The sequence below is a fragment of the Lepidochelys kempii genome, chromosome 23 (assembly GCF_965140285.1).
Source record: "Lepidochelys kempii isolate rLepKem1 chromosome 23, rLepKem1.hap1, whole genome shotgun sequence".
Classification (NCBI taxonomy): Eukaryota; Metazoa; Chordata; order Testudines; family Cheloniidae; genus Lepidochelys; species Lepidochelys kempii.
This window is the reverse complement of record NC_136402.1, coordinates 8021124-8090423: the sequence shown is the minus strand read 5'-3', so window position 1 is coordinate 8090423 and position 69300 is coordinate 8021124. Positions and strand designations below refer to the sequence as shown.

The 69300-nt window shown below is 60.6% G+C and overlaps 1 protein-coding gene across 2 annotated transcripts; it reads right to left on the bottom strand.

The window, feature by feature from the left end:
- Positions 1-8725: 8725 nt before the first annotated feature.
- Positions 8726-49109, bottom strand: EML2 (EMAP like 2). Of its 2 annotated transcripts, XM_078850384.1 has the most exons (22): positions 49016-49109; positions 39653-39835; positions 38435-38567; positions 36493-36606; positions 30219-30247; positions 29832-29961; positions 29165-29314; positions 27351-27420; positions 26231-26341; positions 25424-25519; positions 25211-25345; positions 20785-20884; positions 20149-20303; positions 19612-19737; positions 13271-13402; positions 13093-13160; positions 12487-12575; positions 12010-12107; positions 11586-11673; positions 10841-10936; positions 9763-9893; positions 8726-9367 (listed from the first exon to the last, which is right to left on the bottom strand). In XM_078850384.1, the coding sequence occupies exons 1-22, from the start codon at positions 49080-49082 to the stop codon at positions 9242-9244; spliced, it is 2427 nt and encodes an 808-aa protein (XP_078706510.1). In that variant the 5' UTR covers positions 49083-49109; the 3' UTR covers positions 8726-9241. The 2 variants fall into 2 exon arrangements, with proteins under 2 accessions (XP_078706510.1, XP_078706511.1); XM_078850385.1 differs by lacking the exons at positions 36493-36606; positions 38435-38567; positions 39653-39835; positions 49016-49109 and adding an exon at positions 32365-32510.
- Between the last annotated feature and the right edge of the window lie 20191 nt (positions 49110-69300).

Genomic DNA, 69300 nt, shown 5'->3' with positions numbered 1-69300 from the left:
ACCCTGTGCAAAAAGAGAGAGTTGCGCATTGGATAGTTCACCAAAGCAGAGTTAATCGTGCAGCTGGAGGAGGATGACCGCTCTAAGGAACAGATTCCTGACCCAAATGGGGCTATAGCAGGGTCCGGGAGCAGCTGGAGTGGTAGCCAGGCATCCCCAAGACTCCTGTCCTCAACCAGATGAGGGTCTTCACGATCGGGTTCCCCATCGGGGGATCGAGACGGACGGGATTGGAGCTGAGTCCGAGAGAGCAAGAGGACTGTGAGAGACAGCGAGAGCCCGAGAAAGAGCTGCAGAAGCAGCAGCAGCATGAACTGGCGGTGGTGGGGTGGAGAGGCCTAGGGGACCCCCCAGGGGTGAGTGGGGATAGACCCCGGGGGGCCAGTTCCGCAGGGAACCTCAAGACTAAATTGCTGCCCCTGGTTAAGGAGGGGGGGATGTGGATGCCACCTCACTGCCTTTGAGCAGGCTGGCGATTTGAACCAGGGGGACCCTGCGGAAAAGTCCCGGTGTCTAGCTCCCTTGCTGGGTCCCAAGGCCATAGACTCTGTCAGCCAGATGGGTGGGGAGGTGGACAGGCTCCCACTCCTGACCCCAACCTATATGTCTGTGTGGAGTTTCATGGGGTCAGGCCCCTCGGACCTCCAGTGGGAGCGGAAGGTGATGGTCAATGGGGAGCCATTCCTGGGGTGGTGAGATCCGGGGACAGAGAGAACCGTTGTCAGGCCCTGGGTGGTGCAGCCTCAGATACCGAGGGGCTGTGTGAGGGTCCCAGGGATGAAGCCCCTCGCCCTGCCTATGGCCCAGATCCCTGTGCAGACCCAGGAGGGGTGGGGCTGGCTGGTTGTTGGGGTTCTCCAGGATACCAGCTGCGAGACCCTGTTGTGGGATGACTGTGTCTCTTTGGGACAAGATCCAGACCCTGCTCCTGTAATTGCCGAGGGTTTGAATTTGAATCCAGGGAACCAATTGGTGGAGAGGGAAATGGTCAGTGAAAATGCAGATGACCTGGCTGGCAGGGGGGAGGAGCTGCTAGGCTCAGGCTACCTGCTGGCCTGTAACCAGACCCCTGGGGTTGGGTGGGACAGAGAGATGCTCCCTGCCCCCTTGCACACCAGAAAGGGGGGCTCAGGAGGCTCAGGCTGGCTCTGATGCAGTGAGGAAAGCAGCGAGCTCACTGCCTACCCCCACTGGGACAGCAAGGGCAGTGCTGAGCACAGTGGGAGCTGAGACCCCAGCTGAGTGGGGGGAGACACAGGCAGGGCAGGGGATCTGTTGGGAGTGGCAAGGTGCTTGGTAAGGAAAGTTTGGATGAGCCTAGGCAGCCTTGTGATCTGATGGCCTTGTCTAGTCAGCAGTGGGGGAAGGCGAGGAGAGTGGAAGATGACTGTCCCTGGACCTTACCTGTTAGCTGGGTGGAGAATTGGGACAGTGAAGGAAACGTGCCTGTGTCTGTCAGGGGTATTGACTTGCCTGTGGAGGGAGCTACCCTGATCTCCAAGCAGTTGTCTGTGAACAGCCCTGTGTGCTGGGACAAGGGGAATGAGATCCCAAGCTGTGTGTCTGGGAAAGGAGAAAGTGTGTCCGGCTCTTCTTTGTCTGTGGAGAAGACAGAAGGGGCCTTTCAGCCTGTGATGGTGGAGGATGGTGCAGTTGTCTCAGAGTTTGTTCTGGATTCGGCTAAAGCCCAGGAAGGTAAGAGTCCTAAGCTTGTGTCTGCTCGGGAGAATGGCCCTGTAACTAGGTCGCATCCAGTTAGTGTCTATGCAAAATCCCAGAGACCAGACAATTCTGGTGCTTGTATTTTGCCTGTTGCTAGTGTGTGGTTGGGAAAGGGTGTTGCAACTCTGTCTAATCAGGGTGAGATCCTAGCCAGGGCACAAGCAGAGCATGAAGGTGATGTGATTGTGTTACCTACTGAGGGTGTGAACCTGTAGCAAGAAGGAAAAGATTCCTGAACTCATGTGTGGCAAAGGGAAGGAGAATGCTTCTGACCTTTTATCTAGGAAGTCTGTAAGTTTGCCTGAAAGGGGATGGTGTAGGAATCTGCTGGATGGGCCAGAGGTAATTCTGGATGTAAGTGAGACCCAGAAAGAGTCTGTTGTTGCTCAGGAAAGTGTTCCTCTAGAGCAAAGCCCTAGGTGAAGAGGGTAAGAGCAGAATTTCTGTGAGGGGTGAATTGTTGCATAGAAAAGCTCTAGGGAAAGGAATCCTCATGGAGTCTTTGCAAGCAGTTTACTGCAACTGAAGGGTGTGAAAGTGATTTAATCAAGAAAGTTTCAGTTCCTAACAGCCAGAAATTTTCTGTTGTGAATGGATCCACTGACTTTCCTGTTGAAAGATCCAGTGTGGAGAGCTTTGAGAAGGTCTCAAATGAAGTGAAAGCTGTTAAGAAAGTTAAACAGTCCTATAACCAAGTGGCTGTGTTTGGCCAGCTTGTTGGGGAGAAGACCCAATCCGAGTTTGACCCCCTGGGGTTTTGGGGGTGGCCAAAGAGCACAGGCCACATAAACCTTCCCACATGCGGCCTGCGAGTGCTGTCGACCACCCCTGACCTAAGGGAGGACGTGAAACTGGAAGGGCCTGGTGTAACTCCCACCAAGGAATGGGAGAGATGCTGGGGCATCCATGGGAACGTTGGTGGCTTCGAACTTCCCCAGGTCACTGGCTAAAGTGACCCTGCTCAGTTCAATCTCGAAGGGGGGAGAGATGTGAGGAAGCAGGACTGTTCTTAATGGTTCCTCTGAATAGTGTGGGGGTGCCTCAGTTTCCCCTGGGCAATTCTTAAGTACCTAGGGGGTGGGGTAACGGTGTAGGATCGTTGCAGAGCCCTAGAGGACAAGTGTGTGCAGGGGTCTGGACACAGAGAATGGCCAACACCCTGCTTCCTGGTAACTGATGGCCTTGGCTCTTCCCCCCTGCAAGGTGAGAGCTAAAGGGTTGGAGAACAAAGGAATCAGGACCCTCTGGCTTCCCCAGGACCCCACCTGGGCGGACTCGCTGTGGGAAGCGCACGGAGGGGCAGAGGATGCTGAATGCTCCAAGGTCAGACCCAGGAAGGTGGAAGCTGTGGGAGCTGTTTGCCCTGCAGACAGGCTGCTCACAGAAAGGAGACTTCCCCAGAGTCCTGCCTGGCTTCGTAGGGAGCAGTTCCAGAGCATCGCCCGGGGACTCCGTGACACCCCGCTCTGCACCTCCCTGATTCATGGTACCAGCACCCCCAGTGCACTCCCTGCATGGGCTCTGTGCCTCTCATACTGGCAGCCCCCCCACCCCCCTCCAAGTGATCTCAGAAAGGCGCCACCCCAGGAACCCCAATGCCCCAGCGACTTCCAGAGCAAAGCCCCTCAATCCCACAGGATGGGCCCCGGCTCTAAGTTAGAACTTAGATCCCAGACTCCTCCCCAGGCTGAGCCGGGGTCCCCCCACAGTCAGAGGGAGCCTGTGGAGTGGTGGGGAGTGGAGCCTGGTGACAGGGATGGAGTCTGGGGCAGGGGGGACCCTGTGGAGGTAAAATCTGGGGCAGGGGGGACCTGCAGGGGCAGAGCTTGGGGGAGGGGAGGACCCTGCGGGGGTGGAGCCTGTGGGAGGGGGGACCCTAGGGGCGGTGCCTGAGGCAGCTGGGTGTTGCAGGAAGCAGAGTATGGGGCAGGGAGGATCCAGGAGGCAGCCAAGAGCCAGGTCAGCATCCTGCTCCAGGCAGCGTCCAGCCCCTCTGAGCCGGAAAGTAGGAGCCCGAGTCACTTCCTGGTTGGGAACAATGGGCCACAAATCACGGGTGTCCCTGGGAGGATGCCCTGCCAGGAACCTCCTGCTGCCCCATGGGACCCACTTTGGGTGAATACGGGCTTGTCCCTTCCAGTTCTGCTGCATCTTGGTGCTGGGCGAGGGGCCCTGTATAAACACCCCATGTGCCCTGCCTCAAAGGTGGCTGCATCTAGGTGCAGGGACCCTGTATAAACAGCCCCCATGCCCCACCCCAGAGGTGGCTGCATTGGGGTTCAGAGTTCCTATATAAACAGCCCCACTCCAGAAGTGACTGCATCTTGGCACCAAAGCCCTGTGATGGAATGAGGTGATTGTGAGATGAAATGTCTGAGACCCTCTGCCCAGGCCCTTCGGGGAGGTGGAGGGCGGGCAGGGAACAGGCCTCACTCCAGGGACTCCCCGGCAGGGTGACTGACAGCTAAGACTTTCACGGCTGTTCAGTCTGGCCGCAGAGACCTGGGCGCTGCCCTGACGGGCCTCCAGCCCGGGGCATGTGCTGCAGCGACCCGCTGGGGATGAGCGCAGCCGGCTGGCACGTCCTGGTGCAAGTGGCCGGCCCGTAGCCCTTGCACACAAACGCCACCCCAGGGCTGCGAGTTCGGGTCCCGCCCTCGCAGGTGACTGTCAGCAGCGACTGGGGGACGAGGGGGGGGATCTGTGGCAGTGACAAGCTCAGAAAGTTGCTCTAAACTCCCCCCACTGATGTGACAACGGGTGGGCCTTGTCAGGGCAGGGTCAGTAATGGGGGGGCGGATTTGGTGAAAGGCTTCCTCCTGCACAGGCTGTCTCAGACACTTTAACTTGTGGAAAAAGAAAAGGAGGACTTGTGGCACCTTAGAGACTAACCAATTTATTAGAGCATGAGCTTTCGTGAGCTACAGCTCACTTCATCGGATGCATACTGTGGAAACTGCAGCAGGCTTTATATATACAGAGAGAATATGGAGAATACCTCCTCCCACCCCACTCTCCTGCTGGTAATAGCTTATCTAAAGTGATCATCAGGTGGGCCATTTCCAGCCCAAATCCAGGTTTTCTCACCCCCCCCCCCCCCAAATTCACTCTCCTGCTGGTGATAGCCCATCCAAAGTGACCACTCTTCACACAATGTGCATGACAATCAAGTTGTGGAGCGCTCAAAAATTCCCATGCTGTGGGGGATGGGCTTGAAAATTGGTTGGTCACCCCAGGGCCAGGCCGCGACTCGGGGGAGCAAATTTTGTGGCAGTAGCTCAAGGAGCTCCTGAGAACCAGCCCCCCGCCGGTGAGCTGGCGTTAGCCGCCCCCGTGCTCTCAAAGCCTGTGGGCTTGCAAGCGGGTCGGTCAGGTCGCAGCAGTTGGTGCCAGAGGGGTCACTTGGGGCAAGGCTTCCCCAGACACAGTCCCGCGGCACATCACGCCCCGCAGCTGATTTGAAAATATTCACTCTTTTGATGCAGAACGAGGGGGGGAAAGCAGCCCCCCCCCCGCTGCCCCCGAGCTCAGCGCATCACCGTTCCATCGGGGCACATTAGAAATATTGCCAACGTCACCGCCCCAGCCGCATGTCGGCACCTCTGCCAGGCACGGAGCACGTGCCCTCCGGAGCACAGCCTGGCCCGGGCTCACGCGGTGGCCGAGAGCTGCCCCCCCCCCCCAGGCGAGCTGGGCTCCAGGCGTGTGGCCCCTCGGGGCAGGGCGGGCGAGAGCACCGCTTGAGGCCGCGGAGATCGGACACTGGTCTGAATGTCGGGGGTCCCTCACCACCCCCACAGCTGCCTGCCCCCTTGCCCAGCAAAGGCTTCTGCCCCGCAGCCCCAGCTCTAACTCCTGGGGCTCCTCCCCCTCCCAGCAGGATGAGGGACTGCCCTGCTCCTGGGGGGGACAATGGTGGCCCAGGAGAACAGGCAGGGACCCTTGAACGAATGCCCCTGGGCCAGGGCCAGCTGGGTGCTCGTACGTTGGAGCTCTCCCCCGGCGGCACTGGGGCTCCTCTCGGAGGGGCCGGCGAGAGGAAGCTGCCCGAGTCCCAGCCGTGGGCCGGGCTGCCCTGTGGTCTCCCGCTGGGGGTTCCCCCGCCCGAGCCTGGGGGCAAGCGGTGATTCATGCCACCGCACTGCCAGCATGGGGGAACGGGGAGCCCTGCCGGCACTGTACCAGCCGAGCGCCCCCGTTCCCTTCGTGGATCCCTGGCGGGGACGGCGAGAGCCGGGCTGGGTGGGGCTACACGGCGCCCCTTGCACCCTTCCGCATGCCCAATGCCCGTGGCAATGCCAAGGGCGGGGGCAGCTGGTGCAGATGTTCCCGGGGGGCAGAGGGGGACGCGGCGTCTGCTCCGTGCGCTGAAGGGCCCTGGCAGGGCGAGCTGGAAGCCGGCTGACAGCGCAGACAGTAAATCGCCACCGTCCCAAGATCTTGTTCCTCGAAACCATTTGGCCCATTTCCTCTCCAGCGCTCGGAGCCAGGATCTTCTCTGGGTCCCTGGGGCTCATGCCGGGGCCCATCACCAGGGTCTCTGGGCAGCGCCAGCCAGAAGGAGCCCTTTCCCACCGCCCTGCTGGTTTGTGTCTCACAGGCCTGGCAGGCCCTGGGGGCTGCAATGCCGTAAACCCCTACAGGAGGGGGTGGCACCATCACTCAGCTGTTGGTCCCTGCTCCCGCTCCCCAAAATCACCTCACGTTCCAGAGGGGCCTGGTCCCAAGGGGGGGCTGAGCACCTGCTCGTGGATGGGGCCCAGCCCCTTCTGGGTTTCGGCGTGTGGGGCGGTATGGCTGCGGGTACCACCTTGCGCCCCCAGCACTGAGCCCCACAGGGGCTGGCCCTGCAGATCTGGGCCATGGGGGTGTCACAGGCTTTGTCCCCCTCTAATGGCTATAGGCTGAGCTCCTGCTCCCGGCGCAGGGCCGGGTTGGCCGTCACCTGCTGCAGGCCGCAGCTCTGTGCCGTAGAAGCGACGCCGCAGGGAGGGATGCTGGCCGGCACTGCACTACAGCTGACAGGCAGCATGGCTCTGAGACTTCCCGGCCCAGTTCCTCGGGGACAGGAGGGGCATCGGACTCCACCACAGCACCACCGAGGACTCCACCCATCAAATCGCCCCGTGCACTAGTCCTGGGAGATCAGTGCCCCCGGGCAAGCCCTGCTGGGCATCCAGTGCCACCCATGGGCTCCGGGCTCTCACCAGCTCATGTCCCCAGCTCCGTCCCTCCCCTGCTGATCTGGCCGCATACCTGCCCGCGATGAGGCGGCCAGGGCCCTCTGGTGCCTGGCTTGGGGCCATTCTCCAGGGGCCGTGGGGCATGCTGAGCCCCAGTTGATAATCTCAGACTGGAGCAAACGTGCTGGTCTGGCCTGTCTGTCCCTCGGGGCTGGGCCAGGCCCTATGCTGGTTATTTAGCCCCAGCCAGTCCCCGGAGCGGGGGGCGGAACGGGACGGGACGATTCCCAGCTAGACTCAAGCCTGTTGGGGAGCCCCAGGGCTTCCAGCTGGCTCCATTCACCTGCAGATCCTGGAGGCCTCCGTGGGTGCAGCCCTTGGGTCTCCACCCACAAGGGCATCACCCGCAGCTGCTGCAGGAGTTATGCCCCCCCAATCCTGCTGCTATGGGGCCTCACCCCGTTTCCTGTCACCAGGGTACCCCCCCTCGAGGGGCTGGCAATCCCCACGGGGCAGCCCCCAGGGGCTTGTGAGAGGGGGAGGGAGCGACTGAGACCCCAGTGTGGGGACTGTGGGCAGAGGCCCCCTCATGGCAGCCCCAAGGCTGACAGCTTGTGTCCCTCCTCCAGGGGGTGCAGGCGAGTGCTCTGCCGCCAGCCCTGGCCAGCCCCTCACCCCACAGCCTGAGGGGTAGGGGGGGAAACTGCCCTGGGTTTTTCTTTTCTCAGAGGGGAGTCGTACAGCTCAATGGCACCACCTAGGGGCCGCAGCTGGGATGTCACTGCTTGGCTCAGGGTAACATGGGGGATACACACTGGCAATTCCACCTCCCCCCCATGCATGAACCCCTGAGTGCATGTCCCCCGCAACACACACACACACAGCCGGTCCCTGAGTGCGTCCCCCCTCAACACACACACACACAGCCGACCTCTGAGTGCGTCCCCCCCAACACCCCCCCAGCCCCTGAGCACATCCCCCCTGTGACGAAGTGGGACTGTTCTTAACGTTTTCTCTGAATATTGTTGGGGTGCCTCAGTTTCCCCCATGCAGTTCTTAAGTCTCTAGGTGGTGGGGTAAGGGTGTATGACCATTGCAGAGCCCTAGAGGGCAGGTGTGTGCAGGGGTCTGGACACAGAGAATGGCCGACACCCTGTTTCCTGGCAACTGATGGCCTGGGCCCTTCCCCCCTGCAAGGTGAGAGCTAAAGGGATGGAGAACAAAGGAATCAGGTGCCCTCCTGGCCCGGAAAGGGACAAAGCCCAGAGGAGGAGGGGCTGGAGAGAGTTTCAGTTTGGGGCTGTCTGGGACGTGGAGTGAAGTGCAGATGGGGTTGACTGGTTCACTGCCCCCCAAAATGGACCTGGCTGAGGGGTCCTGCTCTCTGCACCTGCAAGCTCTGTTTTAGACCATGTTCCTGTCGTCTACTAAACCTTCTGTTTTACTGGCTGGCTGAGAGTCACGTCTGACTGTGAAGCTGGGGGGTAGGACCCTCTGGCCCCCCTGGACCCCGCCTGAGCGGACTCGCTGTGGGAAGCGCATGGAGGGGCAGAGGAGGCTGAATGCTCCGAGGTCAGACCCAGGAAGGTGGAAGCTGTGTGTCCTGCAGGCAGGCTGCTCCCAGAAAGACTTCCCCAGAGTCCTGACTGGCTTCATGGGGAGCAGTTCCAGAGCATCGCCCGGGGACTCCGTGACACGCCCCAACACACACACACAGAGCCGGCCCCTGAGTGCGTCCCCCCAACACACACACTCAGCCGGCCCCAGTGGTTCATATACACCCCCAGGGCGGTTCTCACACACACACAGAGCCGGGCCGGTTCAGTCACTTGCCTTTACTGGCTGGGCTGGGCGCAGAAGAGCTTGATGCCCGCAGCCCCGTGCCCGATCTTTGGAAATACAGGTTCATGCTTTGGCCCCTGCCCTTGGCCCCCCCCCCCCCGCCAGGGACGCCAGGACCATCCCTGGATCCAGTGCAAATCCGGCTGGCTGGGGAGGGGGGGGTGACCCCCATACTCAGCAGCCTAGTGGGGGTGGGGAAGGGCAGAGCCAGCCCCACTCCTGGCTGGGGGTAGATTCTGGGTCCCTCTCCCAACCCCACCCCCAGGGAGGGGCACGTGTGACCCTTGATCCCTCTACTATTCCCCTTGGGGGGGAGCCAGGCACCCTCCCTGACAAAGTGCCCCCCCACCCCCGATCTGGGTCTGCCCCCTGGGCCCCATCCCGCCCCAGCCTGTGCAACCTCCAGCCTTTCAATATAGCTCTGGATATAGACTCAATACATACACAGATCTCTGGAAAATACAGCCCCCGCCCCACGGCCCCCACCCCGCCCCCTAGACCAGGCGCCACTGCAGGACGCTAGTGTCGGTGCCGCCGGTGGAGAGCAGCAGGCTGTCGTCGGGCAGGAAGGCAACGTTGGTCACGTGGCTGCTGTGCCCGCCGGCCACGTGGCTCGGGGCCTGCCGAGGAGACGGGCGGGGTCAGGGCCGGGAACCGGGGGGACAGGGCGCCCCCAAGCCCCGAGGGCCTGCAGCAGCCGGGGCCGTGGCTGGGCGCTCCCCAGGGATGAGGGGGGCACATGGGTGCCAGAGGGGCTGGGTTGGGGGGGCGGGGCAGGGCTCACAAGCCAGAGAGGGGCAGGGAACAACCCAGAGGAGACTCAGCCTGGAGAAGGGGCCCCCCACAGCTAGGGGCAGTGAGAGATGGGGCAGCGGGGGACACGGCTGGCACTGGGGGGGCCCAGGGCACTTGGAGATGTGGATGCCACTCACCCACAGCAGGCGTGGGGCACCGGGAGAGTGGGGCTTGGGCTGGCGTGAGGCACCAGGGGATGGGGCATGGGGCTGGCACTCACCCGCGGCTGGCAGCAGGGGTAGGAGAACAAGTGCACTTTGCCGAAGTCGTCGGCGGAGGCCAGGAGTTTGCCATCGTGGGAGCGACACGCAGCGTTGATGTCTGTCCCATCCGCGCCCTCCGGCCAGATCCCTGTCAGGGCAGGGCAGGCCAGGCCTGAGCACGGGGCCACCCCAGAGCCCCCGCTCCCTGACTGAGCCCCATCCATCCCCCGAGCCCCACTCCCCGACCAGCCCCTAGCCCTGCTCCCCGACCAGCCCCCGAGCCCTGCTCCCCACCCAATCCTGCTCCCCGACCAGCCCCCCAGCCTCACCCACAGCCCAGTCCCACTCCTCGACCAGCCCCCGAGCCCCGCTCCCCACCCAATCCTAATCCCCGACCAGCCCCCCCAGCCTCACCCACAGCCCAGCCCCACTCCTCAACCAGCCCTGCTCGCTGACTGAGCCCCATCCACACCCCAGCCCTGCTCCCCGACCAGCCCCAGCCCTGCTCCCCACCCAATCCTGCTCCCCGACCAGCCCCCACAGCCTCACCCACAGCCCAGCCCCACTCTCCGACCTTCCACCACAGCTCCCTACACCACTCCCCAACCAGCGGCCCACTCCCCGACCTCCCCCCAGCACAATCCACCACCCAACCAGACACCTGAGCCCCGCTCCCTAACCTTCTGCCCCGCACCCCCAGTCCCCTGCACCGCTCCCCAACCTGCCTCCCAGCACAATCCACCCCCCAGCCCCACTCCCCAACCAGGCTCCCAGCCCTGCTCTTTGACTGAGCCACATCCACCCCCCCGTCCTGCTCCCTACCCAGCCCTGCTCCTCAAGCAGTGACTCCAGCCCCACCCTAGCCACTCTCCCGACCAGTCCCCCCAGCCCCACCCATGCCCCAGCACCACTCCCCAACCACCACCCACCCCACCCTGCTTCCTGACCAGTCCCCCAATCTGCTCATCGACCTTTCATTCACCTGCCACCCCCAGCCCCTGCAGCCTCCCCCAGCCCTGTTCCCCGAACAGCCTCCCCAGCGCAGGGTGTCCTGAGTGGGGCTGGCCCCCAGCTCCCTGCTGCCCCGGCACTCACCGAAGACCCCGAAGCCCAGCACGCAGCTGGCCGTGGCCCACTCCAGGTTGCGAACGGCCCCGGTGTTGGGGATCTGCCGGCAGGTGGTAGGGTCCCCTGGAGAAAAGGGGGCTGGATGAGCAGGGGACCCTGCACCGCCCAATGTGGGAGGGACAGAGAGACGCCCCACAGAGCAGCCCCAGAGCTCCCGACCCCAACAGCCAGTATACTCCCCTGGCCGCGGGGGCCTCCCTGTGCCGCCCCAGGGGGGAGGGCAGTCCCATAATCCCACCATTATGGGGGGGGGGGGACCAGGGTGCAGTTCTGTCACTAGCCAGCACCAGGAGCAGAACCCAGGAGTCCTGGCCCCCTGCCCCCTCCAGGTCAGCCCTGAGCTGGCTGCACCTTGGGCCCCGCAAGGACCTTCCTGCATTAACCGTTTACTCCCCAGGCTGAGGATGTGTGTGTCTCTGGGCCCCACTGCAGAGATGCCCCACTGGGGACATAGGACAATTTCTCTCTTCCCAGGGGGGAAGAACACACCTGCCCCTAGTTTGATTTGTCCCTGACACCTTGGGGCCAAAGCATCCCAGCCTTTAAAGGGGTGGTGCCCAGCATGACTCCAGCTCCTGGCACGGTGCCCAGCAGGGTCCGATCCCCCCAGCCTGATGCCCAGAGCCTAGCACGGCGCCCAGCAGGGCCCAGCTCCCCAGGCCGATGCCCAGAGCCTGGCACAGCGCCCAGCCACACCCCAGGCCACACTCACAGTACAGGATCTCGTAGTCCCCAGAGTTGGTGACGAAACAGCTGCTGTCGGCTGCCCAGTCCAGGTGAGTGATGAAACTGGAATGACCCTGTGGGGGAGAGGGTTAACAGGGGGGAGAGAAGTTGACTGACCCTGGGGGGCAGGGCAGGGGGCTAGCGGGGGGTGTGACCGACCCCAGCGGGAGGATTGACCTGGGGGTGCCCGTGCTACAGAGAGAACGAGCGTCTGGTTCCAGAGGGACCCCGAGAGGCCCCTGGCTGGCTCCCCGCCCCCGGCCCGGGCAGCCCCGGGGTGAGCCTCACGGGGCAGACACTCGGCAGTGCCTCCCGCTGGCCGCCCCCTGCACCGCAGGGCAAGTGGCTCTGCTAGCCCCATTGCTGCCCCCCACCCAGGGCCCCTCGTTCCCCGCCTGGCCCCCACCTACCGAACACTTGCCGACGCGGCTGTACTTCCTGCCGCCCTCGGAGACGCCGTACACGTAGACGAAGTTATCGTGGGAGCCCACGGCCAGGTAGCTGCCATCTGGGGGCACAGAGAGGGGGAGCTGCGCCGAGCCACACGGGCTGCGGAGCAGGGCCCGGCCCAGGGGCGGGCAGAGGGACGCTCCCCCACGGGAGCCGAGGAGCTACTGGAATTGGGGACGGGAAGGGCTGGGGATGCGGGGTCAAGGCAGGCGTGACAGGGTCGGCTCCCCTCCCCTGCATCTCCCAGTGCCCTTCACTCCTACCCGCAGCCCCCTGCCATCTCAGCCCCGTACTCCCCCCAGCTCTGCCGCTGCCCCTCACTCCCGACCCGCAGCCCCCAGCCAGCCCAGCCCTGGGCTCCCCTCCTCCAGATCTCCCGGTGCCCCTCACTCCCGACCCGCAGCCCCTGCCAGCCCAGCGCGCTGGGGGTCCCCTACCTGGCGAGAAGCTGACGACGGAGATGGGCTCACTGCCGTCCGTGTGGATTGTGACCAGGTCCCGCGTCTCCGTGTCCAGCACCAGCCACCTGGCGGGGAGAACGGGACTATGGTCCAGGACCCGCCCAGCCTCTGTGTGATGGGTGACAGCTACCCAGAGGGGGCAGGGCCTGGTACCCCCCCCTCCAATAATCCTCCATCTTGGGGTCTGGCCCTCGGGAGTGGGGGGTGTTCAGGATGCAGACCCCCAAACTGGAGCAGCGTGTCCTGCCCACAGGCAGCGTGGCTGGAGCCGGCTGGCGAACCCCCAACCTGGGGGTGCCCAGACACAGCTGCTCAGACAGGGGTTGGGGGTCATTACAGCACCGGCTCCCAGGCCAGGCCTGAGCTCTGCCATCCGCACCCGGCCCTGCCAGGCTCTGGGGCTATACAGGGCGCCCACCACCGTCAAGGGGCTGCCAGCTCGGGGGCAGCGGCATGGACCCTGCACCCTCCCTCACCCCACAGGAATGAGGCTCCGTGCTCCACTCCCCACCAGGCCCTGGGCTCCCCATAGGGCTGCAGCACCCCCACAGGGCCAGCCCCTTCCACTCCCCACCCCCATACCTTCCCGTCACCGTCCCCACCGCCAGCACGGAGCCGTTGGGATGGAAGCCAGCTGAGCGGGCCGCGTCCTGGGGGGCAGAGAGAGACAGGTTCACTCCAGGCCTAGGACAAGTGCCGCAAATGCCCCACCCCCACCCCACGGGACCCTCCCAGCCAGGGGGCCCCCCAATCTGCTCACCTCGATGGCTTTGCTCCACAGCGGCCGGTGGGTGGCCACGCTCCACAGATGAACCTGCCTGTCCTGGCCGCAGGTCAGGAACTGGTCTAGGCTGGGGTGGGTGGCCAGGCCCCAGAGCTCCTCCGTGTGACCCTGGGGAGAGATGGGCCTGCTGAGTGCCCAGCATTCCCAGCCTGGCTATGCCCAGCCCTTCCCACCCAGGGCCCCTCCGTGCCTCAGCAAGGTCGGCATAATCCCCCTCAGCGATGGGGATAGAACCCAGGAGTCCTGGCCCGCTCCCTGCCCTGAGCACTAGACCCCACTCCCCTCCCAGAGCTGGGCAGAGAACCCAGTGTCCTGACTCCTGACCCCCAAACCAGGTTGCAACGGTTTTCTATGTTCTGTGTACGTCACTATGGCTGCGACCCCTACATTGCCCCCCATCCCAAGTGCTCACCCCCACACCCAAGGCCCTCATGAGCCATCCCCTCCTCCCAGGTGACCACAGAATCACAGAAGTGTGGGACAGGAAGGGACCTCGAGAGGACAACTAGTCCAGCCCCCTGCACTCACGGCAGGACCACATAATAACTCGCCCACCCCTGTCAGCTCTTCGTCCAACCTGCTCTTAAAAACCTCCAGGGACGGCGATTCCAACCCTCCCTGGGTGATTTGTTCCAGGGCTTAACCACCCTGACAGGAACTTGTTGCTAACGTCCGACCTAAACCGCCCTGGCTGCAGTTTAACCCATCGCTTCTTGTCCTGTCTTCAGAGGTTAATGAGAACAATTTTTCTCCCTCCTCCTTGTGACAGCCTTTTGTGTACTTGAAAACTGTTATCATGTCCCCTCTCAGTCTTCTCTTCTCCAGACTAAACAAACCCAATTTTTTCAATCTTCCCTCTTAGGTCATGTTTTCTAGACCTTTCATTTTTTTGTTGCTCTTCTCTGGACTTTCTCCAATTTGTCCACATCTTTCCTGAAACATGGTGCCCAGAACTGGACACAATACTCCAGCTGAGGCCTAATCAGTGTGGAGTAAAACGGAAGAATTACTTCTCCTGTCTTGCTTACAACACTCCTGCGAATACATCCCAGAATGATGTTCGCTTTTTTTGCAACACCATTACACTGTTGACTCATATTTAGCTTGTGGTCCACTATGACCCCAGATCCCTTTCCGCAGTACTCCTCCCTGGGCAGTCATTTCCCAGTTTGTATGTGTGCAACTGATTGCTCCTTCCCAAGTCCAGCACTTTGTATTTGTCCTTATTGAATTTCATCCTATTTCCTTCAGACCATTTCTCCAGTTTGTCCAGATCATTTCACATTTTAATCCGCTCCTCCAAAGCACTTGCAACCCCTCCCAGCTTGGTACCGTCCGCACACTTTATAAGTGGACTCTCTCTGCCATTATCTAAATCACTGCTGAAGATATTGAACAGAACCAGACCGAGAATCAACCCCCGGGGGACCCCACTCGTTTTGCCCTTCCAGCATGACTGTGAACTACTCATAATTACTCTCTGGGAACGGTTTTCCGACCAGTTCTACCCCCACCTTATAGTAGCTTCACCTAGGTTGTAATTCCCTAGTTAAATCGATCTAATGCTGCTAAATTCGATCTAAACTCGTCGTGTAGACCAGGGCTTGGTTGTATTTCCCTAGCTTGTTTAGGAGAAGGTCACGCAAGACAGTATCAAACGCCTTACTGCAGGCAAGATATACCATAGCTCTCCCCACCCCCATCCACAAGCTTTGTCACCCTGCCAAAGAAAGCGGTCCAGGTGGTTGGACCCAATTTGTTCTTGACAAATCCATGCTGACGGTCACGTATCACCTCATTATCTTCTAGGTGTTTGCAAATTGATTGATGGATTATTTGCTCCATTCTCTTTCTGGGTACGGAAGTTAAGGTGACTGGTCTGGAATTCCCCGGGGTGTCTTCATTCCCCTTTCTACAGGGGGGCGCCATATCTGCCCTCTTCCGGTTCTTTGGAATCTCTCCTGTCTTCCATGAGGTTTCAAAGATAATCGCTAATCTCTTCAGTCAGATCAGGGAGTATTCTAGGCACGCCCTACCTGCGTTCGCTCCCCACAGCCTGATGCCCCCAAGAACCAGGCATGTGACCCCAAGTATTCAGACCCCAAAGCGCAGAGAGCCCCACCCGCACCTCGCCAACCAAGAAGGCAGAGGGAGGGGCTGAGCCACCACAGAGCTCTTCTATCGGCTGTCAGGGAAGCCAGTCTCAGCATCGTTTGTCCCGCCCCGGACTCCTACTCCAGGCCATGGCAGGGCATCCTGCATGGGGGGCGGATATGGATACCTGTGGGGGTGTGGGGTGGGGATGAATACCTGCTGGTGGTTGTGGGGGGTGAGGGGATGGGTACCTGCAAGGGTGCGGGGTGGGGATGGATACCTAAGGGTGGTTGGGGTGGGGGTGAGGGGATGGGTACCTGCAAGGGGGAGAGAGGCAGAGGGGATGGGTACCTGCAGGGGTGGAGGGGATGGATACCTGCAAGGGAGAGAGGGGGAAGGGATAGGTGTGTTGAAGTGGGAATTTTCTGTAAACATTTAGTATGAATACTGTATGTACCTCAGTTTCCCCTCTACGCTGCATTGTCACCAAGGGGTTGGGAAAGGGCTGGTTTCTCTCAGTGGAGGCCTAGAGATGTGGGTGTGAATGGTGCCTGGTTGTCTTGGGTTTGGGGGCCCAGGTCAATGGAGAGTCCCCGAAGACAATGGCCAATCCAATCAGCTGGACACTTGGTACCTAGCAACTAATGACCATGGAACCCCCACCCCCTGCAGAAAGTCAACCAGGTTTGTGCAGCTGGGAACAGGAGGGGCCAGGTGGGATGGGCTTGGGAACTTGAATGAAGATGACACGGAGGGACAGGGCAGGAGCGAAGGGGGTCACACCACTCGGCTGGGCTCTGGACTGACCACAATGGGCCAGGCTGTAACTTTCCTCTCTTGGCTGACCAAACACTTTCTATGCTGGGGTCCGGTCGACTAATACAGCTGACTGTTTAGACAACGCTGGCTGAGCATCCTTGCAGATGCTGAGTGAGATGCCTTGCTCCCTAAGATTGTACAACTGTCCCTCAGGGTCTGCCTCAGTGGGTCTCACTGACTGGAGCTCACAGTGGGAAGCACAGGGGCTGGCAGCCCAGGGGTCCAGCCTAGGGAGGTGGTGAAGCTGCGGGGCCTGCTCTGGAGGAAGAGTGAGACCCCCAGGGTGTCTGGCACACTGAAGGGCGCCTTTCCAAATCTGGGGCCAGAGCACCAACCCTGTCGATCCGTGACTGGTGGTGGGAGCAGTGGGATGCTGAATACACAAGAAGCTGTTTGCAATAAGTGACGTGCAGCAGTAAAACAAGGGCAGTCAAAGGAAATCTCCCTAAGGACATTGCAACCCAGGCAGGGAGACGGGGTTAGGCGTCGGGATACTCAACAAGGAGCAGCTGATTACACGGCTGGAGAAGGACGATGGGTCCATGAAGCAGGTCCGAGAGGGGAGGCAGCAGCCGGGCAGTGACACACAGCGACTGAGGCAGCAACAGGACGTCCTCAAGACCCGGTTCCCCGTCTGGGTCTTGATGACCTCTCGCCCCTTGCTCCTGCTCTTCCGGGTCCTACAGCTCCTTCCCACTGACAGCTCTGAAGTGGTGGGAGCTGGAGCTGAGAGGGAAGGAGCTGTAGGACCTGGAAGAGCAGGAGCAAGGGGCAAGAGGACCCCCTGAGGGGCAAGTGGGGAAAGGCAACTCCACAGGGAGCCTAGATACCACATCATTGCCCCAGTTTAATGGGGCAGGGGTATAGCTATAGACCCCCCTGCCTTTGCCCGGGCCTGTGATCTGAACCCGGCTGGTCCTGTGGCTCAGCTGTCTCACCCCTCCCTCAGCCCCAGAGCCATAGAGGGGCATGGCCAGATGGATGGGGTGGAGACGGGGGACTATGGACAGTTCAAACAGGCTCCACTGGGATGGACCCTGCGGCGTGGAGGAGGTGGTTTCGGGGCATGCAAAGACACCCACAGAGAAGCTGGGAGAACCTCTCCGCACCTCGGATCAGGGTGCAGGGGCCCCCAGGCTGGAGGAGCAGGACAACCTGGCTGGGGTAGAGCCACGCCGTGAGATCTGTCCCCACGAGCTTAAACCGTGGCTAGCAGACAGGGAGCCAAAGGATCTCCCCAGTGCTGGTTGGCTGGCAGAGGAGTGGGTGGGCAGCAGGGCCAGGTATGGAAAGAGACCCAAAGGAGACTGGCCTGAGCAAGGGTCTGGGGAAGGGGAACCAACACCGGCATCCCAGGACGGGGACTCAGGGAAAGCCACAGTTGGGGGAGGTCAGACCTCCTCCAAGGGACCTCACAGACCTAAGGGGTAATACCTGCAGGCGGACAGGGCGTAAGTGGGCCAAATGCCCACAGCTGGTTTGGCCAGGACAGAGGCTGAGTCGCACTCGGCCAGCCCAGGCAGACAGCCTGCAGCCAGGCCCCCAGAGTGAACGAACTCTGTGATTGAGAGGAAGCAGTGACCCAGCCAGCCCTGGGGGGCACAGACAGGCTTCCAATGCAGCCACCAGGACACGGGTCCTGCTGCCCTCCCCCGGGCTCAGACGCAACTGAGTGGGCATGGATGGCGGTGGTCGGGGGAAGACATTCATGGGGTGGGGAGAGATGCTGGGACTGAGAACCCTGCTCAAGCCCTGTGCGGTGCAACCCCACCCGATGCTGAAGGGCTGGGGCCAAGGATCCAACCATGAAGCCGTTCACTCTGCTGATGGCTCAGATCCCTGTGGGTCAGGAAGGATCGGGGGGCTGGTCCTTGGGGCTCTCCAGGATATCAGGTTTGATGCCCTTAAGGGAATGACTGTATCGCTCCAAGACAGGATCCAGGCCCAGCTTCTGTAACTGCCAAAGCTCTGAGTCGCGCCAGTCAGGTGAGAATGCAGCTATCCGTGAACAGCAAACAGCTGGGCTGGCAGGGAGGGGGGGATTTTCCACCTGGCTCAGGACATCTGAGATCCAGTCCCCGCCCAGCTCCACACCGCAGATGTGAGTCACACAGCTCCCAGGAGACCCCAGCTGAGCTTGGGCACACACAGGTGGGGCAGGGGGCAGCCAAACCGGTTTGCCTTGTGCAAGGGGGAGAGAAGCCCCGGGGAAGGGGGAAGCAGCTGGAAGGCTGTGGCTGGCATGGCCATGGGAATCCTAGCAGGGGATGGGGGGGAGGGGGAGACGAGAGGACTCTGCCCTGGGGGCGAGGGCACAGCTCCAAAGGGAGGTGGCCCCTGTTGGGGAGCCCCCTGCATCCTGGCCTCACCAGCCCCTGGGACACCAGAACCCCAGATATACAGCTGGGGCAAGGAGTCCCACCCCAGGCTGCCCCCAAGGCAGAATGGGGGTCACTGCCCTCCTTGCTCCCTGGCAGATGAGGGGGGCAGGGAGTGGCAGGACCCCAGGCCAGTTTCAAACCCAAAAGGTCCTGGCAGGGCAGGGGCTTGGAAAGGTGAGGCTGAACTGCCTCAGGTCACTGGCTGAAGCGATCCCGATCAGTTCGGGCTCAAAGCGGGAAGAGATGTGACCAAGTAGGAATTTTCTGCAAACATTTGCTATGAATACTGTGCGTGCCTCAGTTTCCCCCCTGCATTGTTACCGAAGGGGTGGGAAAGGGCTGGTTACTCTCGGTGGAGGCCTAGAGATGCAGGTGTGAATGGTGCTGGGGTTTGGGGGCCCTGGTCAATAGAGAGTCCCCGAATACAATGGCCAATCCAATGAGTAGGACATTTGCTACCTAGCACCTAACAACCATGGAGGTCGCCCACTGCAGGACCCCAGCCCGCTTTGAGCAGCTGGGAACAAAAGACTGAGAAGACAGGTGGGACGCCTGGGAATGTGAACAAAGATGACACACAAAGGGGGTTGCACTGCTTGGCTGGACTTGGGACTGACCCAGATGGGCCAGGCTGTAACTTTCTTCTCTCTGCTCACCAAGGACTTTCTGTGCTGAGGCTAGTTGCCTAATAACCCTGCCTGTGCCCGCGCTCTGAGCGTCCCTGCAGATGCTGGCAGAGGGGCCGTTGCTCCCCAAGTCTGTACAAGTCTCCCTCAGGGTCTGCCTCAGTGGGTCTCGCTGAGCGGAGCTCACGGTGGGATGCAGGGGGCTGGCGGCCCAGGGGTCCAGCCTAGAGAGGCGATGAAGCCGCGGGGTCTGCCCTGGAGGAAGCATGAGACCCCCAGGGGGTCCAGCGCACTGAACAGTCCAGAGACTGTTCCAAAGCTGGGGCCAGAGCCCTGTAACAATGAGTATTTACATGGGGGGGCGGGAGGTACCTGCATGGGGGGAGGGGAGGGGTACCTGAACCAGGGAGGAGAAGCCGGTGGCCAGCGAGCCCTGCAGCACCGAGTTGCGGGTCGTTCCCACGAAGAGGGTGTCATCTTTGCCTTCTGCGATGGTGCGCACCGGCCCAAAGCTCTCTGGGACCTGCGGGAGAGGAGAGCACTGAGCCATGGGCATAGCTGGGGCTAGAACCCAGGTGTCCTGGCTCCCAGCCCTGCCCCCCCGCCCCCACCCCCCCTCTAACCCACTAGCCCCCACTCCCCTCCCCGAGCTCGGGGCAGAACCCTGGAGTCCTGGCTCCCAGCCCCCACCTGCTCTAACCACTAGACCCCACTCCCCTCCCAGAGCTGGGGAGAGAACCCAGGAGTCCTGGCTCCCAGCTTCCCCCCGCCCAAGCTGGGGAGAGAACCCAGCAGTCCTGGCTCCTGGGATTCTGTCCACCCTCCCTCCTGCCCCGTGGTGCCTGCGTGGCGGCAGGAACACTGCACCCCAATGGGGACCCGGGGGGGGGGAGAAGGCAACACAGTAGCTGCTCCCCCCTTCTGACCCCCTCACCTCATTCTCCTGCAGCTTCTGGTAGTCGCGCCCCCAGAGCACGACCCGGCGGTCCTTGCCGCCACCCGAGACGATGGTGCCATTGTGCAGCACGCAGAGGCCAAAGACGCCACCCTCATGGGCCCCTGGCACCGCCTGGCTGATCCGGTTCCCCCCTGCCAGCAAGGGCACAGTCAGCAGAGAGACCCCCAGCTGGGACCCACCATGCCCCCCACTCCACAGGACCCCCCTCCCTGCTGGGACCCACCCCCTCAGGATCTCTCCCCCCCTCCCGCTGGGACCCTCCAAAGGGGACCCACCATGCCTCCACCCCTGCAGGACCCCTCCCCCCTGCTGGGAACCAGGCCCCCACCCCTGCAGGCCCCCTCCACTGAGACCCATGCCCCCCTCTCCAACCCGTGACCCAACGCCCTTCCTCCCCCACCCTTGTGAGGGGGGAGTCAGCTGTAATTTAGGGTTCCCAAGAGGTGGTTACAGGGTCAGAGGTGCTGCTATGACTCCAGCCTCCCCCTCCAAATCCAGATGCTCTTTCTGGTAGCTCCTCCCACCTTGAATTCTCCCTCCCCCAGCCAGTCCCCTCCCCAACACTGGTGCCCTCTCCCTGGGCCGTTCCCACTGCCCCCCCCCCGCACTGACCTTTGCCCCAGATGTAGAGGTTGCCCCCAGAGTCCCCGGTGACCACATCCCCGTTCTCGGTGAAGGCCACGCACAGTACGTACTTGGGCTTGTCGTGTTTCTGGAGGGGGAGGAAAACGCAGGTGACCCACCTGTAACTGGTCTCTGCAGGCTTGGGACCGAGTCAGAACCGACCAGCAGTGGGTGGGCTGCTCTGCCAAACCCAGCTGCCAGGCTGCCAAACCCAGCCCTGACGCACCACGTCTTGTCTAGTGGGAACCGTACCACATGGAGCAGCAATAAGGGGACTATGCTGCCGGTGTAGCGGTTCCTCTAGCCAGTGAGCTCGGAGAGGAACACCAAGCTGCCCGAGAACACTCTTTGATGCAAAGCCTGATCCTTCTAGCTAGGGACTGTGCTAGAAAGAAACATCACCCGTATATGAAATGACCCGAGTTCTACCTCGAGAATACGAAGAGCGCTCTTTCCACATCCACCTAGCGTGATCTACAATCCCCTTCACTGCTACGAGGTTTAGGAGAAAACCCAGGTAAGGTTACACTTTGATTAACCCGGGAATCCAAAGCTACCTTCAGAAGGGATGTAGGATGTGGTCGAAGAACCACTTTATCTGGGGAGTGCACCATCGGTGCATGCAGAACAAGGAGCAATGGTCTCAAGTTGCAGTGGGGGAGGTCTAGGTTGGATATTAGGAAACACTATTTCACTAGGAGGATGGTGAAGCACTGGAATGCGTTACCTAGGGAGGTGGTGGAATCTCCATCCTTCGAGGTTTTTAAGGCCTGGCTTGACAAAGCCCTGGCTGGGATGATTTAGTTGGGGATTGGTCCTGCTTTGAGCAGGGGGTTGGATTAGGTGACCTCCTGAGGTTCCTTCCAACCCTAATCTTCTATGATTCTATGCAGCTCCCTGATTCTCCTGGTGGAAGCAATTGCTCGTATAAAGGCTGTCTTGGCAGAAAGATGAAACGGGGAACAACCGTAACGGCTCAAACGGGAAAGACATGAGCCAAGTTAATACTCAATTCAGCTGCCATGTAGGGACTGGAGGATAAAGATTCAATAAACCGTCTACAACCTCCCTCACCAGCTTGTGCGAGAACATGGATTTACCCTGAAGAGGAGTATGGACGGATGCAAAAACTGCTAGATGTACTTCAACAGGAGAAAGGTAAAAGAGGGAGTCTAAGCACAACAGATATTCTATGATGAGTTGAACAGGGGTTGAAACTGGGTCCACATTTCTATTAGTTGCCTGTATAATGAATCTTTCCCATTTAAAGTAATAACTTCTCCTAGTAGAGAGTTTCCCAGCACTAACGAGAATTTGCTGGCCCTCAACAGAACGTAACTTTTCTAGGTCCCTCAAAGTCCTATCGCCCTGGCTGTTAGATGTATGATTTGAGATCTAGGGGGAGGACAATGGGCTGCGGAGAGAGGACCCCAGTGAGGACCCCAGTGACGTGACCAGCCGGTTCCAGCCAGAGGGGAAACAAAGGACAGATGACAGGAGAGGCTGAGAGGAGCGGAGGCCCAGGCAGCCTGTTTACCTGGGACAGAAGACAAAGGACAGAGGCGGGACTTGGGGGACTGTGATATCAGATGCCCAGCTGGAAGGAGGGGCGTTCTGGACTGGAGAGAGCAGCCAGAGCCCACCTGGAGGCTAGACAGACCTAGATGTCATGTGCTGAGGGCAGCCAGGCCTCAGGCCCTGAGAGTTTCCTATGCTGTGTTCAGATGCTCAATAAACCCTCCTGTTTTACGCTGGCTGAGAGTCGCTCCGGTCTAGAGAACAGAGTTGCATTGTTCCCTCTGGGAGTGGAGGCCCTGGGGGTCCAGAGCGAGTGGACTCCCTGAGGGGACCCACGGCGAGAGACAGGTGTGCTGAGGGCTCAGAGAGGTGAGGTTCCAGGAGCTGGAGGGGCTTAACCCCCGAGGGAGAGTGGACCCCTGAGAAGGGCTGTCGCACTGAAGGGGGTTCCTCCCAGGGACCGTACAGAGCCGAGAGAGAGCATGAGGCCTGTGAGTCCATAACAGTAGGACCCAGAAGACTGAACACTCGATGGGAGGTCTCCTTGAACGCTACTGATGCCATCCTACCAACCGATTCGTAAAGCTGAATTGCATCTTCAGAGGAGACAATGCTGTTGCTACTCCAACGTTGTCATCAGCTGAGTCTGGAGTTTGACATCGCATTCAGGGTCACCCTGTGGAGATCCCACCCGGGAATCCTCTTCCGAGAATACCTCCTGGTCTTTGGGGGGGAGCTGTGACGAAGTGGGGAATTTTCTTAATGTTTTGCATGAATACTGTGTGTGTCTCATTTCCCCCCCCCCCGCCCCCATCTGCTGCATGTTTAACGAGGTGGTGGGAGAAGGTTTGTAGTTGCAGAGGACCAGGTGTGACCTTGCCTAGCAGCCAGGACCCCAGACAATCGCCTGGAGATTGGGGACCCCAGCAACTGGTGACCTGGTGACTGGGAGGCCCAGCCCAGCTTGGAAGTCAGCTGGTTTTGGCCAGTGGAAGGACAATCAGCTGAGGAGAGAAAAACCCGGTGGCCCATTTCAGCCAATGGGGGAATAAAAGATGGAAGAGGAGGCCCAGGCAGCCTGTTTACCTGGGGCCGAAGACAAAGGCTGTTTGATAATCTCCTGTTTGGAGATGATATAGGATGCTCGGCTCGAAGGAGTGGGCTTCTGGACTGGGAACAGAGAGAACAACCGGAGCCCATGGGGATGGAGACAGACCCAGTTAGACTGTGGTGAGGGTTGCTAGGCCCTGAGAACTTCCTGTTCTGGGTTCAGTCGTTCAATAAACCCTCCTGTTTTATGCTGGCTGAGAGTCGCTGCAGGCAGAGATTGGGGGGCATTATTCCCTCTGGGTGTGGAGGCCCCGGGGTCCAGAGCGAGTGGACTCTCGGAGGGGCCCACGGCAGAGACAGGCGTGCTGAGGGCTGTTCCAGGAGGCGGCAGAGCCCAGGGCTTAACCCCTGAGAGTGGGCCCCTCAAGAAGGGCTGACACACTGAAGGGGGTTCCTATCATATGGAGCCGAGAGAGCCCAGGGCTGTGAGTCCGTGACAAGTGGTCTGTAATTCTCTGATCCGAACGGCCCAGATCCACAGACTTCTTTCTGGCACCGGAGAGTCTGGTAAGGGGAGAGAGAGGAGTTGGCCAGTATGCCCAGGCCATCCAAGGAGGCACAGGCCAGTCCTGCCAACTTCCCCAGCAGGACAAACCGGCAATCCAGTATTACCTCATGCACAAAACCTGCGTTTGGGGAAAGACCGTCTCTTCGGCATAAGTACGCAATCTCGTTCCCCATCTGACAGCGGATCCAATCCTGAAGCTGATAGCGTAGGTGAGCGCTGCGATGTAGGGATCCTAACCACCGAACAGTGGAGAAAAGGTCTCTTCCGGCAGCCCAGGAAGGGTTCAAGGCAGTGGCGGCAATAACCCCAGAGACCTCTCTCTCGGCACCCCTCGCCTCGGTCTTTTGCCCAGCAGGAAATACAATCCAATCGGATCTGAAGAGGGGTGAGGAGCCAGATGAATTTAAGCCATAACCTGTATCGTTGGCTTTGTCCAACCAGATCTGAAAATCTCTCCTGAGTCTTCAGACTTCGGATCTGTGAAATGCGAATGATCCGAGGAGCTGCTGGAGACAGGTTGCAGACTGGGGAACTCTTCTGGGGAACAGAGGGAGATGCTCCTGAGACGCTCGGGGGATCCATCGATCGCTTGTCCAGACCTGCGCCAGCAGGGAATGTTCCGAGGTTACAGCCAGATCTGCGAATGAGCTGGAACTACAGCCTGGCACCAGAGCCAAGCTCCTGTTTCTGATCAGGAGGGTTTCTTGGGTCCGGACATGGCCAGAGCCAATTCCAGTCTCCTATTCTTAGCCTCAGATCCCTTAGATCTATCGGGTTTCAACGCTTTAGCGACTGAGGGCTCTTGTAACACAAGAGTCTGCCGTGTGTTCTGTCTCCCCCTTGTGGCCCGGGAAGCGAATGTGCCGCACACCCGACAGCCTGCCAACAAATGATTTTCACTCCAGAATTTCAGGCGCCAGGCGTGGGCATTAGAAGATGGGAAGACCATAGGACATGATGAACTTATCTTAAACCCTGCTTCTTTGCAGGAACCTGCCTCGCCCAGCTCGGGACAAACACCCCCCTGCCTGAGACCAGGGACCTGCCCCCCCAGGCCAGGACCCCCAAATCCCCATTATTAGGGACTTGACCCCCCCACCAAAAAAAACCATTACTGGAGCACAGGCCTCAGTACCCCCGATCTCCAACCTTGAAGGCACAGAAACTGAACCCCCCGAACCCCTCACGAGGGCAAAGGCCTCCCGACTCCTTCTGGTGCAGCCCTAGTGGCCCCCCACAATTTCTGATCCCTGGCTCAGCTCCCCAGGCCCCCCTCACCTCAAAGATGCCCTGCCGTTTGCTCAGGCTGCCCTTGTCCAGGCTCCAGAAGTAGATATGTGACTTCCCGCAGGTGATGAGCAGTGTTGGCTCCGTGGGGTGGAAGGTGGCGGCCAGGACTGATTCGTTTGAGCACTGCAGGGGAAGGAGAGCGTGAGGGGGGGCAGGTGCCGGGGGAGAAGGAGATGTGGGGGGAATATCGGGGGGGGTTACCTTGACGTCAGCGATTTTCTGCTCCTTCTGCCAGTCCCACACTGACAGCACGTGCTCGTTGGAGTCATCGACGGCACACAGCAGGCCCCCGCCATTCTGCGGAGAGGTGGGGTGCTCAGATGGGGGTCACCCCCCACTTTACAGATGCCCCCTGCCTGCTGACTCTCCCCACTGTGCACCTAGCCCCCCCATGCCCTCTGACCCCCTCAATGCTGCCCCCCCGCTCACCAGCTCTCCCCCCATTCTCCTGTCTCTGTCACTCCCAGCACTTCAGCCCCAGCCCCGCTTCCCTGCCGGGGGTATGGGGGCACAGGGAGTACAGTTGGATCATTGGCTCCCTTTTGAAGAGGGGAAGGGCTGGCTCAGTGGGGCGGGGGGATCCTCCTCTCTAGTGCAAGGCGGTTGCCCCTTGTGTCTCCCCAGGACCCTGCAACCAGGAGATTCACCCAGCCGAGTGCCAGCTGCCCCCCCCCAGGACTGAGAGACAGAAGGGAGCCCCCCAGCTCTCCACTCCTTGCACCCCAGAACCCCCCAGTCCAACAGACTCCTCCTGCACCCCCAGAACCCATAGGCCCATGCACCCCCTGTACCGCAAATCCCCTAGTGCAATGCAGTCCCTTGCACCCCAAGACAGGGGGCAGAGGGAAAGGGACCATCTGATGGGGCAGGCCATGGGGAGAGGTCTGCAAGGAAGGGGGGAGTGGTGAAGGGGCCAAAGGGAAGGGTCGGGGAGGTGAGGGGCCAGTGTAGGGGCAGATAATAGGTGAGGGGGTGGGGTCAGGAACCCGGCGAAGGGGGGTCACTTACGGACTTTGAGAATCCCACGCAGCTCACGGCTCGGTCGAAGGCCCCCAGGCCCAGCACGTGCAGCGTGTTCAGGCTGACCGAGTCCCAGACCCGCACGTGGGGCAGTAGGGGCTGCAGGAGAAGCCGGCGGCAGGGGAAGGGGGAGACCATCAGTCTGGCCCAGCCCCCGAACTGCTCATTGGGGGCGGGATCAAATCCCCTGGGGATACGCCCCCCCGCACCAGACCCCTCTCCCATCCAGCCCCTTCCCCACAGCCCAGACAGCCTGGGGACTCCCCCTTTGCTATTGCCACCTCCATAACCCCACACCCAGGGACTGGCATTTTCCCGCCCCATAGGCATCTGCCCTGTCCTCACTGCAGACCCACGGTGTGACGAAGTGGGACTGTTCTTAATGGTTCCTCTGAATAGTGTGGGGGTGCCTCAGTTTCCCCTAGGCAGTTCTTAAGTCTCTAGGTGGTGGGATAAGGGTGTATGATCCTTGCAGAGCCCTAGAGGGCAGGTGCATGCAGGGGTCTGGACACAGAGAATGGCCGACACCCTGTTTCCTGGCAACTGATGGCCTGGCCCTTCCCCCCTGCAAGGTGAGAGCTAAAGGGATGGAGAACAAAGGAATCAGGTGCCCTCCTGGCCCGGGAAAGGAACAAAGCCCAGGGGAGGAGAGGCTGGAGGGAGTTTCAGTTTGGGGCTGCCCGGGAACATGGAGTGAAGTGCAGACGTGGTTGTCTGGCTCACTGGACACAAAATGGACCTGGCTGAGGGGTCCTGTTTTCTGCACCTGCAAGCTCTGTTTTAGACCATGTTCCTGTCGTCTAATAAACCTTCTGTTTTACTGGCTGGCTGAGAGTCACGTCTGACTGCGGAGTTGGGGGGCAGGACCCTCTGGCTTCCCCAGGACCCCGCCTGGGCGGACTCGCTGGGGGAAGTGCATGGAGGGGCAGAGGAGGCTGAATGCTCCGAGGTCAGACCCAGGAAGGTGGAAGCTGTGTGAGCTGTGTGTCCTGCAGACAGGCTGCTCACAGAGAGGAGACTTCCCCAGAGTCCTGCCTGGCTTCATGGGGAGCAGTTCCAGAGCAGCGCCCAGGGACTCCGTGACACACGGTGCCCCCCATCTCCTCACCTTGCCATCCTTAGATGTCCCGGCCACCTGCCCAGTTGCTATGGTTACCATGTCGGGGTGCACGGCCAGGCTAGGAGAGAGAGGAGCAAGTTCAGGCCCCACAAGTGACATGAACTGCTGGGTCTCAGCAGCTCTCCCTCCCCCCTGCCATCCAACCCTCTTTGTGGCAAGACGGCCTGGGGGGGATGGGGGGCAGGGATTGAAGTTCTGTTCTCCCCTTCCTTCATTGGGGCTGTGGGTGGGACTCGGGGCCTTTCCCCTCTAGGAGGCACTGGCTCCCATCCAGCAGCAGGGCAGGGGGCAGGTTGAGGAGGGGACTCGGGGCCTTTCCCCCTCGGGGGGCGCTGGCTCCCATCCAGCGGCAGGGCAGGGGGCAGGTTGAGGAGGGGACTCGGGGCCTTTCCCCCTCGGGGGGCACTGGCTCCCATCCAGCGGCAGGGCAGGGGGCAGGTTGAGGAGGGGACTCGGGGCCTTTCCCCCTCGGGGGGCGCTGGCTCCCATCCAGCTGCAGGGCAGGGGGCAGGTTGAGGAGGGGACTCGGGGCCTTTCCCCCTCGGGGGGCGCTGGCTCCCATCTAGCTGCAGGGCAGGGGGCAGGTTGAGGAGGGGACTCGGGCCTTTCCCCCTCGGGGGGCGCTGGCTCCCATCTAGCTGCAGGGCAGGGGGCAGGTTGAGGAGGGGACTCGGGGCCTTTCCCCCTCGGGGGGCGCTGGCTCCCATCCAGCGGCAGGGCAGGGGGCAGGTTGAGGAGGGGACTCGGGGCCTTTCCCCCGCGGGGGGCGCTGGCTCCCATCCAGCGGCAGGGCAGGGGGCAGGTTGAGGAGGGGACTCGGGCCTTTCCCCCTCGGGGGGCGCTGGCTCCCATCCAGCGGCAGGGCAGGGGGCAGGTTGAGGAGGGGACTCGGGGCCTTTCCCCCTCGGGGGGCGCTGGCTCCCATCCAGCGGCAGGGCAGGGGGCAGGTTGAGGAGGGGACTCGGGGCCTTTCCCCCTCGGGGGGCGCTGGCTCCCATCCAGCGGCAGGGCAGGGGGCAGGTTGAGGAGGGGACTCGGGGCCTTTCCCCCTCGGGGGGCGCTGGCTCCCATCCAGCGGCAGGGCAGGGGGCAGGTTGAGGAGGGGACTCGGGGCCTTTCCCCTCTCGGGGGGCGCTGGCTCCCATCCAGCGGCAGGGCAGGGGGCAGGTTGAGGAGGGGACTCGGGCCTTTCCCCCTCGGGGGGCGCTGGCTCCCATCTAGCTGCAGGGCAGGGGGCAGGTTGAGGAGGGGACTTGGGGCCTTTCCCCTCTCGGGGGGCGCTGGCTCCCATCCAGCGGCAGGGCAGGGGGCAGGTTGAGGAGGGGACTCGGGCCTTTCCCCCTCGGGGGGCACTGGCTCCCATCTAGCTGCAGGGCAGGGGGCAGGTTGAGGAGGGGACTCGGGGCCTTTCCCCCTCGGGGGGCGCTGGCTCCCATCTAGCTGCAGGGCAGGGGGCAGGTTGAGGAGGGGACTCGGGGCCTTTCCCCCTCGGGGGGCGCTGGCTCCCATCCAGCGGCAGGGCAGGGGGCAGGTTGAGGAGGGGACTCGGGCCTTTCCCCCTCGGGGGGCGCTGGCTGCCATCCAGCGGCAGGGCAGGGGGCAGGTTGAGGAGGGGACTCGGGCCTTTCCCCCTCGGGGGGCGCTGGCTGCCATCCAGCGGCAGGGCAGGGGGCAGGTTGAGGAGGGGACTCGGGCCTTTCCCCCTCGGGGGGCGCTGATCCAGGACAGACCCATGTGCTGCGGCACGTCCACCCGCCTGGGCGCTGGGGCCCCCCAAGGTTCGCCATGGGGCCCCCCCTCACCACTTGATGTCGTCGTTGTGGCCCAGGTAGTGGCGCTGGTGCTGCTCCGCCACGTTGTACAGCACGGCCACGGCTGCCACGAAATAGACGATCTCCCCCGTGGGCAGCAGGAAGAGGTTGGCCCGGCAGTCGCGGCCCCGGTACCCGTAGCTGGGGCGACGGGTCAAGGAAAAGAGGGCAGGGCGGCTCCCCTTCCCCTCTGCCCGCCTGAGGGATCTTTGTTCTGGGGCCAATAACCCTGCAGCCCCCGCAACTCCAGGAGAGGCGGAAACTGAGGCACCAAGTGGTGTCACCCACCCCTTCCCCATCACCCAGGAGTCCTGGCTCCCAGCCCCCTGCTCTAACCACTAGACCCCACTTCCCTCCCCCCTCACCCCCCCCCTCCGAGCTGGGATAGAACCCAGGAGTCCTGGCCAGTTGTTAAGCTCTGTTTGCCACCCCGGGTTATCCGGCAGTGCGTGGCCCCTGGTTATACCAGTGTAAATGGTCAAACGTCTCTGGCTAAACTGGGCTCTAGGGGGTCAAAAAAGTTTTGCTTAAAAAAATTTCATTTCAAACTTGTGGATATTCCTCCCGCCCACCCCCGTGGAGCCAACCACGGGGCCCAATCCACCCATCTGTAGCGGGCGGTGGGCGGGGGGGGGGCACTGTCATGAGCAGCGGATACACCCAGTCCAGCTTCAGCTTCTTGGGTGGCAGCTCTGGCTTGGCGTCCAGGCTGTAGGTGGCGACGAGGGCATCGGGGATGTACATGGGGACGGGACGGCCCCGCAGGAACATCTTCACGTAGCCATCCTCTGTGTAAGGACGGGGCTCATGGGGGGGGGGAGCCACTGCCCCTGCACCCCACAGCTCAGATCTACCCTCCCCCCACGCCCTGGAGCCAGCCCCTCGCGCACCGCTCCCCACCATCCCACACAATCCAGGGTTCTCCTCCTCACACCTGTCCATCGGTGGCTTCCCCATCCTGCCCCCTGCCAGCTGCCCCATAACGCCCCCCGCCCCGCCTCACCCTGCCCAGCCCTTTCCCAGTGTGCACGGCGCACCCACTCACCAGCGCTGAAGGTGGCCTCCTTGGGTTTGCTGCAGGTGAGAACCGGAGAGATTACAACCGGGGACCCTGACTGGCACCCCATCACACCCCCACCCCCCGCCACCAGCAGGGAGCGGCGTCCCCACCCCGGCATGGGCCTGTCCCCTGCACTCGGGGCCAGCTGAGCTGGGGATCAGGACCCCCCAAAACACCCTTGGCCACCTCCCTCAGGCCTCTGGCGGCCAATGCAAGCGTGTGTGGGAGGCTCTCTTCCTACAGGGCTCAGCCAGCCTGTCCCAGAGATCCCTCCTCCACCCCACAGACCCCTGCCCCCCACACAGTCACACGCCCATCTCCCCTGTGGCCAGGATGGAAACTCCCAGCAGAGAAGGGGTTAAGGCTCCCAGCACAGGGCGGCTCCGTCTCCCTGCCCATCTGCTGCGGCTTTGGCTTTTATCTCCACCGTTGCAAGCGGCCCCACCCCACTTCCCCAGCCCGCCCCACAACTCTTCCCCTCCCACTGCACCAGCCTGCCCCTCCCCCCTTCCCCAGCCCACCCCACAACTCTCCCCCCCCTTCCCCAGCCCGCCCCACAACTCTTCCCCCACTGCGCCAGCCTGCCCCTCCCCCCTTCCCCAGCCCACCCCACAACTCTCCCCCCCCTTCCCCAGCCCGCCCACAACTCTTCCCCACTGCGCCAGCCTGCCCCTCCCCCCTTCCCCAGCCCACCCCACTGCGCCAGCCTGCCCTCCCCCCCGCGCCAGCCCGCCCCACAACTCTTCCCTCCCCACTGCACCAGCCTGCCCCTCCCCCCTTCCCCAGCCCACCCCACAACTCTTCCCCCCTTCCCCAGCCCGCCCCACAACTCTTCCCCCACTGCGCCAGCCTGCCCCTCCCCAGCCCGCCCCACAACTCTTCCGCCACTGCACCAGCCTGCCCCCCAACTGCACCAGCCTGCCCCTCCCCACTTCCCCAGCCTGCCCCACAACTCTTCCCCCACTGCGCCAGCCTGCCCTTCCCCCTTTCCCCAGCCTGCCCCACAACTCTTCCACTCCCCCCTGCGCCAGCCCACCCCACAACTCTTCCCCCACTGTGCCAGCGAGCCCCTCCCGCAGCCAGCCCAACTCTTCCCCTCCCCCCTGCACCAGCCCGCCCCACAACTCTTCCCCACCCCACTGCGCCAGCCCGCCCCACAACTCTTCCCCCACTGTGCCAGCCTGCCCCTCCCCCCTTCCCCAGCCTGCCCCACAACTCTTCCCCACTTTGTCAGCCTGCCCCTCCCCTTCCCCAGCCTGCCCCACAACTCTACCCCAATGCGCCAGCCTGCCCCACAACTCTTCCCCTCCCCCATTCTCCAGCCAGCCCCACAACTCTTCCCCCACTGCGCCAGCCTGCCCCTCCCCCAGCCCGCCTCACAACTCTTCCCCTTCCCCAGCCAGCCCCTCCCCCCTTCCCCAGCCAGCCCCACAACTCTTCCCCCACTGCACCAGCCTGCCCCCCTTCCCCAGCCAGCCCCTCCCCCATCATTCTCCCAGCACCTTCCAGCCCCACTGCCCCTCCCCCATCCTGCTGCACTGCCTGCCCCATCCCCATTACACTAGCCTGGGTCATTGCCCCTCTTCTGCCCAACCAGCCTGCCCCCAAGACCCTCACTACATAAGCCAGCCCCATAGCCCCTCCCCCGCTGCACCCACCCGCCCCACATCAACTTCCCCCCTGCACCAGCCTGCCCCACAGCCCCCCACCCACAAGTCTATCCCATCAGCCTGTCCCTCCACTGATCCCCATTGCACCAGCCTGCCCCACAGCCCCCACCTGCCCTTCCCTGCTGCACCAGCTTGCCCTGCTCTCTCAGCCAGGACCCCCTTCCCCTCCACCTGCCCCACTTCCCCATGGCACCCTCACCACCCCCGACCCCGGCAGTCTCTGGAAAGGCGCAATAGGGCCCGACCGCGCTGCACCCCGATCGGGGGGGTGGGGGGCAGGAGCCTGAGCTCCAACGATGGGGGCATGTGGCTCCTTACAGGCTGCAGCGGCACCCCCGGGTAGGGGGCCCGTGACCCCGGCCGGGGCAGGGAAAGGGGCGGGCCCCGGGGCCCATCAAGGAAGGGCTGGCGGGCAGGTGGGGGGAAGGTGGGGGTGCGCGGGAGGGGCGGGGGGGGGTTACCTGGGGCTGGCCCCGGCCCCTGCCGCTGCCTTTCGCATGGTGCCGGCTGCCCTGGGGTCCCCGGCTGCGGGGCGGAGCTGCGGGCTGGGGCCCGGGCCGGGCGCTTCCCGGACGGGCCGAGGTCCGGCTCCACCCCCGGGAGGCTGGAAGGGAGCCTCGGCGCGGTCCCTCCCCCGGCCCGGCTGCAGGGCGGAACGAGACCCGCCCAGCACCCGGACCCCGAGTTCCCCGGCACGCGGGTCCCCCTCCCTACCAGCGCCTGGGTCCCCCAGCACCCGGACCCCGAATTCCCCCAGCACCCGGGTTCCCCCCCCCAGCGCCCGGACCCCGAGTTCCCCGGCACGCGGGTACCCCTCCCCCCCAGCGCCCGGGTCCCCCCAGCGCCCGGGTCCCGAATTCCCCCAGCACCCGGGTCCCCGCCCCCCAGCGCCCGGACCTCGAGTTCCCCCAGCACCCAGACTCCGAGTTCCCTGGCACACGGGTACCCCTCCCCCCCAGCGCCCGGGTCCCCCCAGCGCCCGGGTCCCCCCAGCACCCGGACCCCGAATTCCCCCAGCACCCGGGTCCCCGCCCCCCAGCACCCGGACCCCGAATTCCCCCAGCACCCGGGTTCCCCCCCCCAGCGCCCGGACCCCGAGTTCCCCGGCACGCGGGTCCCCCTCCCTACCAGCGCCTGGGTCCCCCAGCACCCGGACCCCGAATTCCCCCAGCACCCGGGTTCCCCCCCCCAGCGCCCGGACCCCGAGTTCCCCGGCACGCGGGTCCCCCTCCCCACCAGCGCCCGGATCCTCCCAGCACCCGGATCCCCCCCCAGCACCCAGGTCCCCCCCCCCAGCGCCCGGACCTCGAGTTCCCCCAGCACCCAGACTCCGAGTTCCCTGGCACACGGGTACCCCTCCCCACCAGCGCCCGGGTCCCCCCAGCGCCCGGGTCCCCCAGCACCCGGGTCCCTGCCCCCCAGCGCCCGGACCCCGAGTTCCCCGGCACGCGGGTCCCCCTCCCCACCAGCGCCCGGATCCTCCCAGCACCCGGATCCCCTCCCAGCACCCGGGACCCCGGGTCCCCCCCACATCGCCCAGACCCCGAGTTCCCCAGCACCCGGGTCCCCCGCACAGCGCCTGGACCCCAAGTTCCCCAGCACGCGGGTACCCCCCCCCACCAGCGCCGGGATTCCGGGTCTCCCAGGGCCTGGGTCTCCTGCCCAGCACCCGGGACCCCGAGTCCCCCCCAGAGCCCAGACTCCGAATTTCCCCAGCACCTGGGTCCCCGCCACAGCGCCCGGACCCTGAGTTCCCCAGCACGCAGGTACCCCCCCCACCAGCGCCGGGATCCTGGTCCCCCCCCCAGCACCTGGGACCTCGAGTCCCCCCCAGCGCCCGGACCCCGAATTCCCCCAGCACCCGGGTCTGCCCCCTCAGCGCCGGGATCCCAAGTCCCCCCAGCCCCTGGGTTTTCCCCAGTGCCCGGACCCTGAGTCACTACCAGCACCCAAACCCCCAACACTTCCAGCGCCCAGATCCAGAATCCGCCCCAGCCCCTCACAACCCCAGTCTCCCGACCCTGAGTCCGCCAGCACCCGGCCTCCCATTCCCCCTGACCTCCTGGGTCTCCCCAGCACCCGGCCTCCCATTCCCCTCCACTCCCTGGGTCTCCCCCCCAGCGCCTGGACCCCTGCACCCCCAGCACCTGAACCTCTGCACCCTGAGTCCCCCCACCCACCCCTGGGAGTCCGCCAGTCACCTCCAGAACCTGGATTCTGAGGCACCCCCAGCCCCTTGGTCACCCCAGTGCCCAGACTCTGAGTCCCCCCGCCCCCACATCTGGATCCCACATCACCCCTATTGCCTGGCCTCCCAGCCCCCGAGTCCACCCCCCTGGGCACCCAGTGTCCTCCTAGTGCCCAGCCTCTCAATCCCCCCTCCCTGCCCCCAGGTCCCACCCAGTGCCCCCAGATCCCCCCCAATGCCTGGTCTCCCAGTCCCCCCCAGCACCCGGGTCCCCCCAACATTGAGACACCGAGTCCCTCCCAGCACCTGGACCCCGAGTCACTGCCAGCGCCCAGATCCAGAATCACCCCCAGTCCCTGACAACCTCAGCGCCCTGAACCCGAGTTCCCCCAGCATCCGGCCTCGCAGTCCCCCTGCCAGCACACGAGGCTCTCCAGCATCCGGCCTCCCAGTCCCCCCTACCCCCTGGTTCCCCCCACCGCCCAGACCCCTGCACCTCCAGCACCTGGACCCCTGCACTCCAAGTCACCCCCAGCCCCACAGTACCTGGCCCCTCACAACCCCAGTGCCCAGACTCTGACTCACCACCAGTCCTGGACCCCCACGCCTGGACTCTGAGTCACCCTCAGTGCCAGACCCCCCGCCCCACATGAAGTCACCCCCAGCCTCCAGTGCCAGCCCTCCATGGCTGGACCCCCATATCCTGAATCACCCCCAGGTTTCAGACCCCCTGCTTCCTGTGTCACCCCAGCCACCCCCAGTGCCCGACCCCATGCTCCAGGTCACCCCCAGTGCCAGCCCCCCAGTGCTGGCCTGAGTCACCCCCAGACACCCCCAGTGCTAGCCCTCTAGTGCCAGGGACTCTGCTCCCCAAGCCCCTGCCAGACATGGACCCCTGTCCCTCCCATAGTGCTGGCCCGCCCACACCACCAGTCACCCCCAGACCCCCCCTATCTCTCCAGACACTCCTCACACCAGCTCCCTGTCCCTCCTGAAGTGCCTGGTCTCCAGGCCCTCAGCCACCCAGTGTCAGGCCCCCCACACCCGTGAGTCACCCCCAGGCCCTTAGACATCCCTAGGGCCAGCCCTCCAGTGCCAAGTCTTCCTGGGTCACCATCAGCTCCCCTCCAGCACGAAGCCCCGCTATCCCTGAATCACCCCTCCCAGAAACCCTCCAATGCCAGGTCCCCAGCACCTCCAGATATCCCTCCTAGACACCTCCAGTGCTGGACCACCCCAATCCCCCAGGGCCCCCAGCTCCCCTCAGTCTTAAGTCACCCAAGGGCTGGGCCCCCAACCCACTGAGCACCCCAGGCCCCTTCCAACCCCCGCAAAGGGCCCCTGGCACCATGCCTCCAACTCCCCGAGAGTCGCACTGGGGCCCGAACCCCAACGCACCCAGCATCCTGACCCTCCCCAGAGCCACCTCACCGCTGAGCTCCCCCAGCAAGATGCTGGGGCCCGGTACCCCACCCGCACAGTATGACCCCCAAACAGGCCCCAAACACGAACACCAGAGCCAACCTGGCGCTGAGTCCCCGCCTCCTGACCCACCCCAGCCTCACCCCTGGACTGCCCCAGCCCTGGGGGCTTCACAGAGTCCCGGGAGCAATTTCTCTCGACCCCGTCTGGCTGGGTTGCCCCAGGGCCCATCCCTCTGAACCTGGCCCACCCCAGCATCCCTGAACTTGGGTGGGGCCTGGCTCCCAACCCCAATTCCACCCTACAGCCTGGCTCCCAGCCGTGGGCCTGGCCTGGGGCTCTCCCTCTCTGACCGCTCACAGCACTGCTGGACGGCCTGGGTGCCACTTGATGACGGACTGGCTGCCTGCCCCACACTGGAGCCTGCCCCAGTGCAGCCTGGCCAGCCCAGCACCCCAGCCCAGCCCCACTGGGAGACAGGTCCCAGGGGCACTGCCGGCCCAATTGAGCCACCAACTTGCCACTGAACCCCTTCCAGGGACAGGCTAGTGCCCTCGGGGGGGGGGGGGGCTAGGAAGGGGCAGGGGGCCCTGTAGCAGGAGTGGGGGCCTGTCCCCAAAGGGTCTCTCTGGGCATCCGGGCTCGTGCAGTGTGGCTTGGCGCCCTCTAGTGGCTGCAATCCGTGTCTGGCCGCTCTGGGGCCTGATTCTGTAGCTCCAGGGGCAGAGCCTCGAGCCGTCAGCTCCTGAGGTCGCAGGTTTGGTCCCCGCCGCGGGTGGTCCAGCAGCGCCGGCGGTTCCTTGGGCACGGGGCCATCGCACCGTGGCACAGCCTAGCGCGGCGAGGAGGAAGCCCAGCTGGCACTGCCGCCGATAGCAAGGAGGACGCAGGGTTCAGAGCACGGGTAGGAGCCTGGCAGAGAAGGGTGCAGCCTGGGGCAGGGGGGTGCAGGAGGAAGGGTGGGGTCTGAGACACGTACCCTTCGCGCTGCCCGCTGCAGGAGCTGCTGGACGAGGTGGTGCGGCTCCTCTGCTCTCTGAAACAGTCGCGTCTGAGCGCGGCCGGCCGCTCCAGGGAGGGGCACCTGTGCCCGCTGCAGGAGAGAGAGCATCAGCCAGCCGGAAGGGGGCCAGCCGGGGGGGGGGCAGCCAGCAGGATAGCAGGGGGCACAGGACATGAGCGTGCAAGAGGCACGGGGGGTGGGTGGGCTGCAGGGGCTGAGTACCAGGATGGGGCCAGAGCCCCGTGTCATTGCTGGGGGGCTGCACAGAGGGTCAGGCTGGGTTTGCCTGGGCATTTAATTTCCCAGTGCACCCCTCCCCCACGACATCTGTGAATGTGGTGCCCCGTCTCCCTGTGACCAGGCAGCGGGGTCCATGGTGAGATCCCCACCCCCAGGAGTGACCGGCCGAGGCAGGACGTGGGTACTGGGTGCAGCAGGAGAGCAGGAAGCACGAGGCAGGACGTGAGCCCGAGGCTGCTGGCCCCGGGGGTGGGAGAGTGCGACGGAAGCCGAGCCACAGCAATGGGGGAGCCTGGGCACGTCAGCGCTGACAGATGGAGACGCCCCCCCCCTCCCCCGCTACACATGGCCCTGGAGCCCACACAACAACCTGCCCCCCCCAACACACAGACAACCCCCGCCCAAGTCCCCAGACACACACTGCAGAGATGCAGACCCTCCAGAGCTGCTACAGCCCCCCATGCACTGTACATATACAGACCCCCCCCTGCACCCGCCTGGGTCCCAGCCACACCCCAGCGTCCAACACGTGCACCCCTGCTCGGCAAGCCCCAAACCCCCAACCAGGCAGCTGGCGCCAGGCAGCATTAACCCCCGGAGTACCGGGCACTGGACAGTGGGGATGGGGAAGCTGGTAAAACCTTAATTTCCCTCCAGGCTGGGGCTGGGGCTGGAGCCGGGGCTGAGAGGCAGAGCCGATGAAGGGGAGGGCCTGGCTGGACACGCAGGCCCAGCCACGATCACACAGGATCTGGCCCTTACTTCTCACCTTCCTCCATCTCTCTCTAGCTCTATCGCAGCCCCCGGCGTCCCCCCCCCGCCCCCCTGGGCTGTTAGCCCCCCAGGGACTCGCACGCCGGCTGTGCTGGGAGAGAGCAGCGGGGTCAGGCAAAGGCAGAAGCAGCTGTTGCTATGGGGCATTTGGGGCCCAATCCTGCCCCCACCAACACTGGGGGAGGGGTCGGCGCTGCTTGCCCCAATGGGAGCAGGACAGGATGCCAGCTGGGGTTTGTCGCCCCCTGCTGGCTGCGGCACCGCTCACGGGCCTGGGTGCCTGGAGCTGCTCGGTCGGTTCTAGGCCCGTCAGCGGCTGGCCCAGCCCTGCTGCTCCCGCTCCCAGGGGAGCAACGCAGGATGGGTCTGGAGAGACGGGGAGACCTGCCAACGGCACCTTCCCACCACAGCTGGTGGGTGCTCCCAGGGTCTGAGCCTTCGTCTGCCCAGCCAAACCCCAGCAGCTACGCTGCAGCCCCCCCAGCCCCGCCCACTGGGCCATGCTGCAGCCCCCCTAGCCCCGCGCACTGGGCCATACTGCAGCCCCCCCAGCCCCGCCCACTGGGCTATGCTGCAGCCCCCCCCAGCCCCGCCCACTGGGCCGCGCTGCAGCCCCTTAACCCTGCCCCATATTATACTGCAGCCCTGTAGCCCTGCCCACTGGTCCATAGTTCAGCCCCTAGCCCTGTCCCCCAGGCCCTACTGCAACCACCAGCCTCTACCTCTGGGGATGTACTGCAGCTGCCCTTCCCCCAGGGCCCTGATGCAGAAGGTTCCTTGCCCCCCAGTGTCCCAAGGGGCCTCCCAGTTCAGGAGGGGAGGGTGACACTCCCCTCCCCCAGCAGCCACCCTGCATCTCAGCCCCCCACCCTCCAGGGCAGGGTGGGCTGGGCCCAGCACCTACCTCCTTGTGGCACCGTGGGCCGGCTCTCTCTTGGGGGATGACGGGGAGGTGGAGTAACCCCCAGATCTCTTCTGCGGCAGGATCCCGTTGCTGAGGATGGGCTTGGAGGGCAGCCCCTTGAGCAGCTGGCACACTGCGGGGGTGGGGAGACAGAGCAGGGGGGGGTCACTGCTCAGAGCCTCAGCCCCCACCAGCCCCCTGACTGCTGGGGAGCTCTTCCCACAGCCTTTGTTGTTCCCAGTGGGGGGGTGGGGGGAAGGGACCCCCAGGAGCTGGCCCTGCTTCTGCCCCAGGCTCCCTGGGGACTGGCACCTCCCTGCCGGCTCAGCCCCACAGCCTGTCATGGGAAACACTTGGCTGGGCTCACCCAACAGCCCCCCCCCCCCCCGCCCCCAGCATGACCTCAGTCCCATGGTGGGGAGCGAGGGCAGCACGGAGACCCCTTACTTCCTTCTAGAGCAGGAGGGGTCCAGGCTGGGCCCTGGGACCCCGGGAGCTGGAGGGCTACCACCAGCTGTGGGGCTGTCAGAGCTGCCCCCCTGCTCTGGCCGTGGATCTCAGAGGTGGGAGTGGGGGGGAACGCACCTTTGTCCAGGCCCCACAGGGCTCCATGGGGCTCAGCCCTTCCCCCAGGCTCCATGGGGCTCAGCCCTTCCCCCCACTCCTCAAGGTGGGGCTTGGCCCCTCCCTCCAGGCACTGGGGTAACCACCCAGCCCTCCTGGCTCTGCTCTGGAATGGAGGACAGCTCCTTTCAGAGCTGCTGATGGAGGGATAGCTCAGTGGTTTGAGCATTGGCCTGCTAAACCCAGGGTTGTGAGTTCAATCCTTGTGGGGGCCATTTAGGGATCGGGGGCAAAAATTGGGGCTTGGTCCTGCTTTGACCAGGGGGTTGGACTAGATGACCTCCTGAGGTCCCTTCCAACCCTGATAGTCTATGATTCTATGGGGGGGGGCGCTGCATAGGTCGCAGGGTGGGCCCTGGGGCTGCAGTGCAGCCCAGCCCCCTCGGCGCTCTCAGTCTCAGCCAAACACGTGGGGCAGGGGCTGCCGGATGTTCCCCAAGGCAGGGATAGCTTCAAGTGGGGGCGAGGGCGCTGATCCTGCTTGGAACAGGCTTGGCAAAGCAGGTGACCGGATCCAGGGGAAGCGAGAGGGGCTCTCTGGGAAGAGAGCACCCAGGGTGTGGGCTGAGTCGCCCGGAGGGAGGAGCCCAGTACCTTTTGTGGGCCCCTTCCTCTGCAGGCTGAGTCCGTTCTCTTCACAGGCACTCAGGCGCCGCAGCACGTCAGCCAGCGCTGCCTTGAGCACCTGGATCTCGTCCTCCTGCAGCTGCAGCCGCTGCTCCAGGTACGAGATGCGGTCATCCACCTCCATCCCGCTGGTGCCCGACAGGTTATCATCTGGGGAGGGGGGGCAAGCAGAGGGACCGATGAGCCGCTGCCCTGGGACCTGGGCCCCTCCTGCTCCCCCCAACAGAAACGCCCCCCCCCTAGGATCCCCACCCACAGCATAATCCTCATCAGTGCCCTGGAAGGGGAGCTGGGGGGAGGAGCTGCCGACTCAGAGGTGGGACCCAGGAGCCCAAGCCACATTAGTATTTGTACCCCAGCCTGTCGCACGGGCCTGATAAAACATGACACAGGCCAGGCACAAGGGAGCACTGCGGCCCGGGGAGGGGCACTGAGCCACCAGCCGGCAGCCTGGGGTCTCTGATGCCAGCGGTTCAGATTCTCTGCACTGCCCCACCCTGATTAACGGAGCCCCCTGGCCCCTGCATCCCCCCGCTGCCTCAGTGCAGGGAGCGATCCCTCCCGCACAGCCAAGGTAAGCAAGAGGATAGCCAGGGTCGCCTCAGGCACAGCTGGGGACAGACCCCGAATTCAACAGGCCAAAGTCTCAGCTGCTTTGCCTTGCAGAAGAGACCGTGCAAAGCTGTGCCATTGTAAGCCCTGCTAACACGGTGCCTGAGACTGCTCCAGCCTCCGTGCCAACGGGCATTGTCCTAGCGGGAGGGGCAGACGCTCAGGCTTGTAGGTACGGCGAGCCCACGTCCAACCCCCTGCAGATAATCCAGACGGGCATTGTTACACTTGGCTGTGCTGTCTCTAACCACTAGACCCCACACCCCTCCCAGAGTCAGGCAGAGATCCCAGGAGGAGTCCTGACAATCAGAGAGGGCAGAGTCCTGGGGATCGGACTGGAGGGGCTGAACCTGCTCCAGGGGATGGAGGTGGCAATTCTGCCCCACGGGGATGGAGGGGGCAATCCTGCCCTGGGGGTTTGTGGAGGGGGTGATCTTGCCCCAGGGGATGGAGGGGGTGATCTTGCTTGGCCCCTTGGGGATGAAGGGGATGATTCTGCCTTGGGGGGTGGTGGAAGGGGCGATCCTGCCTGGGGTGTGTGTGGAGGGGGCAATTCTGTCCCAGGGGGAGGGGAAGGGTTGCTCCTGCACTGGGGGATGCAGGGGATGGTCCTGCCCCAGGGGGAGTAGAGGGGGTACTCCTGCCAGGAGCCGTGGGGCGGCGGTGGTGGAAGGGGTGAACCGGTCTGACATGAACAAGATGAAATTCAATACAGACAAGTGCCAAGTACGTCACTTAGGAAGGAAAAACCCACCACCAAGTACAAAGTGGGGCCTGGCGGCTAGGTGGCAGAGCTGCTGGACAGGATCCGGGTTCTAGTGGATCACAAAGTAAATATGAGCCAACAGTGGGATGCAGCTGCAGAAAGGGCCAGTATCATTCTGGGTGTGTTGCAAGGCGTGCAGGTAAGATGCGAGAGGTACGGGCAGTCCTCGACTTTATGACGTTCAAATTATGACAAACGGCACTTACGATGCTTCTACATTGACACCCAGATTCGACTTACGACTATAAGTTTTGAGTTTATGACACTTGGTCCCACAATGGAGTAGATTACGGCTCTGAGTTCCGACGTTCCGACTTATAGAATCATAAGAATCAGGGTTGGAAGAGACCTCAGGAGGTATCTAGTCCAACCCCCTGCTCAAAGCAGGACCAACCCCAACTAGATCATCCCAGCCAGGGCTTTGTCAAGCCTGACCTTAAAATCCTCAAAGGATGGAGATTCCACCACCTCCCTAGGTAACCCATTCCAGTGCTTCACCGCCCTCCTAGTGAAATAGTGTTTCCTAATATCCAACCTGGACCTCCCCCACTGCAACTTGAGACCATTGCTCCTTGTTCTGTCATCTGCCACCACTGAGAAGAGTCTAGATCCATCCTCTTTAGAACGCCCCTTCAGGTAGTTGAAGGCTGCTATCAAATCCCCCCTCATTCTTCTCTTCTGTAGACTAAATAACCCCAGTTCCCTCAGCCTCTCCTCGTGCGACATGTGCCCCAGCCCCCGAATCATTTTTATTGCCCTCCGCTGGACTCTCTCCAATTTGTCCACATCCCTTCTGTAGTGGGGGCCCAAAACTGGATGCAATATTCCAGATGTGACCTCACCAGTGCCGAATAGAGGGGAATAATCACTTCCTTCGATCTGCTGGCAATGCTCCTACTAATGCAGCCCAATATGCCGTTAGCCTTCTTGGCAACGAGGGCACACTACTGACTCATATCCAGCTTCTCGTCCACTGTAATCCCCAGGTCCTTTTCTGCAGAACTGCTGCTTAGCCAGTCGGTCCCCAGCCTGTAGCAGTGCATGGGATTCTTCCTTCCTAAGTGCAGGACTCTGCACTTGTCCTTGTTGAACCTCATCAGATTTCTTCTGGCCCAATCCTCCAATTTGTCTAGGTCACTCTGGACCCTATCCCTACCCTCCAGCATATCTACCTCTCCCCCCAGCATAGTGTCATCTGCAAACTTGCTGAGGGTGCAAACCATTCCATCATCCATATAATTAATAAAGATGTTGAACAAAACTGGCCCCAGGACCGACTCCTGGGGCACTCCACTTGATACCGGCTGCCAACTAGACATTGAACTGTTGATCCCTACCCATTGAGCCTGACAATCTAGCCAGCTTTCTATCCACCTTATAGTCCATTCATCCAATCCGTACTTTTTTAACTTGCTGGCAAGAATACTGTGGGTGACCATATCAAAAGCTTTGCTAAAGTCAAGATATATCACGACCACCACTTTCCCCATATCCACAGAGCCAGTTATCTCATCATAGAAGGCAATCAGGTTAGTCAGGCATGACTTGCCCTTGGTGAATCCATGACTTATGATGCAATTGTAAGGAACCAATTGTGTCATAAGTCCGAGGACTTTCCATAATTGTCCCTGGGGAGGGCCAGGCCCAGCTCTGGGCGCTGCCCTTTAGGGTTGTTATAGAGCGGACGAGGATCGAAAGTTCTCCATGGCCACCGAAGGTAGGGCAAGCAGCAGTGGGCTTATGCTGTAGCAAGGGGGCAGAGAGTAGCACAAACTCTCTAATGCTCAGAGGAATTCAGTTCTGGGACGGACCGTGAGGGAGGTGGGGGGATCCCTGTCACTGGAGGTTTTTAAGACCAGGTCGCACTGAGTTGGTGACTTCTGGAGGGCCCTTCCAGCCCCACATTTCTATGATTCTGTCTGCTCTTCCTGTGGCTGCAAAGGGGACGTGACCCCTGCAGCAGCCTCTGCCTGCGTCTGCAGACAGCCTGGAATGCCAGCTCTGAGCAGGCGAGCTGCCCCCATTCAGTTCAATTGGGTGTTAACTCTGAAACCTGCTGATGACACATGATCGCTGGTAGCGATTTCACTGCAGACGCACCAGTCTAGAGGGTTAGTTTGTCAGTGCAGGAGGCACTGGCAAATGGAGGGGAGGCAACTGCCGGCTACAGGCCGATCTTGCTGCGGGTCGGATGAGAAATTCATCTCCTCCCCTTCTCAAAGTTTTAAGTCCCATCCACCTGGCCCAAAATGAAAAGAAAGAGAGGAGTCGCCTCCCCGCCCCCAACTGTAACCCCCTGCTAGTCCATGGATCCCAACCCTGCCCTGGGAACGGAAAGCCCCGACTGTACCCTCCCTGGCCGGCCTGGCACCTTCTATGGGGGCAAATCCAGGCCAGATCCATCCCCACATCGGGGAGTGATGGGGCCCACATCCAATCCCCAGGAGCTATTTCGGTTTTGCCTGATATTCAGCATAGGTTTCTCTTTCTAAACACCCCCCACCCCAGCTGAGCTGGGCCAGGGTCATCCACTGACTCCCCTCACCCACGTGTACCAAGAGCCTGCCTTTTGCAGCCAGGTTGCCCCCGCAACCCTTAAAGGGAAAGCAGCTGTAGTCACCCCTGTTCCTGGAGCATCTCCATGGGCCTGTGGGGAGGGGTTTGGCCTTGTGGGACAAGAAATAATCATGACACCTGCCCTTCCCCTGCCAGAATCCTGCTGCTCAGTGGGAAGTGCCGAGGCTGCCCTGGCCCCATACCCATTGCCCACCCTGCATGGGGACCCCAGCCCTAGGGCCCACAGACTGGGCAGAGAGTGGCCTCCCTGCACCTGGGCCCTTCATGCCAGGAGAGGCCAGATGCTGCGGGCGGGTGGGGAGGGGGGGCACAAAGCTGAAACTGTCCAAGATCTAAAACTGTAGCTCACGAAAGCTTATGCTCAAATAAATTGGTTAGTCTCTAAGGTGCCACAAGTCCTCCTTTTCTTTTTGCGAATACAGACTAACACGGCTGTTACTCTGAAACCTGTCCAAGATCTGTCACCCTGAGACAGACAGACACAGAAACCCTCTGGGAGATTTCCAGAGACACTCAGCTGGGGAGCACCCATGGGCCATGCCCAGCCTAGGTGGGAGCACCCATCTGAACAAGCCTTGCCTGTCCCTGACACCCCCCACAACCAGCTGTGCCTGTCCCTGTGAAATGTCCCCCCCAACCAGCCATGCCTGTCCCTGAGCGCCTCCCCCACAACCCACCATGCCTGTCCCCAAGAAATGCCCCCCTCCGACCATTCATGCCTGTCCTCACGCAAACTACACGCCCCCCCCAACCGGTCATGCCTGTCCCCAAGCAACCCCCCTGACCAGCCATGCCTGTCCTTGACACCCGCCCACTGCACAAACCATTCCCATTCCCACATGCCCCCACTCCTGGACTGGCTGTACCCATCCCCAAGTGCCCCACCAACTGGCCGTGACCATCCTCAAGCCACCGCCCCATGACTCGCTGTGTCCATTTAACATAAGGGAACTATGAGCCCGGCTCATCCTGCCCCCGGGGTGGGAATCTGTCTCTTGCTGGCCTGGCTGGGCAGCTGAGATCAGCTAAATCAGACTCTGACCCCTCCCCAGGCCGGGGCAGCCAGGTCCTCATGACACCCCCCTGCAGTGAGTTTGGCCCCCAGGCGGTGACACCCCCAGAGCATGCGAGGGGAGCAGATGGGTGACAGGCAGGGTCAGATCAATGGCCCAGCTAGCCCCATCCTGTCCCGCTCCATGGCCGCCCTAGCAGTGGTGGATGGTCGGGGGTGGGGATTTCCTTCCTGCCTGAGTGGGGATAGGTCTGGGTCCTGGAGTCCGGGGGGGCCACAGGGCAGGGTGGAGGTTTCTGGTACTTCCCAGCCTGGCTGGAGACCAGTTCATCTCTCTGCAAGGTCAGGCTCTGAAGAACTTTACAGGTCCCCATGAGAGCCGGAACCAACCCCCGCTCCTGCCCCCTGCAGCCCCCCCCCCCGCCACCCGCTGGGCAGAGCCTGCTGGAGCCTGGCATCCCCCCATCCCCTGGAGATGCTGACTCCCCAGGGCCCCCCATCCCTGGGAGCCCCCTGGACATGCTGCAGCTCTCTGCAAAGCCAGCCACAGCCCGGGCACCGGGAAGGGCACAGGGGCTGGTACCCACCTGTTGTGCTGGGAGCCCCCCGGGGGCCCCATGCCCTGCTTGCGCTGCCCCCCCAGCCCTGCTCCCAGCCTCTGCAGTGGCAGCTCCTCCGTCCCTGCCTGCTCTCTCCTCTGCAATCGTATTTCACGCCTTGGCCCGCCCTCCCTGCAGCATCCCGGCCGCCAGCCCAATGGCAGCCGCCCGCTCCTCTCCGGCTGGCACCGCTCCCGTGGGAACAGCTGGGGCTGGGCTGGGGGCAGCACCGCCCGCCCGCTGCAGCCAGAGTGCCTGAGCTGGGCACCGCTGGGCTCCACCTTAGCCCTGCCCTGCGGGGAATCAGCTGCAGGGGGCTCGAGGAGGGGGCCTGGCACTGGGGGCTGGGGTCCAGGCAGCCCAGAGCACGGGGAAGAGCTGGTATGAGAGAGGATGGGGAGTGGGGGCACTGAGTGGGCTGGCACTGGGGGGCCAGGACAGGGAACTGGTGGCCCTGGCACCGGGGAGGGGAGTGCCAGGCACTCCAGGCGCCAGGAGGGCGTGTCTGGTTCCTGGCAGTGGGAAGGGGCAGAGCTGCACCAGCTGATCAATAGCTCTGAGAGCCGGGCTCTGGAACCAGGCCAGGGCTTGCCCTCCCTGCTGCAGCATGGGCGAGGGGCACTCCCTCCCCTCTCGCCTGGGCACAGCAATGCCCTAGGCCTGGGCACGGAGCCATCAGCCCCCCAGCTAGTCGAGAACGTGGCAACGTCTCCTCAGTGACCTGGGCTGCCACGAGCCCATCGCCCTGCCCTGCCTCCCTACGCTGGCTGCCCGCAGGCCAGAGACGAGGCCGAGGGCTTGGTCCCGATCCCCGGGGCCTGTGCCTGGGGATCTACAAGAGCCCAAAGCTCCAGCCCCTCTGGTCCAGAGGGACCCACCCCCATCTGTGCAGGAGCAGAGCGGCCTTGGGGGCCTGTCCTAGGAGGTGGAATGAACTCCCCCAGGAGCTAAGGACCATCCCAGCCCTCCCACCTCCCGGTGCCAGGGGCCCTTCGCTGAGCGGCCTGCACAGAGCAGATGCTGTGGGGACAAGCACGGTAAAGGAACATGTAAAGGATAGAGCAGCCCCAAGGTGCCCCCTCAGCCAGCCCCATAGTCCCCCTCCCTCCCCTGCTCTCCCCACTACTGGGGCTGGCAGCGCCCCAAGGAGATGGGCAGCCCCAGAGTCTAATGAAGCAGGACCTGGCAGAGCCCTTCCCCCATTGATCCTGGCTCCAGACCTGGATCCCCAGCCCTGGAGAGCCATGCACTAGTCACCCCCAAGGGCTGCATCAGCGCCTCGGGGGTGGGGTAGCTTGATAGTGCCAGGCTAATGGCTTCCCCTAGAGCAAGCACTGGGAGGGAACTGGCATCCTGGGGACTGGCCACCCTGAGAGCCAGGAGTGGGGGTGGGGGTATTCCCTGTCGGGTCCAGGACTGGCCCTATAGACACTGGGACTGGGGGGTCATATAGTGACCGGGACCACCCCCTACTCCAGGGCCTGCTGTAGACCCTCCTTTGGGTTTGTTGCCATGGGGATCAAGCCAAGGTGTCAAGGCCCCACCAGGGGCTCTACCTCTATGAATTGTGGGAGTTCAGTGCCCCAGAATTCCCCCTGTGCCCCATGCAAACACACAGGGGCACCATAGCCAGCCCCACTGCAGCCAGGGGATGGGGGGGGTGTTAAAGCTAAAGGGGGTCAGAAGAGCCCTCTGCAGGGCAGAGAGCGGACAGAGCCCCAGAGCTAGCACAGGGGAAATACCCCTGCCCCACCCCTCTCCTCTTTTGCCCCACCCTCACACTCCTCCCCTTTTCTCTTGTCCCTGAAGCATCACAGCAGGGTGGCCCCAGGGGACGCTGTGCTACAAGAGACGCCTTCTTCCGTAGGACAAGTCCAGAGGAGGGTCTGGATGCTCGAGGTGTCTGAAGATGCCCGAACAGGTCATTAAGGATTTAGCCCCAGGATCCTCATCAAATTCCAGCTCCCTGTGCCCCCCGGCCCTGCAGTTTCGGCTAGATAGGGGGCCCTTGTACACTTCCTGCCCCATCCTGTTGGGCAGGGGGGCTGTTAAACGGCTTGTGCGCCCCACCCCAGAAACAGTGACCACCCAGCAACAGGCGAGGAATCCCTGTGTACATGGTCGCTGTGCCCCTCCCCTCCCCAAAGGCAGCTGCATCTCAGTGTCTGGCAAAGGACCCCTGTATAAACAGCCCCATGCCCTACCCCAGAGGTGGTTGCATCTCAACACCGGTCAAGAGACCCCTGTATAAATAGCCCCCACGCCACACCCCAGAGGAGGCTGCATCTCAACACTGGCCAAGAGACCCCTGTATAAACAGCCCCATGCCCCACCCCAGAGGTGGTTGCATCTCAGTGCCAGGTGAAGGATCCCTGTCGAGAGTCTGCAACCTATAAAGAGCTTAGAAATGGTGTAAGCTGAGAAAAGCCACAGAACGGGGCGGTATTGCAATATTCTACTCACAGTGGAGTCTGGGGCAATGCCAGGAGTAGAAACAGGGGCGGGATCCCCGAGACCCCTGCAACGGGCTCTGGTGGAACCAGGTTACATTGTCCTCAGCAGCATGCGAAGGAACCTAGTGGATGGCTGGTCCTGCCCAGATGAGTCCCCCCTGCACCCTGCGGGGAGGTGCTGAGGGCCATGGGCCATCGCGCCAGGGCCAGATGGAATGTCCAAGCTGCTGGGACATGGGCCCCGAGTCCTGCTGCAAGGGAAAGGGGTTGCTGCAATCCGCAGAGTCCTGGCGAGAGGTCACACATGCAGCGAGTTTGGTGGGGCTCAGACGAGCCCCCACAGGATGTTTATTCTGCTCTGCATGGCCATCAAAGCAAAAGCAATCCAGCATCCGGACAGGATCGGCAATGTGAGATCAGCGCAGGAGAGGGCCCAGGCTGCAACAGCAGTGGGGTTGCAGGTCGGGAGGGAGGGGCATCAGCACAGCTGTGCGCGGGAAGCTTGGAGGGAGCCCAGGGCTGGGATAGCAGGGGGCTGGGGGGTCAGGATTGAGGGGCACCCACTGGCAGAGACGCCCCTTTCTCTATGGCTCTCTGCCCAACACTGCAATCAGCTCTGGTGCTGCCCGAGAGCGAATCCTGCCCAAATGCCATTCTGCCACTTCGTCCCCATAAACCTGCCTCCTCTGCAACCCAGCACGACCCCCGTGTGCGGGGCAACACTGGCCCCCCGGAGCACCTGTGGGGTGACGGGGGGGGGGACTCACAGCACCGGGCGGATGGATCTGTGCTCCGTGACTAGCACCCATAGCCGGGCAGAAGGGTGCCAGCCCTGGGCACCGTGGGGGGAGGAGTAGAGGGTGCCAGCCCCGGGCATGGCTGGGGGGTGCTGGGTGCCAGCCCCGGGCACGGCTGGTGGGGGGGCTGCGGATGCCAGCCCTGGGCATGGCTGGGGGGTGCTGGGTGCCAGCCCCGGGCACGGCTGGTGGGGGGGCTGCGGATGCCAGCCCCGGGCACGGCTGGGGGGTGCTGGGTGCCAGCCCCGGGCACGGCTGGTGGGGGGTGCTGGGTGCCAGCCCCGGGCACGGCTGGTGGGGGGCTCTGGGTGCCAGCCCCGGGCACGGCTGGGGGGTGCTGGGTGCCAGCCCCGGGCATGGCTGGGGGGGTGCTGGGTGCCAGCCCCGGGCACGGCTGGTGGGGGGGCTCTGGGTGCCAGCCCCGGGCACGGCTGGTGGGGGGGCTCTGGGTGCCAGCCCCGGGCACGGCTGGGGGCAGCGGGCTGGCAGCAGGGCCCGGATCGCGCTCACTCACCGTGGCAGAACTGGAGCAGCGTGGCCGTGTCGTAGGGGCCAGCGCAGCCCGCAGCCCGCTCGGCCATGCCCGCACCCGGCCCGGCCCGGCCCCGCCGGCCGCTGCCCCCCGCCCCGCGCCTCCCTCCCTCCCTGCCCGCCGGTCCCTCCCTGCCTCCCGTTCCCATGGCAACCGCCTGTCTCCTGCATCATCTCTGCCTGCAAGGGGCGACATCGCGGAGCGCCCCGCCCCCCTGAAGTGCGCCCCGCCCCCTCAGCCCCCCATTCTGCCCCCCCACGCCCTCAGCCCCCCTTCGGCCTCCGGCCCCTTGCTGCCCCTCTCAACCCGCATGCGGCCCGCCCTCTCAGCCCCGCCCCCCCACTGTGGCCCCTCCCCACCCTCTCACCCGCCCTCAGCCCCCCACGGCCCCTTCCGGCCCTGACACCCCACTGCACCCCCGCCCCCGCACGCCCCTGTCAGCCCCGCCAGAGGCCCCAGGGCGGCTCCCCACTCAGCTCTCCCCCTCCCCTCTCCCCGAGCTACCCCGCCTCCCCATCTCGGGCTGCCCCCGCGGGACGGACGGACAGACCTTAGAGCTGGGGGGCGGGGGGCAGATCAGATGCTGATTGGAGGATTCCCGCCCTCCAGACTCACTGAGAACCAGGGGGCAGGGTGTCACGGAGTGTGGGGGAGTCCAGGCCCTGCACCCCTCTTCCTGGGATCCACTGAGACTCTCAGCCAGCCAGTAAAACAGAAGGTTTATTGGACAACAGGAACACAGTCCAAAACAGAGCTTGTGGGTACAACCAGGACCCCACAATCACGTCCTTCTGGGGGAGCAGGGAGCTTAGACCCCAGCCCTGGGGTTCCCTGTGTTCCTCTCCCCAGCCCCAAACTGAAACTAAACCCACCCAGCAGGTTCCCTGCTGCAGCCTCTGTTCACATTCCTGGGCAGAGGTGTCACCTCCCCCTCCCCCTCCTGGCTCAGGTGACAGGTTCTCAGGTCTCCCATCCCCAGGGCACATTCCCAGGTCAACACTCCCCCCTCCCTGCTGCGTCACATCGTCACATCTTTCCCCCCTTCGAGACTGAACTGAGCGGGGTCACGCTGACCAGTGACCTGGGGAAGTTCGGGGCCCCCTCTCCGGGACAGCGCATCCGCTATCAGGTTGGCACTTCCCTTCACGTGGACCACGTCCATGTCGTAATCCTGCAGGAGCAGGCTCCATCTCAGGAGCTTGGCGTTGGCTCCTTTCATCTGGTGCAGCCAGGTCAGGGGAGAGTGGTCGGTGTAGACGGTGAAGTGTCGCCCGAAGAGATAGGGCTCTAGTTTCTTGAGGGCCCACACCATGGCCAGGCACTCCTTCTCGATGGCCGCGTAGTGTTGCTCCCGGGGTAGCAACTTCTTGCTCAGGTACACGAGGGGGTGTCTCTCCCCCTTTTCATCCTCCTGCATTAACACCGCCCCCAGTCCCGTGTCTGAGGCGTCGGTGAACACCACAAAGGGCTTGTCAAAGTCTGGGTTTGCCAGAACTGGGCCACTGACCAGAGCCTTCTTCAGCGCCCGGAAAGCCACCTGGCACTGCTCGGTCCAGACCACCTTGTCTGGCTTCCCCTTCTTGCATAGCTCCGTGATGGGGGTGGCGATGGCGCTAAAGTGGGGCACAAATCTTCGGTAGTATCCTGCCATCCCAATAAAGGCTTGGACCTGCTTTTTGGTGTGGGGAGCGGGCCAGTCTCTGATCACCTCCACCTTGGCTGGTTCCGGCTTTAGGCAGCCGCTCCCCACCCGATGGCCCAGGTAAGATACTTCCGCCATCCCCACCTTGCACTTCTCCGCTTTTACAGTCAGCCCAGCCCCCTGGAGTCGGTCCAGCACTTGTCTAACCTGGGACACGTGGTCCTCCCAGGTCTGGCTAAAGACACAGATGTCATCAATATACGCCACAGCAAAACTCTCCATCCCCCTCAGGAGCTGGTCCACTAGGCGCTGGAAGGTGGCCGGCGCTCCCTTGAGGCCGAAAGGCAGGGTCAGGAACTCATAGAGCCCCAGAGGGGTGATAAAGGCCGATTTCAGTCGGGCATCTGCATCCAGCGGCACTTGCCAGTAGCCCTTTGTAAGGTCCATGGTGGTAAGGTACCGAGCTCCTCCCAGCTTGTCTAGGAGCTCGTCCGGCCTGGGCATGGGGTAGGCATCAGATACAGTGATGGCATTGAGCTTCCGATAGTCCACACAGAACCGGACCGACCCGTCCTTTTTGGGGACCAGCACCACTGGCGAGGCCCAAGGGCTGGCCGATGGCTGGATCACCCCCAAAGCCAGCCCCGCCCCTCCCTCGCCCCGCCCCCCTGAAGTGCGCCCCGCCCCCTCAGCCCCCCATTCTGCCCCCCCACGCCCTCAGCCCCCCTTCGGCCTCCGGCCCCTTGCTGCCCCTCTCAACCCGCATGCGGCCCGCCCTCTCAGCCCCGCCCCCCCACTGTGGCCCCTCCCCACCCTCTCACCCGCCCTCAGCCCCCCACGGCCCCTTCCGGCCCTGACACCCCACTGCACCCCCGCCCCCGCACGCCCCTGTCAGCCCCGCCAGAGGCCCCAGGGCGGCTCCCCACTCAGCTCTCCCCCTCCCCTCTCCCCGAGCTACCCCGCCTCCCCATCTCGGGCTGCCCCCGCGGGACGGACGGACAGACCTTAGAGCTGGGGGGCGGGGGGCAGATCAGATGCTGATTGGAGGATTCCCGCCCTCCAGACTCACTGAGAACCAGGGGGCAGGGGCCAGTGGGGCGCTAGCTGCGGGGGTGCTGATTGGGGAGTCAGCAGGGGCATGTCAGGTGTTGCCCATTTTCTGACGCCTTTTCTCTCTCTCATTCCCTTACTGGGCTTGGTCCCCATTCCCCCTCAGCCCCCCTCCGCCCCTTCCCCCCTCAGCCCCCCTGCATTCCCTCCCCCTCAGCCCCCCTCCGCCCTTTCCCCCCTCAGCCCTCCTGCATCCCCTCCCCTTCAGCCCCCTCCGCCCCTTCCCCCCTCAGCCCCCCTGCATCCCCTCCCCCTCAGCCCCCCTTAGCCCCCCCATGCCCACTTCATCCTCTTCCCCCCATCCCCTGAGGCCCCGTCAGCCCCTGCCCTCAGCCCCCTGCACCCCCTGCACTCCCCTCAGCCCCCCATGCCCCCTGCATCCCCCTTATCCCCCTGCATTCCCCTCAGACCCTTTCAGCATCCCCATGCCCCCTTCATCCCCTCCCCCTCAGCCCCCTGCACACCCCTCACCCTAGTCCCCCTCAGCCCCCCCTGCCCCCTTCATCCCCTCCCGCTCAGCCCTTCCTCCTCCTCAGCCTCTCCTCTCTCAGCATCCTCATGCCCCCTTCAGGCCCTCCCTCTCAGCCACCCTGCGCCCCCTCAGTCCCCTGCACCCCTCAGCACCCCTCAGCCTTTTCCCCATCAGCCCCCCTGAACACTCCTCAGCCTCTCTACTCAGCCCCCTCCACCCATTTCAGCCCCTGAGGAGATGGGGGAACTGAGGGGGGGTTGGGGAGGATCAGGGTGCCCACCCTCAGTACAGAGCCTGAGCCCTTCTGTGGTGATCCCACTGCCCCCCTGGCCCCTGAAGGTCACCTTGTCTCCCTGGGACCCCCATGGGGTCGGGGGCTTAGATCTATTGCATGCCCCAGCCTGGTGGGGCGCACAGAGTCCGTGGCAGGCAGGCAGGGCGTGCCAGGCCAGTGGCGGACAGGCTGGTGTGTGGGTGCCAACTGGGGGGGGGGGCCTGCCAGAGCCATTGCGTTCGCTGGGAGCAGGGACGGGGGTGGGGGCTTGGAGAGGGAGCTGCTGCACCAGGAGGAGACTCCCCCGTCTCCCCGGACAGTGTCTGTCCCTCTATCCACAGCGTCTGACTATCTGTCCTTCCTGCCACAGTATCTATCCCCGTACACCCCTCCCACTTTATCTCTCTATCCATCCCCATACACCCCCTCTATCTATCTATCTATCTATCTCAGGGCACCCATGCCATTCAGCATGGAAATCCACCCCACCTGCACCCTGAGCTACCCCTGAGCTCCCACCCCCCCGGTACACATTCCCCTCACCTTATAGCATGGCATCCATCCCGCCACTCCCCTGTAGTATGGCATGCATCTGCCCTCCTCGCCGCCTTTGCAGTGCACCCATCCCCTCTCCTCCCATCCCCTATAGCACCCATCCCCCCTCCCCATGCATACAAACTGTTTAAAATTCATTTCCTCTAAGTCCTTGGTTCCTACTGCAAAATAACAGCCCCTTTGGTGGGAGCAGGCAGCTGGGTAGCTGACCCCCAGTGACAGGAACAGCAGGGGTCCAGCCCCGTTGGACTTGCTGGGTCAGCATGGTCAGTAAATGGGGTGCACCTCCTGAGCTCAGGAGAACTGAGAGATCCCAGCCCAGGTGGAGTAAAGGCCCAAGGCTTGACATTGGTGGGATGGGTAAAGGGCGTCTGGCCCTTTAAGGACCAGTGTCTTGGGCCCAGCGACCCTGCTCATTAATCAGACGTGACTGAGAAGGCGACAGGTGTAAAGAGCAGGGTGTCACTGAGGAGCAGGAGCAGGAATGGTGCTGGGAGAGGCTGCCAGAGGCCCTGACGAGGCAAAGCCGGACAAACAGAGAATTTTGGTAATGTGTTTAAGATGCCTACGTATGCCTCAGTTTCCCCCTGGGCTTTGCACTGCCCTGCACAGAGTGAAGAGGGTTAAACAACTGCAGTTGGGGCAGAACAGGGGACAGGAGGGTGGGGGGGTGTCACCTTGCTGTCTGGGTCCTTAAAGGACTGTCTCGATTCATCATTGCAGCTTCTGAAACAGCTCAAGGCAACATTCACAAAGTTTGGGGGCAATTAAATACAGACACTGCCAGACGCCCGGGAATATCGATTCCTAGACAAGAACTGCACCCGTTGCTAGGAGGTTGCAATTAGCCCAGAGCCACAACTACAAACTTTACAATTAAGGTGAAATTTAAAAAGTCCCGATACATTAAGGTCTGGGAATGCACAGGCTGGATTCCCAACAACCTTAACTCCGCCCTGCTGCAGAACATGCTCGCCCAAACTGCCTGACATCTGGTGTACAGGCTGTAGGTAAATACTTTGGCATTAAGGGTTAATGGTCAGTTCCCCTTTATGCATAACGGAAAGCGTCTCTTTTGGCAAGAACCTTGACTCACCCCAGCTGATGCAATGCAAAACCCGCTGATTCCGGCAATTCAGTGTCTCTGGGACCACTTCAGCTAAAGCACGTCAGGTATTTCGTTCCCTCTCCCCCAGCAGTATCGCTCCAGCTGTGCATTTCTAGATGTCAACGTGCTGGGATTTCTTTTGCGTTGGACAGGAGCTCAGAAAGTTTTGGGTTTTGGACGCACGGTTCCGGGACAATTAGCACATCCCCATCAGGTAGTTCACCCTAAGTGGCTGATACGGGTGCTCACCTCAGGCTATTGGCATCATGAAGTACCAGCCTTCAGTCATTTGTTACATTTGAACATTCGTGGAGTGGGGTGTCTCAGATGCTCTGACACTGCTCCGTATGAAGCCAGCCAGGACTCTGGGGAGCGTGACTCCCCACGGGACACGTTGTCCAGGACAAGGAGCCTCCTTGGCTGCAGCCTTCCTGGGTCTGACCTTGGAGCATTCAGCACCCCTGTTCTCGCCGTGCGCTTCCCACGGCAGGTCCACCTGGACGGGATCCCTGGGGAAACCAGAGGGCCCTGCACCCCCACTCCACAGGCAGTTGTGACTCTCAGCCAGCGTGTAAAATGGAAGGTTTAGTAGCTGAAGGAACACAGCGTAGAACAGGGCTTGGCAGCACAGAAATCGGTGACTTTCAGCAAAGTCGAAAGCGTTACAGAGAGAAGGAGAGGCGTTACAGAGAGGAGTTCCACTCCTGTTACCAAGTCGGTTCCTTTTCCAGCCCACGTCCCAGCTGCACAAAGCACTGGAGAGGATCCAGAATCCTTGTTGTTGCTGTGAGTCGCCTGGATGGAGGCAGGTACCAGAGGGGCGCGGGCTCTCTGCAGCCATCCAGCCATGGAGTTCAGCTCCCCCAGCACCAGGGAGCCAGGAGGGGGCTTGCATTTTTGCCCAGCGTATGGCTTCAGTGCTATTCAGAACCACAGGGGACGGCAGCTACGTCAAACGAACAGAACAGGGCAATTATTGAGTGATCCAGCCCGTCACCCATTCTCAGCTTCTGGCAGTCAGAAGTGTAGGGACACCCAGTGCACGGGGTCCAGCCCTGCCCATGCTGGCTAATAGCCGTTGATGACCTATCTTCCACGAACTTATCTAGTTCTTTTTTTAACCCACTTATAGTCTTGGCCTTCACAACATCCCTTGGCAGCAAGTTCCACAGGTTGACAGTGCGTTGTGTGAAGAAATATTTCCTTTTGTTTGTTTTAAACCGGCTGCTTATTAATTTCATTGGGTGACCCCTAGTTCGTGTGTTATGAGAAGGAGTAAATAACGCTTCCTTCTTTACTTTCTCCACACCAGTCACGATTTTATAGACCCCATCACATTCCCCCTCAGTCGTCTCTTCCAAGCTGAAAGGTCCCAATTTTATTCATCTCTCTTCATCTGGAAGCTCTTCCATCCCCCTAATCACTTTTGTTTCCTTCTCTGAACCTTTTTCAATTCCAATATATATATATATATTTAGATCAAGAGACCAGAACTGCCCGCAGGATTCCAGGTGTGGGCGTACCATGGATTTATATAGTGTCATTATGATATTTTCTGTCTTGTTATCTACCCTTCTCGTAATGGTTCCTAACAGTCTGTTGGCGTTTTTCACAGCCGCTGCACACTGAGTGGCTGTTTTCAGAGAACTCTCCACAGTGACTCCCAGATCTCTTTCTGGAGTGGGAACAGGCAATTTAGACCCCATCATTTTGTATGTATAGTTGGGACAATTTTTTCCATTGTACATTACTTTGCTCTTATCACCATTGAATTTCATCTGCCATTTTGTTGCCCACCACCCAGGTTAGTGAGGTCCCTTTGTAACTCTTCACAGTCTGCTTGGGACTTAACTATCTAGAGCAGTTTTGTATCATCTGCACATTTTGCCACCTCACTGTTTGTTTACCCCTTTTCCCAGATCATTTGTGAATATGCTGAATAGGGCTGGTCCCAGTACAGACCCCTGGGAGACACCACTATTTACCTGTCTCCATTTTGAAAACCGACCATTTATTCCTACCCTTTGTTTCCTGCCTTTTAACCAGTTACTGATCCATGAGAAGACCTTCCCTCTTATCCCAGGCCTGCTTACTTTGCTTAAGTGCCTTTAGGGATGGACCTTGGCAAAGGCCTTCTTAAAGTCCATGTAGACTATATCCACCCTTGTCCACATGCTTGTTGAGTCCCCTCAAAGAATTCTAGTAGATTGGGGAGGCATGATTTCCCATTACAAAAGCCATGTTGACTCTTTCCCAGCAAATTGTGTTTATCTATGTGCCTGATAATTCTGTTCTTTACTATAGTTTCAATCAATTTGCCTGGTGCTGAATTTAACCTTATGAGCCTGTAATAGCCAGGATCGCCTCTGGAGCCTTTTAAAAAACTTAGCACCACATTAGCTCCCCTCCAGTCATCTGGTACAGAGGCTGATGTAAGTGATAGGTTACATACCACAGCTAGTAGTTCTGCCATTTCATATTTGAGTTCCTCCAGAACTCGTGGGTAAAAACCATCTGGTCCTGGTGACTTATCACTGTTTAATGTACCAATTTGTTCCAAACCTCTAATGACACCTCAATGTGGGACAGTTCTTTAGATTTGTCACCTAAAAAGAATGGCTCAGGTTTGGGAATCTCCCTCACCTCCTCTGCAGTGAAGACCGATGTAAAGAATTCATTTAGTTTCTCCGCAACGGCCTTATCGTCCTCAAGTGCTCCTTTAGCACCTCGATCAGCCACTGGCCCCACTGATTGCTTAGCAGGCTTCCTGCTTCTGATGTACTTACATTTTTTTTTTTTTGCTGTTACATTTTGAATCTTTGGCTAGTTGCCCTTCAAATTCTTTTCTGGCCGGCCTAATTATACTTTTACACTTGACTTGCCAGAGTTTATGCTTCTTTCTATTTTTCTCAGTAGGATTTAACTTTTAAAAGATGCCTTTTTGCCTCTAATCACTTCTTTTACTTTGTTATTTAGGCACAGTGTCACTTTTTTGGTTTTCTTACTATGGTTTTTAATTGGAGGTATGCATTTAATCTGAGCCTCTATTATGGCATTTTTAAAAAGTTTCCATACAGCTTGCAGGCATTTCACTTTGGGGACTGTACCTTTTAATTTCCATTTCCCGCATTTTTGTGTCATTCCCCTTTCTGGAATTTGTTGGTGGCTTCCAGGCATCTTTGCTCTATAGATAGTTATAGAGGGGGTTGAAGCTACAGGGTTTGCTAACCAGGCCATGGGTTCCCCATTTCCCCCCCTGGTTTTCTGATCTCCCCCCAGATCAGGAGGGTTTTGCCTCCTAACATCCCCTGGAGTTCTGGAAGTGGCTTTCGGCAGTGATCGCATTACAGACACATGCTGTAGAGTTGCGTGCAGGACCTTGCTGTGCTTGGCCAATAAGCAACGAAACACCCTGATCCGCAGCCCAGGAGTGGGGTCAGCCACCCCACCTTAATAGTGAATGTCCAGCGGCTGGAGGGACAGAAAACCTGCCTCACCACGAGGCTATGCCCACGGGGCATCAGTCTCTGGCAGTCTCCTCTGCTCTGCTCCAGTCTGGATAGACCCACTCCGCCAGATCCCTCCCCCACAAGCAATCTGCTCCAGTTCAGCCAGTTCAGCTGTGTGCCCACGGGCCAGCTGGGCCGATGCGCAGTGCAATGGGTCACCGCTGCATTGATGGCGTCAGCTCTCCTCTGCTGTTGCCCCGACCTGGGCAGTCCTGCTGGGATCCTTTGCACAGGGACTAGACTCTTCGGAGGACCCAGCATGACCCAGGCCTTCAGCCAGGGCTTCGGCTGGACCAGCCCCCTCGCTGCCAGGACAAAGATGTGTCCTCTTTATTGCGTCGGTACCGGAGCTGGGCAAATAATAGGTTTTCTGGTTCTTTGGAAACTTCCAAAACAATTTTTAAAAATTGGTTCAGGTTGGATTTAAACCAAACCTTGCCGGCATTTCTGGGCAATGGAAAAGTCAAATCTCTCTTCTGAGTTGGACAAACGTTTAGTTTTGATTTTCACCCTTTTTAAACAGTTCTGAACTTTTCCAAAATAAAATGAGAGGAAATTTTGCAACAAGCCAAAACATTCTGTCTCAAAAACACACACACAAGTTTTTTTGGGAGAAGACCCTTCATCTGCCAATATTTGTTACTAGCCCAAGTCTGATTCTTGTCCGGTCGGGGTGTCCGTCACCCTGGCCACATCCAGCACAAATCCATCTGTCCTGGCATGAGCACATCACAAATAATCCTCAGTTATCACAGTCACACATCAAAATGGAAACAAAACTCAGCCAAAACCACAACCCCAAATCAGTGGAATTATGGGTAAATCCTATCTGAATTCATGTGAATGAGCTTGCAGGGCTGTCTTTCCCCTTTTCTCCAGTAGCAGGAGCAGAAGGCCCTGTCCCTCCATGTCTTCTAGCTCCTCCCAAGCCAGCCATGGCATTGGCATCTGGATACAGTTCCGTCAATAACAGCTGTCTCCCCTAGGAGTGTCTGAGAGAGCAGATGCAGCCCCCTGGAGACATTGGCCCCCAGCTTGGATGGTAGGAATAGCATCTTGGTAAGAAGACAGTTCATAAGTGATTTCTTTGCAGTGCTATTCACGATGATTCCTGCACCTCTTTCATGCTTGGTTCCACCTGAATATAACATTGTTTTTTCTGCAGATGTTACCATGCCTTGATCTTTCCATCTAACTTCACAAAGTCCTCAGATGTCAATTTTATATCTGTCCATTTCTTGGATTACCTGTGCTAATTTTCTGGCACTATTCAGGGTTTGCACATTCCAGGTAGCTAAGGATGTACTCTTTTTGGCCATCAGAATTTGGACCACTGAGTGGGTGACTTCCCAACGGATTGACCATCCGCTGTCCTATGCGCATCTGAACGCTTTCCATCCTCCTCAGGCCATGAGTTTTGGCTTATGCGAGTAGTTTCTGTAGCTAGAATTTTTTTTTTATGGTGACGGGAAGCCACCCCTTTGACCAATCCTCCTCCTTTTGGATCCAGGCTTGGGACCGGCACTGGCAGAGTGAGCTATTCAGCATCAAGACAGGTGGAAGGCAGGGGTGCGTCCGGTCTCCTTTTTTGTTTATGCTAGTCATTGACTATGGATTAAAACAATGCAACAGTGATACACATGGCCTACACTGAAACAATTCAAGGCTATTTGATCTAGACTTCGCTGATGACAACATTCTTATCAGCAAAAAGAAAAGGAGGACTTGTGGCACCTTAGAGACTAACCAATTTATTTGAGCATAAGCTTTTGTGAGCTACAGCTCACTTCATGCATCCGATGAAGTGAGCTGTAGCTCACGAAAGCTCATGCTCAAATAAATTGGTTAGTCTCTAAGGTGCCACAAGTCCTCCTATTCTTTTTGCGAATACAGACTAACACGGCTGTTACTCTGCAACCACTCTTATCAGTGAAGATGCCAACGGGCTACAAAAATGCACAAACCAAGTAAAAGAAGTAATGGAGAAGATAGGTTTGAGATACAATGCAAAGAAATGTAAAGTCCTGTTAATGGGGACTACAGGGACAGAAATCAAAATTGAAGAAGCAGGGCTTGAAAAGTGAAAAAAATGAAAGGGCTGCAAAGTAGCGAGCACATTTCTGTTTCAAAGCAAGCCAACTTGACCATGTTTTGGGGAAATTTTTTTTCACAAACATTTATACCCTGCTGGACTTTGAAATTTGAATCAAACCCATTATCAGAATAGTCCCTATGTGTTAAAAATGGGTGATTTGATAAAAGTTTAGAACAAGAACCCTTCAAGAGGCACTGAACTTTTTGCAACAAACCCCTAAAAAACAAACCATACGAACCCCCCCGAACTTCCCCCCAAAGGCCATTCGTCTACCAAAACCAAAACATTTTGTTTGGAAAATTTTTTGCCCAGCTCACACGAAGCCTAACACAAGTGCTGGTCCACACTGGCCTGGGGTTAATTGATATTAGTTATTCCCAGAGACTCCACTTGTGCTCAGGGACCATCTGTTTGTACAGCACCTTGCACAGTGGGGCTCTGACCCTTGCCCACTCTCAGGCATGATTGTAATAAACCAGTGGTTCTCAACCTGTGGCCCGATCAGCACCCAGCTGTGGCCCATGTGACATCCTCAGGGTCATACAGGTAGTGTATATATTGCGTGAATGAAGCCCACATAACACACAGAGAGCGGCATATGTGGCCCACACCGGTACGTACATGGGTTGAGAACCACTGTAATAAACGACTGATTATTAATAACAAGGTAAGCGAGGTGCTATGCCCATGGCCACCCCAGGAGGGCGGCATCGCCCCATATTCTCAGCCATCAAATTGCTGTTCCTCCTGTCACCACCAGAGGCCAGCGCCTACCCCTGGGAATCCCTTCTTCACCAAGGGGCTATTTCTAGTGGGTGGCCTGGCCGGACCCCCTATGCCCTTGGGTTGTTTGTCGCTTGCTGGATCGATGCCTCGCCAGGGGGAGAGGCGGGTGCCTGGAGTCTCTGGCTTTGCGGGGCCGGATGGCAGGTGCTTCCTGCGTCACGGCACCGGGAATCAGTGTCATTTATTGTTAGTGTTACCCGAGCACCCTGCAGGCCTGCCCCACCCCTGGGCTCTGGTGTAAATCAGCCAGGACTGCACCCAGATCCCCGGGGTCATGCCAGTGTCAGGGAAAGGGGAATCAGGAGCAGAGAGGCTCCGACCAGGGAACACTCAGGCACTCAGCACCTCAGAGACAGCATCTGACCTGCGCAGGGAGGGCTTGGGGGCCGGAGGGAGGGGCACAGAGTTAATGAATTTTAAAGCATCTGGGGCATGATCCAGCCATAGTTCCGGCAAGATCCGGGCGGTCCTGGGGGTGGTCGCTGTCTGTGCCGGGCGCAATGTTAGGGAGATTCATGGCATCGCACTAGAGCACAGAGCCCTCATGGAGATGCCCTGCCCTGGTGCTAGGCCCCTATGCCAGGGTTGGGTATTAGTGCAAGGCCCCCGTGCTAGGTGCACTCATCTTATAGGATGGGACACTGGTTTCCTGACCATCTCTAATGGTAACGCAAGAGCACCACCAGGCAGGCGCGCCATGCCAGTGCCCACCCCTACCGCGGACGCCTGGCATGAGTGCAGGGCATTTGCACTCAAGCTGGGCACTAGTGCGATGCTGCATAGAGAAAGGGACATATCAATGCCACTGCACACGGCTCTGGTATCTGCTGTGTCCCCTTCGGGTCTCCCGTTCTAGAGCGAGAAGAGTTCCCACCGGAGCAGGTGCAGAGCAGGGGACCGCAGAGCCGGTCTCCCGAGAGGGGATGGAAAGAGCTGGGCTCAGTTAACCTTGACCGCAGGCTGCGGGGGTGTGTGTGTCTCTCTGATTGCTCTGTAGAAATACTTTGGGGTGGGTGGGGAAGAGCCACTGAAGCTAGAGGAGGATGTTGGCCCAGCCATTGAGGTTAGAGATTAGAAACTTTCCAGCCATCCAAGATAGGAGGGTCTGGAAGGGCACCCCAAGACGAGTGGGGGAAAGCGGGGCCAACAGCCAATCTGGTTTGAAGCTGAAGCTGGAGAAGTTTCTGACCGGGCTGATCGCACAGGGTTGCTGCGATAGCAGGGCCTGGACTCCATGAGCCAACAGGGCCCGTCCAGCCCCAGGTCCTTGTATCAGCGGCAGTGGGGGGGTCGGGTCCATCATTTTAAAAGGTTTCGTTTTAATTTCCTCCTTTCCAAAGAAAACGTTCAGTTCGGTGTCAACCGCAGTTTCCCAGCGCCCTGTCATTTCCAGCCAGGCCCGTGAAACTCATCGCTTGGCGGCTGGCCACGGGGCGGGCTCGGCCCTCTCCGAGCATCCTGCCCCTTGCACCTGGAGGCGGGAGGCCTGTCGGCTCTGCCCCATCCCCACTAGCCGTTATGCCTGCGACAAATTGGCTTTGCAGAGTTCCCTCCCAGCAGCGGGCCCGAGGCACGTCCCCAGTGCAGCCCCCGAGGCTGGGAGCAACTGGGGCCGGACGCCGGTGATAAGTATCTATGCAGCACCCAGCATGCCGGGGCCCCAATCCCAGCCCTGCTGCCAGACACTGAGTGATAACAGCAGCCAGGACACTTCTGATATTGACATCCCAAGCCTGTTTCATGTATCCCGTCCCTTTACTGCTGGTTCCACCCCTTCCCCTGCAACATCCCACCTCCCTCCCCTCTGGCAGATGTTTACAACCTCTTTCCAGCCCCCCAGAGTCCAGCGCTCTGTCTCCAGGGCCCAGATCGTTCTGCTGCTCCGGGCCCAGCTCTGGGCTGTCGTGGTGTCCTGGGGGGTCTCCAATGGGAGTGAGAGGCAGGGTCAGGGCAGAGGTGATGGCACGGCTGGCTGCGGGCCCCAGGGCCCGGGATGTCTCCCCGCTCTGGGAAAGGGCAGAAAGGGCAAGGCGACAGCACGGGATGCTGCACACACCCGAGTGTCCCGGCCTGTCTGAGGTGGCAGCCCCAGCCCCAGGCCTCCCATTTGACAGGGTGCCCCAGACCGAGTGGGGTTGCAGCCTGGCGCGCCAGGTCACGATGCCACTCGCTGACACTTGGCCTGGCAGCCCCTCCAGCGTGACCGCGGGGCCGCCGGCCCAAAGCTGAGTGGGATCACGCTAAGAGAAAGTGAGAGTGGCTCAGCTGTGGGTACCACGTGTAAAATTTCTGGGATTGCCCCGGCCCGTTCCCCTCCCTCAATGCAGCCAGCAGCAAGACCCCCTTTCAGAGATCACCTGCCCTGTGCAGTCTCAGGGAGCCCCCCACACACACTTCCCGGCCTCTGGCTCAGGGGAACATGGGCTCCTCTGGGGCTAGTCACATGAGCAAAGACCACCTACCTGTCCCTGACTGTGGGCTCTCCCCCACTGCCAGCCATCGACTTGTGGAGCAGATGCCAGGGACAGGGGGAATGTCACCCCTGGCCCAGCCTTGCTCTCTGAATGGGCACCGGTCTAATCTGGGTGGATCTCACTGGCGACTCAGCCCCTGGATCTAGGCAGTGACCGATCCCTGCCCCTAGCTCAGGGGCTCCCAGAGGCAGACACCCTCCTTGAGCAGGAGAACCCTGAAGTCTGACCACCTGTGCCCCAGAACCAACATCCCAGCCCTCCTGAGCCCCCCGCTGCTTAGACATATCCCTCCCGTGTCTTTCTGGTTGGGGAAGCGCTGGTTGCTAGTTAGGGGTGGCACGAAAACAACGGGCATCCAGCGAAGGGATTTCTGAGCCTCAGACACTTGACTCTCAAAAAAGCACAAGAGAGTTACAGGTCTAGGGAAGCAGCAGACTTTGGAACACAGCCCCCCTCAGTGTCCTCACTCCATGTTGCTGGGGTTGGACCAAGCTCTTTGGGGAACCAAGAAGGGCAGGGACCCGACCCCATGCTCTGGGTGTCCCTAAGCCTCTGACTGCCAGAACCTGGGACTGATCACTCGATAATTGCCCTGTTCTGTTCATTCTCTCTGAAGCACCTGGCCCTGGCCAGCGCGAGAGACAGAACACTGGCCAGGTGTGACTCCAGACCTCCTCTCCCTCTCTGGTCTCCAACCCCCACCTGACTCTGACCCTGCCTCTTGCCTGGGGTCACACTATCTGGAGAAGTGACAAAGGATCCTGTGGCACCTTATAGACTAACAGACGTATTGGAACATGAGCTTTCGTGGGTGAATACCCACTTCGTCGGACGCATGGAGTGGAAATTTCCTGAGGCAGGTATAAATTTGCAAGCAAGAATCAGGCTGGGGATAAGGAGGTTCATTCAGTCAGGGAGGATGAGGACTCTTCTAGCAGTCGAGGTGTGAACACCAGGGAGGAGAAACTGCTTGTGTAGTTGGCCAGCCAGTCACAGTCTTTGTTTAATCCTGAGCTGATGGTGTCAAATTTGCAAATGAACTGAAGCTCGGCAGTTTCTCTTTGAAGTCTGGTCCTGAAGTTTTTTTGCTGCAGGACGGCGACCTTTACATCTGCTAGTGTGTGTGCAGGGAGGTTGAAGTAGTCTCCTACAGGTTTTTGTACATTGCCATTCCTAACGTCTGACTTGTGTCCATTTATCCTTTTACGTAGGGACTGTCCAGTTTGGCCGATGTACATAGCAGAGGGACATTGCTGAGCTTCAGTTCATTTGCAAGTTTGACACCCATCAGCTCAGGATTAAACAAAGACTGTGACTGGCTCGCCAACTACAAAAGCAGTTTCTCCTCAGCTTTGCCCAGTCTGAGCAGCCTCACGAGAAGCGGGGCTGGGAGGGCCCAAGAACAGAGCTCCTGAGGCAACGAGCCCAGTGCAGACCCCCCCACCCCGCCCCAGTAGCCACTGCAATGCACGGACAGTTGTAGCTGCCCGGCTCCCGGTTGTATTCCCCCTGCACATGCTGCCAAGATGCCAGCACAGGCTGCCCCCTTGACCCTTCTGCTCAGCCCCCGTGGGCACCCAGGACAATGGCTCAGCTCCAGGCACCCAGCCCCGCCAGCCAGGCAGCTGGGCCCCCTGGCACTTTGCCCCACAACATGGAAAGGGGTTTAGAGATGTTCTTTCCTTGTTTCTGGCTGCGCGGTGAAGGCGGGGTTGGGATTTATTTGCTGTGTTTTACAAACCGGGCAGGGGACACCCCCAGATCCATGCCCCCCTCCCGCCAGACTAACCCCGGTCACATCCTAGACAAGCCAAGCGCAGGACGTGACCCCAATTAGCAGCACCCCGGCCCCGGCATGGCTTCTTCTGCCTCCCTCGGCCAGGATATGGCCCCGCTGCACGACTGTTCAAAAGGCTTTTGCTTGTCCCGCGTCACGGAGACATCGGGCTCGCCAAGATCCAGTCGAGTCAGGAGGCCGCTCCGGTGCCCTTCCCATGTGCCGAAGGCGTATGCCAGGCTCAGCCCGCGCCAGCTCGGAAAACAGCCCCGTCTTGCCTGGCTGCTGTCCAGAGATGGCTGCATGAGCCGGGGCAGGGGCGCCTCGGTTGGGTACCCCAGAATCACAGGTGCTGACTTTGGTTTTTCCTGGTGGGTGCTCTGCGCCCCCCCGAGGCCCCGCCCTCACTCGGCCTCTTCCTCCGTGGCTCCCCCCCGCTCCGCCTCTTCCCACCCCCACTCCGCCCCCTTCCCCGGAGTTCCCCCTGCCCGCCACTCGCTCCTTTCTGCCCCCCCACCCGAGTGCCTCCCGCCTGCCGAACAGCTGATCATCAGCCAGCACCTGGGCCGGAGCCACTGTGGCTGGTGGGTGCTGAGCACCCCCTGGCTTTTTTCTGTGGGTGCTTGAGCCCCAGAGCACCCGCGGAGTCGGCGCCTGTGCCCAGAATCACGATCAGCATCGCAACGCCACCCGTGTGAATGTACCTGGAAAACTCCCCCTGCCTGCAGCCTTTGCTAAGGAGAGAAAAAACACCTTTTGTAGTGATAATCAAGGTGGGCCATTTCCAGCAGTTGACAAGAACCTGTGAGGAACAGTGCGGGGGGAGGGAATAAACATGGGGAAATAGTTTTACTTTGTGTAATGACCCATCCACTCCCAGTCTTTATTCAAGCCTAAGTTAATGGTGTCCAGTTTGCAAATTAATTCCAATTCAGCAGTCTCTCGTTGCAGTCTGTTTTTGAAGTTTTTTTGTAATATGGCCACTTTTAGGTCTATAATCGAGTGACCAGACTCCAACGAGAGACTGCTGAAAATGGCCCACCTTGATTATCACTACAAAAGGTCCCCCTGCCCCCGCCCACTCTCCTGCTGGTAATAGCTCACCTTACCTGATCACTCTCGTTACAGTCTGTATGGTAACACCCATTGTTTCATGTTCTCTGTGTATATAAAATCTCCCCACTATATTTTCCACTGAATACATCCGATGAAGTGGGCTGTAGATCACGAAAGCTTATGCTCAAATAACTTTGTGAGTCTCTAAGGTGCCACACGTCCTCCTGTTCTTTTTGCGGATACAGACGAACACGGCTGCTACTCTGAAACCTTTCTCAAGAAGCTGACCAAATGCTTTTCTAAGGCTACGTCAGAATCAAAACACCTTGAGTTACAAGTATGGAGCCAATATTCATAACTTCAACTACAAAAATGATACACCCATACAGATAGCATAATTATACCCGGCAAATCATAACCTTCCCATAGCCACCTCACATGACAGCCTTTGTACAATATTTGCTGCAAATATATAACAGTGGTTGCACTAATGATCTATACAGTCACAGGTTATATTAATAACATCCCACCGCCCCCTGGGGGAATCATTGAAATCGTGCAAGTCTAGACAGCTCAGTGGCCCTGTGATCTGTCCGGCCCCCACGCTAACGCAGGGAGACAATGGAGAGTTCGGGAAGCAGCCGGAGGCTGAGCTGCTTCTGGGGTGCAATGGAGGGACTGTGGGAACTTTACAGATGAGGGGAAGGAGAAGTTCATGGGATGGAGCAAAGGGAATTTGTAGGAACTTACAGCCAAGCTCCCACAATTCTCCTGCAGTGCAGCCAAGCTCCCACAATTCCCCTGCAGTCCACCAGCAGCTGCACCGCGACCCCGTCTGCCCAGTAGGTGTCACCTGCCTGCCTCAAAACGAGCTCTCGCGGCCACCCCCGGCAAACAGGCACAGCCCCTGCCCGTCCTGCCTCCCCGCCTGCCCCTGATCTTAGCGCCCCTGGCAGCTCCCTCAGGCGACAGCCAGTTCTCCCAGGGCTGGGGATGCCCAGGGCAGAGCTCCCTGCACTCGCGTGACCTGAGATGCACCTGCCAGACCTGGAGCACACCACCAAAGGGGGAGCGGAGAGGGCAGGGGGAGAAGGGAAGTGGGGAGAGCCTGGGCCCAGCTTGGCCTCCTGTCTGGGGAGTGAAAGGCCAAAGGGAGCAGAAGGCGGACGGGGGAGAAGGACAGACAGCAAGAGGTGCTAAAATCCTCCAAGCATCCTCCCTATATTGCTTCTCTCCGGACCTGCTGCCCCTGCTAGCCCAGCCTTGGGCTCCCACCTGCTCTGCTGGTGCCCCTCACTCCCAACCCACAGCACCCTGCCAGGCTTCAGCCCAGCCCTGGGCTTCCTGTAACCATTAATGTAAATATCTTCAGTTTGCATTTGAAATGTGGATCACAACACCAGTAACCAAATTCAATGAGTTACGTTCAGCCCTTTGGTGCGGTCGGTCACAGTTTCGTGCCATGGTGACCTGCGGGGGCTGCAGCGTGTGAGAGAACCGAGGCCTTTATTTTAACTAGAGTCGCTGGTTCAATGCCAACAGGCAGTAAAGCCATATGCTGCACGGATACCCGCAGGCCGAAGGGAAATAACTCATCTGGGGTGATCTTAGAGCTGCAAATTTAAGCAAATAAGAGATGCGACTTGGTAAAAGACAGAATTTTTTTGTTAACTGGTATAGGTGTTGTCATATTGAAGAGATAAAAATGTCCATCGATATTCATTAGTGCGTTCACACAGAAAAAGGCTAGAAAAGCATTTGTTAAATAAAAAAAATATTCAAATTATGTCTCACTCTTTTTTGGGGTGCCTTATTTTGTTTTCATGTGTCGTCATTTTTTATTTTTATTTTGGCGAAGGGGCCTCGAAAGCTGGAAGTGGCCTTGATCTCTCAGAGGGCCTGGCTGAGAAAGGTGGGTCCCTAACCCGAGGTGCTGAAGTCTCTGGCTGGCGGTGAAGCCTGTAACTTGTGATGTTTTTTAGTCTCGGCAGCTGATGGTTGCTTGGATTTATTTATCGCCCGTTCTAGCCTGATCCCCGAGACCCGAACTCCCGGCAAACCTCTCTCTGACCCTGTTAGCTGCGCCAGCCCCGAACGCTGAGTGACCGAAGCCTTGGTTAACGCCAGCCAAGCTGACAAGCTGCTGTTCCTGTCTCTTGAGAGGCGCAGCGACCGTAGGGCTGGGCACGGCCAGGAGCTGCTCTGGGGGGGATTTGGGATGGGGGGGACATTGGGGTCACTCTGGAAGCAACAGGGTGGTGGGAGCCAGCGGGTGACGTGCTGGCTGCTCTGCTGTCCCGGATGAGGCAGAGCTGCAGAGCGCTGAAGGTAGGCAGGGGTGCAAGGCGGGGGGGGGGGGTGACAGCCCCTCGAACCCCACAGTGTCACCCAGCGTTTTGGAGGGGCGGGCGGCTGGCTCCAGGCCCTGCTGCCCCCGGGCATTTGAAGGATGTGTGCCTGCAGCAGGCCGCCCCTGGAGGTACCCCTCGTCCCTCAGGCCCCATGTGGCGTTCGGATCGAGTGATTCTAAAGGAACTGGCGGCTGTGATTGCAGAGCATTGGCCATTATCTTTGAAAACTCGTGGCGAACAGGGGAAGTCCCGGATGACTGGAAAAAGGCTAATGTAGTGCCCATCTTTAAAAAAGGGAAGAAGGAGGATCCTGGGAACTACAGGCCAGTCAGCCTCACCTCAGTCCCTGGAAAAATCATGGAGCAGGTCCTGTCAATCCTGAAGCACTTACATGAGAGGAAAGTGATCAGGAACAGTCAGCATGGATTCACCAAGGGAAGGTCATGCCTGACTAATCTAATCGCCTTCTATGATGAGATTACTGGTTCTGTGGATGAAGGGAAAGCAGTGGATGTATTGTATCTTGACTTTAGCAAAGCTTTTGACACGGTCTCCCACAGTATTCTTGTCAGAAAGTTAAAGGAGTATGGGCTGGATGAATGCACTATAAGGTGGGTAGAAAGTTGGCTAGATTGTCGGGCTCAATGGGTAGTGATCAATGGCTCCATGTCTAGTTGGCAGCCGGTGTCAAGTGGAGTGCCCCAGGGGTCGGTCCTGGGGCCGGTTTTGTTCAATATCTTCGTAAATGATCTGGAGGATGGTGTGGATTGCACTCTCAGCAAATTTGCGGATGATACTAAACTGGGAGGAGTGGTAGATACACTGGAGGGCAGGGATAGGATACAGAGGGACCTAGACAAATGGGAGGATTGGGCCAAAAGAAATCTGATGAGGTTCAATAAGGATAAGTGCAGGGTCCTGCACTTAGGACGGAAGAACCCAATGCACAGCTACAGACTAGGGACCGAATGGCTAGGCAGCAGTTCTGCAGAAAAGGACCTAGGGGTGACAGTGGACGAGAAGCTGGATATGAGTCAGCAGTGTGCCCTTGTTGCCAA

Bases quoted from the DNA above. Each gene is read 5' to 3' on its own strand.
- EML2 (XM_078850384.1), bottom strand. From the start codon at position 49,082: ATGGCCGAGCGGGCTGCGGGCTGCGCTGGCCCCTACGACACGGCCACG. The intron at 12,108-12,486 runs GTAGGGGACCCC...CTGTGCCCCCAG, and splicing joins CGTCGTCAGCTTCTCGCCAG to ATGGCAGCTACCTGGCCGTG. The intron at 9,368-9,762 runs GTGAGTGCCAGC...TCTCCTCGGCAG, and splicing joins ACCCCTGCTGCCAGCCGCGG to GCCCCGAGCCACGTGGCCGG.